The sequence below is a fragment of the Phyllobates terribilis genome, unplaced genomic scaffold (assembly GCF_046119375.1).
Source record: "Phyllobates terribilis strain yellow unplaced genomic scaffold, ASM4611937v1 Scaffold_11__3_contigs__length_659146591, whole genome shotgun sequence".
In the NCBI taxonomy this organism is placed as follows: domain Eukaryota; kingdom Metazoa; phylum Chordata; class Amphibia; order Anura; family Dendrobatidae; genus Phyllobates; species Phyllobates terribilis.
In genome coordinates, this window is record NW_027362771.1 from 105,274,594 (window position 1) to 105,346,682 (window position 72,089).

A 72,089-nucleotide genomic window follows, 5' to 3' on the forward strand; every position below is an offset into this window, starting at 1 on the left:
GTCTCTCTCTCCGGAGTCGGGGATGGTGAAACTCCGGTGGCCATATAAATGGCTGCCCATCCGGGCACGTATGCTGGGCGTACAGGTCCTCTCCCAGATGCGGCACTCTTGGTCTTATGGGCGCGGTGGTGTTAGCGCCCGGGTTGCCCGGGCCTTGCGGCTAGGCCTGGGGTATCTGGAAGGTAAAGGGCACCGTAAGGACGGCGGCGCCCTGGGCTACTTGGCCCTGCGACCAGGCCGGGGGCTCCGCGGAGGTAGGGGGCGCTGTTGGTATTGCGGCGCCCGGGGGTACTAGGCCTTGCGACCAGGCTGGTGGATTTTCGTGCTTGGTCACGCCCGGGGTCGAGGCGTGTGACGTCACAGGGGTCGCGGGTCCCGTTTGAGGCCTAGTCTGCGGCGGTGACGTTGCAGCGACGGGCACGGCAGGATAGACTTCGGGCTCTGCGACGGGGAGCTGGGGCAGGTACGCGGTTTCCCGGTTTGGGGTATAGACGTCCCCTTTACCTGCCTCCACTCATTCGGCTCCCTTCTCGGCGCCGTCTCCGGCCTTCAATCCTCCCGCGCCATCCTCAGAGGTGGTCTGTTTCCTCGTCTCGGGTGGCGTGCTCCGCTGACAGGTCTCGGTCTGCTGGGCCATCTCACGGCTCCACTCCGCCAACGTCTCTCGCTGCACCCGGGCCATCCTCCTTGCGAGGCCCTCCAGAGCGGTCTGTGCACACTCCCGGTCTCGGGGGAGCTGTGCTAGGACCTCCACTAGGCCTAGTGGGGTCGTTGTTTCCAGCAGGCTCCTGACCAACGGGTCGGTGCTGCTCTGCTCTCCTACAGTTGTCTCCAGCAGGCTCCTGACCAACGGGCCGGTGCTGCTCTGCTCTCCCTCTTCTGTTGTCTCCAGCAGGCTCCTGGCCAGCGGGCCGGTGCTGCTCTGCTTTCTCGCCATCTCCGGGTAAGCTCCTCCGATATTCTTCTCCAGGCTTCTTGCCTCCGGGTGCGCTCGCTCTAGACTGCTCCAGGCGGCACCCATTTTTTTTCTTTCCTTTCGTCTCCTCCCACCTCGAGGGCGGTCCCGGGGCCACTTGGTGACTGTCAGCTCCAGGGGCTGTTCTTTCACGCTGACAGACACCTCTAGCATCACAGTCTCTGTTGGTGGGGGCGGTTTCCACTTTTGGCGCCATTTTCGGTCCTGGCCCACGATGGGAGGTGGCCTCTCGCCACCCTCTGGCACGCCCATAATGGCGTCCGCTCTTCCAAGGCGGGAAACCTTTGGAAATGGCGGGAATCGTCTCCCAGTGGCGGGAAACTCTGCAGATGGCGGGAAAAAGCTGTTAATGGCGGACAACCGGCTGGAATCGACCTGTGATGGAGTCCGATGGCGGGGACCCTCCGGAACCGGCAGGAGACTTCTTTTTGAGGTAAACTTGCACTTTTCTTCAGGCACGCAGTACCCGGGTGTTGCGGGCACGTAATCCTGCCGACTACGCCAAAGTTGACGCGCCCCCTGGGCCATATTCTTTAGGGGGAATATCCGGAGCCGGATCAGATGGGAGTTGTAGTCTTCCGAGTGGCTGTGACCCGGTCCGTGCCCAGGGTGTCAAACTCAGTTGTATGTGGCAGTCCTACAGATGTTATTAAGTTCTTTATTGTCGACTACGCCACCCGTTGTATTGCGGTCACTATGGCCGCCGCTGCAGCAGGGTCCGCTGAGGCTGATGGTGTAGGTGCAGCTTTTGGTGGTATAACCCCCAACGGGTGGGGTATAGCCTCAGGGGGTCAGGTGCAGAGGATGGGGGTTGTGGTGGTGCAGCATAGATGTTAAAGGAAGACAGAGTCGGGTTGTGCAGTTTAGGGTATTTACTCACTGCTGATGTTCCGGTCACTCCAGCTTCAAGTGACCACCCGAGCCGTGCTGCGTCCACCAGGTCCTGGATCCAGCCAACCCCCAAGCGAGTCCGGAGCGTGACCCTGAGCTCTCCTTCTGTCCTTTCTCTGGCCGTCCCCACTAGTGATCCACCCAGGTCCAGCTCCCTCGGGCCTTCTGTTGGGAGACCCTTGGCCTTGGGTTCCCTGACCCTCCACGTGGTATGCCTTCGGGGTGGATGTGGTGGGTGGCCGTGGCAGACGCTGCCCACGGCCTCCGGTCTCTGGCTAGGGTGTGTTTTTGCCCCCACCAGCTTGGGTTCCGGTACCCTGATGCCAACTCTTCACCCGCTGATGGACTTTGGGTTCTCAGAGTTCCTTTTCTGTTTCCCCCTCTGGGTCTTTCTGGCTTTCTCCTCTCTCTCTCTCTCTGGGACTGCTCTGCTCCTCTTCCTCCTCTGACTTCTCTGCAAAGACTCACAGACTGACCCTGTTCTTTGATGGTGCCCACCTTATATACACCCTCTATGTGTGAGCTCAGGTGACCAGCACCCAATGAGCTCCTATCTTTACCCAGGCTGCTCCCCCTATCTGCCCCTACACTACTTGGGATGTACCACCCCCCTCCCACTCCAGCCAGGAACAGACACTGTCGTACCTGCACATTTCTCTAGTGGGAGTACCATCGGTCTGTTCCCCGGAAATGGGATGTGTGTAGTGCATGCAGCCTACTAGCTCAGATCCACACTCCATCCTTACCCGGGAGTGGAATATCACACCTCTGGGTTGAGGTGCAATACCCCTGTAGCAGCCGAATCCTCAGGGTGCTACACTCCAAGACCAGTTGTGTCCCAGCAAAGTGTTGAAAGTACAGCAGGGGAACTGTTGTTTATGTTCCTGATATCCCTGCTTTGGAATGACCTAGGCCTTTGTGGAAAAAGGGACTGTTCGAGTTTGTTTGTCTAGTAGGCCTGAAGAAGCCATATAGGCTGGACTTTTCTTTGGTTTTATTTCTCTTGCACCTGTTGCACCCTTTTCTGCTGGATTGAAGGGTTGGAGGGTTTTACATCTTCACCTACATACTGAGCCATAACCAGGACTATAGCTTAACTTCATGGACTGTGATTCTGTCCCTGGGTCCTTTAATCCCTTTACCCCCGAGGGTGGTTTGCACATTAATGACCAGGCCAATTTTAACCATTTTAACCACTGTCACTTTATGAGGTAATTACTCTGGAACGCTTCAAGAGATCCCACTGATTCTGAGAATGTTTTTTTGTGACATATTGTACTTCATGATGGTGGTAAAATTTCTTTGACATCACTTGCGTTTATTTGTGAAAAGAACGGAAATTTGACGAAAATTTCACAATTTTCAAACTTTGAATTTCCATGCCCCTAAATCAGAGAGATATGTCACACAAAATAGTTAATAAATAACATTTCCCACATGTCTACTTTACATCAGCACAATTTTGGAACCAAATTTTTTTGATAGGGAGCTATAAGGGTTAAAAATTGACCAGCAATTTCTCATTTTTACAACAAAATTTATAAAACTATTTTTTTAGGGACCACATCACATTTGAAGTGACTTTGAGGGGCCATTATGACAGAAAAGTGACACCATTCTAAAAACTGCACCCCTCAAGGTGCTCAATACCACATTCAAGAAGTTTATTAACCATTTAGGTGCTTCACAAGAAGTTTTGGAATGTGGAAGAAAAAAATGAACATTTATTTTTTTTCACAAAAATGTTACTTTAGACCCATTTTTTTATTTTTGCAAGGGTATCATTAAAAAATGAACCCCAAAATTTGTTGTGCAATTTCCCCTGAGCACGCTGATACCCCATATGTGGGGGAAAACCACTGTTTGGGTGCACGGCAGGGTTAGGAAGGCAAGGAGCGCCATTTGACTTTTTGAATGTAAAATTTGCTTGAATAATTAGCGGACGCCATGTTGCGTTTGGGGAGCCCCTGATGTGCCTAAACAGTGGAAACCCCCCACAAGTGACCCCATTTTGGAAACTAGACCCCCAGAGAACTTATCTAGATGTGTGGTGAGCACCCTGAACCCCCAGGTGCTTCACAGAAGTTTATAACATTGAGCCGTAAAAATACATTTTTCTCAATTTTGCAACAAAAATATTTTTCAGTCCCCAATTTTGCATTTTCATAAGGTTAATAGGAGAAATTTCACCATGAAATTTGTTGTGCAATTTCTCCTGAGTAAGTCGATACCCCATATGTGGGGGAAAACCACTGTTTGGGTGCATGGCAGGGTTCGGAAGGGTAGGAGTGCCATTTGACTTTTTGAATATAAAATTTGCTTGAATAATTAGCGGACGCCATGCTGCGTTTGGGGAGTCCCTGATGTGCCTAAACAGTAGAACCCCCCCCAAGTGATTCATTTTGGAAACTACACCCCTCAAGGATTTTATCAAGGGGTATAGTGAACATTTTGAACCCAGAGGTACGCCACAGAATTTGATAACATTAGGTCATCATATTGAATAAGTTGTCATTAGCCTTGAGTGCAAGTGCTCACTACTTGAGTTTGCATCGGGTACTCGAATATGCACCAAGTATCGCGGGTGCTCAAGCGACATGCTCAAGTCCCCGCCCTGCATGTTTCACGGTTATTAGACACCCCAAAAAAAAGCATGCGAAGATCGCTCGTGCATGCCGGGCAATCCCCGTGAGGTTTTTTTGGCTGTATAACAGCTGCAAAACATTTGGGGCGGAGACTCAAGCATGTCACTCGAGCACCCGCTATACTTGGTGCATACCTGAGCACCTGATGCAAACTCAAGTAGCGAGCACTTGTGCTCAACATTAGTCGCCATATCATCATCATTTTTTTTCTTTACTTCTGAAAAAATCCCAACCCCAACACAAGCCTAACCCCAACCCTAATACAACCGCAACCCTAACCCAACCCTAACCTTAGCCCAACCTTAACTCTAGCCCAACCCTAACCCTAGCCCAACCCAAACCCTAGCACAACCCAAACCCTAGCACAACCCTAACCCTAGCCCAACCCTAACCCTAGCCCAACCATAACCCTAGCCCAACCCTAACCTTAGTCCAACCCTTACCCTAACCCTAGCACAACCCTAACCCTAACCCTAGAGTTTATTTTTTCCTCGTGCGGTATAAGTGATTAGACAACTTTATTCTTCGGGTCGGTGCAATTACAGTGTTACTAGATTCATATCGGGTGTTTATGAAGACTAGTTTTTGCATCGCCATATTTTGAGAGCTATAATTTTTCCATATTTCAGCCGACAAAGTCATGTGATGGCTTGTTGTTTGTGGGACGAGTTGGCGTTTTTAATGGTACCATTCTCAGGCACGTGACGTTTTTTGATCTATTCCGATATTTGGGAGGCAGAATAAGCAAAAACCAACAATTCAGGAATAGTTTCTTTGTTTGTTTTTTTTATGCCGTTCTGCGTGTGGTAAAATTGATAAGGCAGCTTTATTCTTTGGGTCAGTACGTTTACAGCGGTACCACATTTATATTGCTTTTTTATGTTTTGGTGCTTTTATACAATGACAACTATTTTATAGAAAAAATAATTGTTTTTGCATCGTTTTATTCTGAGAGCTATAACTTTTTTTATTTTTCAGCCGTTGGAGATGTATGGTGGCTTTTTATTTGCGGGACAAGATGACGATTTCAGTGGTAAAATTTTTATTTACATTTGTCTTTTTGATCACGTTTTATTCCTTTTTTTGGTTGGTGGTATGATGATAAAGCATCGTTTTATGTTTCGTTTCTTATTAATTTTTTTTACCGTGTTCACTAAAGGGGTTAACTAGCAGGACAGTTTTATAGGTCAGGTCATTCTGGACACGGCAATACCAAATATGTGTACTTTTATTGGTTTAGTTTATTTTTTTCATAAGATTATTTATTTATGGGTAAAATATATTTTTATTTTTTTATTATTATTTTTTTCATTTTGTTTTTAATATTTTTACTTTTTTTTTTCCACTTTATGACATTTTTATTACTTTTACACATTGTCCCACTATGGGACTGTCACTTTTTGCAGATCGGCTGTATAGCACAGGAATGCAGCACCATCCCTGTGCTATGCAGCCTGTCAGCGCTGCACAGGGAGAAGTTACTTTGGTCGCGTATTGCGCATGACCAAAGTAACTTCCTGCCTCCTGGTGACCCGGATGTTGTCATGATGACATCGGGTCACCATGAAAACATCCGGGACCAGACCAGGTAAGTATCGCGCTTACCTCCTCTTGCCACCGGAAAGCTGCGATTGATTTCGATTGCAGTATTTCGGGGGTTAATGTGCAGCAAGCAGTGCGGGACCGCTCCAGCACCAGGTGTCAGCTGTGACAATCAGCTGACACCCGGCAGAGATCTCGCCTGCACCGTTTTTTTTTCCAAAAAAAGCATTTTTAGAGTGTGATACCAGCAAAACATAAAAAAATCCTGATATGAATCTGGTATCTCTGTAATCGCACCGACATGAAGAATAAAATCGTCAAATCAGGCAGATGGAGACACTGTGGATGCCATCTAGCCTATTATCCAGCGGTGTCCGTCTTTTTAAGCGTGCATAAAAGTGCTGTCGACCACAGTTTTGTGCACCTCTGAAAAGAAGAACGCTGAACAGAGGCCAGAGGGAGTCCATAGTAACACTACTGCCTCATTATAGTGAATGGTTCCCTTGGGGGTTTCAAAGGCTCTGGAAATGAGCTATGGTTCCTCGCACCACAAAATAAATCCAGCAAATTTTGCGCTCCAAAATCCAATTGCCCCCATTCCTTCTGAGCCCCACAGTGTGCCTAAACCATATTTAGTGCCCACGTGTTTGGCAACTCTGTAGTCATGAGGGCCCACTTAATTTACAGGGTCCATGTCTCCAGAAACACGAGCTGGGCACAATGTACGAGCACTACAATGTACAGGCACTACAATGTAAGGGCACTACAGTGGCAGATTTGCAATTTTCACTCAGCAAAATTCGCTGTTGCTTGTTTCTGGCAAACACCCATGGAGTCCAAATGGTCACTGTGACTCGCCCCCTGGGCCTGTGTTGTGCGTGCACTTGTGTGCGGGGAATACCCGGAGCCGGATCGCTGGGGGTTGTAGTCTCCGTGGCGATGACCCGGTCCGTGCCCAGGGTGGTCAAATCAGTGGCAGGGTTATTGGTATGATGATGGTCCGACTACGCCACCCGTGGATTGCGGTCAGTGGGGACCGCCGCTGCAAGGCAGACCGCTGAGGCCGGTGTTGTGCGTGCAGCTAAGAATGGGATGACTCCCCACGGGAGAAGTATAGCCTCAGGGCAGTTGGTGTGGATGATGGGAGTGATGGTGCACGAGCGCAGCAGGAACAACTCAGAGTCTGTGCAGTGCAGTTCAGAGTCTTTACTGGTGTTATAAAGCAGACCCTCCCGGGAGTACTGGTTAGCAGTAGAGGCCTGGTCAGTCTGTGAGCAAGCAGGATCTCCCCTGGCCAGGTGGAGTTGTAGGCCTCCCCGTCTATCTGCACTCTTCCTGGCTACCTTGCTATATGCGGGTAGAAGTAGCCCACGTCCCTGAGTGTACCGTGTGGTGCTCACCCGTATGGCCGGTGACTTGGGGCCTTCTGTTAGCCTTCCCTCCACGATGGCGGTGCTGGTCCCTTTCTTGTGACCGTGCCTCCGGGCTTCTATGGCCAGAGGACCTGGAATCCCTGCTGGTTGGATTCTGCTGCTGGACCTGGATGTCCCCACAGCCTCGGACTCCGTGTCCAGTCTTAGATTCTTCTGCCAGGGCGAGCTATCTGGCTTCCAGCCCCTGGCACTCGCTCCTGCTCCTACAGAGCTCCTAGTTCTTGCTTTCCCTCTCCAGGCTCTGACTCTCAGACTCTGACTCCCCTAATCCCGCCCCAGACCCAGTTTATAAGGGCAGATTCCTCCCCTCCCAGGTCTGGGCGGGCGGTGTTGCATGCTTAGGGCTCCTGACCAGAGAAACCTCCCACTTGCTCTCAGACGTAATATTCCTATTACTGTGGCAACCAGACCCCTGGGGTGCCACATTCCCCCCTAGTGAATTTTAGTACTCCGGGACTAAACACATTTTTAAAAAAACACAAATACAGGGTTAAACAATAATACAACATATATACAAGAAGCTTTAGTCTTTAGAGGTCACGGCATGTCCATAACCGGGTGTCCATATCACCCAAAGTGAAGTTTTAAGCGAGGTAGGGGACCTGTCCAAAGAAAACCCCTTGCGTCGGCCTTGGGCGTGGCTGCAAGGCTGAAGCTAGCTACTTTGGGCCGCAAGGAGGCCACGCCAGACAGGTTTTCTCTTCCACGGCCGTCTTCGCAAGAGGCACAATGTGCAACTATCTACAAAATTGTTCCGGTTATCCAGCGTCCATAACCTGTTAGTCCAAAGAACCCTGCAGGGTAACTGAGAAACATAATTAATAACAGGCAACAACAAAAACCATAAGCATTTTCAAGAAACAGGTAAATTTACAGTGCATTACTTTATATTCTCCAGCGGGCGGGCATCTGACCTCTAGTGACTCTAGTGGACCTACGGAGCTCACTAACTGGTTCTGCACTACAGGGGGTAGGAGGTGTTATGGGTAAGCTGGGCAGCTGTCTGTGTACTCTTTGGCTCACTGGGGGCACGGCAAGCTCACTACTAGCAGAGAGTTGATCCTCCTGCGCTGCTGGTGTGGACTCTTCTGCCTCCTGGGCCGGCTGCTCTTCCAGCTCTACCTGGTCTTCTGTAGGCACTTGAGGGGCTGGCTGGAGAAAGGTGAGGACGAGCACCACGATAGCGTTGTTTACTTGTGCCCAGGACCAGGGAAAGTCTCCGAGTACGGTGCTGATCATTTCCTCCTTTTCCTCTACGGGTTGAGGGTTTTCCTGATCTTCATCCGTGCTTTGCAACTTTTCGGGGCACTTTTTCAGGTGGTCTCTGGAGACAGTGGCTGTGGTCTCTCCTCCATCCCTGCTGATGACGTACACCTTTGGATTATTGTGGCTTGAGGGCAGTACGGTGTACGGGTCCTTTTCCCACTGGTCGTCCAACTTATGCAGCCGCCTTTTTCTTTTCAAGACCTGCTCTCCTTGTACCAGGGGAACAGCGGGAGCATGTTGGTTATAAGTCCTCTCCTGCCTTTCTCTTGATTGACAGAGACTTCGCTCGACGCTCTCCTGTACTTTCCGGTACTGCTGCTGCCGTTCTGTATCCCAGTCTGCCTCTGGCGAGGTGTCCTCGGGTGTCAGGACTCCCATATCCAGGTCAACAGGCAGCTTACCAGGTCTTGCTCGCATTAGGTAAGCCGGGGTACAGTTGGTGGAACCTACCGGGATGTGGTTATACAGGTCCACAAGATCAGGAAGTTTATCAGGCCACAGGCTGCGTTCTTCCAGGGGCAATGTTTTTAGCAGATCTATCACCGCCTGGTTCATCTTCTCACAGAGTCCATTGGTTTTGGGGTGATAGGGCGTTGTTCTTATCTTCCGGCAGCCGTACAGGTTGCAGAACTCCTGGAAGACCTCCTCGAAGGCTGGTCCTTGGTCTGTCAACACCTGTTCCGGATACCCGTGTGGGTGGCAGAAATGCTGCTGGAAGGCCTTAGCTGCTGTTTGAGCTGTTAAGTCTTTGACGGGGACCACCACTAGGAACCGGGAGTAGTGATCCACGATGGTTAGGGCGTAGACATACCCGCTTCTGCTTGGAGCCAGTTTAACATGGTCCAGAGCGACCAGTTCCAGCAGCTGCCTGGTGATGATAGGCTGCAGGGGAGTCCTCTGGCTGGCACGGTCCCTACTTCTTAGATTGCACGGGCCACAGTCTCTACACCATCTCTCAATGGCTCCTCTCATGCCTATCCAGTAGAACCGTTCACGCAGCAGGAACTCCAGCTTCTTCCATCCGAAGTGCCCTGCCCCATTGTGGTAGGCCTCCAGCACCATAGCTGTGTCTCGTCTCGGTACTACAACCTGCCAGATCAGTTCATGTGTCCGGGAATTGACCATTCTGCGGCACAACTTCTCCTTGTAGAGAAACAGTCTGCTTTTTTCCGTCCACAGTTGCTTGGTCTCTTCCGGAGCGTCTGGGTCCAGGCGGGCGTCAGCCTGGGTCAGGATCTCCTGCACCAGACGGACTGCGGGGTCACTGTCTTGCGTCTCCGCCCAGTTGTAGTGGGGTAAGGGGTTGAACGTAGCGGATCGCTGGCCCCTCACACGGTGGGAATACTGGCTAATCCCATGAGGGTGGAACGCAGGGAGTTCGACCTCCTCCAGTTCTTCTGGATCTTCCCCTCCGTCCGGTAGGTTTGGCATCCTGGACAGGGCGTCCCCGTTGGTATTGGAGCGTCCTGCCCGGTATTTGATCGTGAACTCATAATTGCACAGGCGGGCCATCCATCTCTGCTCCAGGGCACCCAATCTTGCAGTGTCCAGGTGTGTCAACGGGTTGTTGTCCGTGTACACGGTGAACCTGGAAGAGGCAAGGTAATGCTTAAAACGTTCGGTTACCGCCCACACCACTGCCAGGAACTCTAGCTTGAACGAGCTGTAATTCTCAGGGTTTCTTTCCGTGGGTCGCAGTTTTCGGCTGGCGTAAGCAATTACCCGTTCTCTCCCCTGCTGGATCTGGGACAGTATGGCTCCTAGCCCGATGTTACTTGCGTCGGTGTAGAGGATAAAGGGCTGGCTATAATCAGGGTACGCCAGGATTTCATCCCCCGTGAGGGCCATCTTCAGCTGGCGGAATGACTCCTCTTCCAGCTTTTCCCATCTGAAGGGTGGCTTCTGGTTTTTGGCCTTCCTGGACTGGCCTATCAGGAGGTCCTGCATAGGAGCTGCCTTCTTGGTAAAACCAGGAATGAATCTTCGGTAGTAGCCTACCAACCCGAGGAACTGCCGCACTTCCTTTATGCTGGATGGTCTTGGCCAGTCCTTAATCACGGTGATCTTGTCAGGGTCGGGAGCCACTCCGTCAGTACTCACCACGTGTCCCAGGTACTGTACCTTTGGCTTCAGTAGATGACACTTTGAGGGTTTTACCTTTAGGCCATAGTTTGCCAGGGCTTCAAACACTTCTGCCAGGTGTTCCAGATGGTCCTCATAGGTCTTGGAAGAGAAGATGACATCGTCCAGGTATAATAGGACCGTCTCGAAGTTCCGGTGTCCCAAACAGCATTCCATCAACCGTTGGAAGGTTCCTGGTGCGTTGCAGAGCCCGAACGGCATACAGTTAAATTCGCTGAGTCCCATCGGGGTGGTGAATGCGGTCTTCTCCCGGTCCGCCTCTGCTACAGGAACCTGCCAGTACCCGCTAGTGAGATCCAAAGTAGAGAAGAAGTTAGCAGATTTTAATGCAGCTAAGGACTCTTCTAGCCTTGGTAACGGGTACGCATCTTTGTGTGTGATACGGTTGACCTTCCTGTAGTCTACACACATTCTCATGGTGTTGTCTTTCTTTTTCACTAAGACTAGTGGAGCTGCCCAGGGGCTACAGCTGTCCCTGATTACCCCAGCCTCCTTCATGTCTTTTAACATCCCCTTGGCGTGCTGATAGTGTGCAGGGGGTACGGGTCGGTATCTCTCCTTTATGGGAGGATGGTCTCCCGTGGGGATGTGATGTTCTACCCCCTTTACTCGCCCAAAGTCTAGCGGGTGTTTACTAAACACTCTCTCGTACTCCTGAACCACCCGGTAGACTCCCTGTTTTTGGTGTGAGGGAGTGGAGTCAGTACCCAAATGCAGTTGCTGGCACCAGTCCCCCATTTGTTTCTTAGAGCCGTTACCTTCCTCTGGTTGAGATGGAGGCAAGGGTTCCACGGCCTGTACGGAGTTCTGGTTTATGGTGAACAATTTGGCTAGCGTGGCATACCGGGGCAGGTGTACTTCTCTCTCCCCGATGTTTATGATGCGGACTGGTACCCTCCCATGGCATACATCGACCACCCCCCGCGCTGTCAAAATGGTGGACCTACTGTCTGAGTAGATGGGTTCCACCATTGCTTGGTAGTCTCTACCTCTCAGACCAATAGCTGCCCGGCACCAAATCATCATCTCACATTTCGGGGGCATGGCAATAGGGAACGGGTCACACATTCTCACGCTACCAATCTCACCACCAGATAGTTCCACCTGTTGCCGTTTCATCAGTGCCCGGATCTCTTTTTGGAGGACACGCTGCTGGCTGGAACTGGCGTTCTTGGCAACCTGCTGCAAAATAAGAATCACCTCTGCAAGACAGTTTTCAATTACGTTAGTACCTAGGGTTATTTTTGGGTGACTCTCGCGATGGTCAATGTCCACAATGATCAGTCCTTGTGCCGGCAGTTCAACTTTACCGACCTTGATGGTCACCTCTTTAAATCCTATCTGTGGCACGGGCTGACCATTGCTGGCGATAATGCTCAGGTCGTCATCTGGGTAGCGGGTTATGTCCGAGTCATTCCAGTACCGCTTGAAGAGCACGTACGGGATGGTAGTCACCTGTGACCCAGTGTCTAGTAGGGCACTCATAGGAATGCCATCCAGTACCACAGGCAAGACCGGACGTCCCCCTACGTATTTATCGCGCCAGTTCGATGGGCCTGATGATCTTATGCCTGGGTGTTGGCCCTCTACCCCAGGTTGTGCCCGTTTAAATGACAGTACCTTGCCATATGTCGGGGTTGATTGCAGCGGCGGCAGATGGGTTGTCCGTCCTCGTTGTATCGGTCGCTGGGTCTTCCTCTGGCCGGTGGGGTCCTCCTCAGTCGGCGCCACGGGACGTCCTCCGGTCCGGATGCCAGCTGGATCTTTCCTGGAGAAGAGACCTGTAAAGACTGCACAGTTCTGGTTAGCGCGGCAACGCTCTTAGTCAGCTCTTGGACCTGGTGGTGCAGGTCTGTAGCCGGGTTATTGTTCAAAGCCTGCGCATCAGCTCCCACAGGCCCTGCAGACAAGGGCGCCACGTCCTGGTGATAAGTGATAGCAGGGCGCCTATGGGTCACAGCGCCACCTGGTGCCGGTTCTCGGAGCACCCGGATGGCTCTGTCCTTGAACTGTTCAAAGTCCAGGTCAGGGTCCTGTAAGGCCATTGCCCGCAACTGGGTTCGGTGGGCATTGCACAGTAGACCCTCAATAAATTGTTCGGTCAACAGCTTGTCTTCATTCCCCACGCTGTCAGGGTCTGCCTGCTTAATGGCTCCCAGGGCCTCTTGTAGGTTTAGAGCATAGTCTCTTATACTTTCATGTGCCCGTTGTTTTCACCCGTAAAATCTGAGTTTTATTTCGGCTGAGGTTCGGGTATCAAATGTGTCTTTCAGCCGGGCTAGTATTTCTCTGACAGTCCTCTTCTTCCTAGGTGGCCAGGACTTCACTTCCCTTTGGGCTGCCCCGATTAACTGGGCCACCAGGATGCTCACTTTTTGCTCTTCCGTGAGGGAGTATACCTGGAAGAGGCTATCCAGTCTTTCCCTAAAGTCACTTAGGGTATATGACTCCCCTGAGTACTGGGGTAGCCAGGTTGCCCCCGGGATATAGGGCATGGTGAATGGCATGACCGCAGCAGCGGTTGCGCTGGCGGCAGCTGTGGCGGTGGAGCTTCCCTCTGTATCCGACATCCTCCTTCCCCCCTAGTGGACCGTGGCCTACCTTGTGATGATCCTCTTCCGTAGGCCGCGGCTCTGCAGTCGATCGTCGGGGTTGAGGACCTTGCGTTGCGCTCCTGTGACGTCAGCGTCGCTCTCTCTCCCTTCCAGGACCTTGCGCAGCGTCAGTGCGTGGGGCGGAGCTTCGGATCTCGCGCGCTTTCGGCGTCCACGCCCCTCTTCTTCCCACGCGGTGTCCTGAAGATGGCGTCCGATGGCGGGAACCGACTCCGGATGGCGGGAACCAACTGAAGATGGCGGGAAACGGCTCCGGATGGCGGGAAGACGGCTGCAGACGGCGGGAAACGGCCGCAGATAGCGGGAAGCTTCTCTCAGGTAAGTGCAAAAGTCTTTTTCAGGCACGCAATACCCGTTGGTGGCGGGTTGGTTTGAATCCTGCCGACTACGCCAAAGTTGACTCGCCCCCTGGGCCTGTATTGTGCGTGCACTTGTGTGCGGGGAATACCCGGAGCCGGATCGCTGGAGGTTGTAGTCTCAGTGGCGATGACACGGTCCGTGCCCAGGGTGGTCAAATCAGTGGCAGGGTTATTGGTATGATGATGGTCCGACTACGCCACCCGTGGATTGCGGTAAGTGGGGACTGCCGCTGCAAGGCAGACCGCTGAGGCCGGTGTTGTGTGTGCAGCTAAGAATGGGATGACTCCCCACGGGAGAAGTATAGCCTCAGGGCAGTTGTTGTGGATGATGGGAGTGATGGTGCACGAGCGCAGCAGGAACAACTCAGAGTCTGTGCAGTGCAGTTCAGGGTCTTTACTGGTGTTATAAAGCAGACCCTCCCGGGAGTACTGGTTAGCAGTAGAGGCCTGGTCAGTCTGTGAGCAAGCAGGATCTCCCCTGGCCAGGTGGAGTTGTAGGCCTCCCCGTCTATCTGCACTCTTCCTGGCTACCTTACTGTATGCGGGTAGAAGTAGCCCACGTCCCTGAGTGTACCGTGTGGTGCTCACCCGTATGGCCGGTCACTTGGGGCCTTCTGTTAGCCTCCGCTCCACAATGGTGGTGCTGGTCCCTTGCTTGTGACCGTGCCTCCGGGCTTCTATGGCCAGAGGACCTGGAATCCCCTGCCGGTTGGATTCTGCTGCTGGACCTGGATGTCCCCACAGCCTTGGACTCCGTGTCCGGTCTTAGATTCTTCTGCCAGGGCGAGCTATCTGGTTTCCAGCCCCTGGCACTCGCTCCTGCTCCTACAGAGCTCCTAGTTCTTGCTTTCCTTCTCCAGGCTCTGACTCTCAGACTCTGACTCCCCTAATCCCGCCCCAGACCCAGTTTAAAAGGGCAGATTCCTCCCCTCCCAGGTCTGGGCGGGCGGTGTTGCATGCTTAGGGCTCCTGACCAGAGAAACCTCCCACTTGCTCTCAGACGTAATATTCCTATTACTGTGGCAACCAGACCCCTGGGGTGCTACAACTGCAACTGTAGATAACTCCCAGAGGGGTGTAATTCAAAAATGGGATCACTTGATGGGAGATTCTGATCTTCTGACACTTAAGGGGCTCTGTATATGGAGTCTGCCAACTATTCTACAATAATTTGTTCTCCAGAGTCAAATAGCGCTCCTTCTGTTCCAAGTCTCGCCATGTGGCTAAGCAGTATTGTACAGCCACATTGGGGTATTGCCACATTCAGCAGAAATTGAGTGAGAAATTTGGTGCCATTTTTACTCATTTCCCATGTGAAAATGTAAAATTTGGGTCTAAAACAACATATTTGTGGCAAAAATGCAACTATTTTTTCTTTACCGTCCAATGGTATAAAAATTCTGTGACACACCTGTGGTATCAATATGATCACTGCACCCCTAGATGAATTCATTGAGAGGTGTAATTTGTAAGATGGGGTCACTTAAGGGGGATGTTCTGCTGTTTTGACACCTCAAGGTCTCTGCCTATGTGACATGGCATCCTCAAACCATTCCAGCAAAATCTGCACTACAATATGGTGTTCCTTCCTGTAGGGGTGCTAGTCACTTGGGTGCGTCGGGAGGCAAAGCAGGACAGTTAAATGTCCAAGTCGGTTTATTGCTCCATAAACCGTTCACAAGCAAAAGGGAAAATAAACAGCCTTAAGTGCAGGTAAAACAAAGAAAACAGTTCTTTAGACAAAGTCTCAGGTTAGCCAGTCCTGTGGTCACACAGGCTGGAGGGTATCCAGTCCACTGGCTCAGTCTGGATATCACACAGGATGCCTTTTCCCTCCGCACACACAGAACATGTGAGACAAAATGGACTCCATTTTAACCTCTTAACCCCACCCAGAGATGAGGTATGTGGGCAGCCAGACCCGCCCGTCTCTCAGGCTGCCTGTAAAACCTGGGCCCGGATGCACCAAACAATCCTCTTAGTGCTATGTGCACTAGAGCAACAGTCCAGGATTACATCACAGATGACAACCATCTCTGTGACACATACCTCCCATCAACTATTTGTCCTGTAGCTGCCTTACATTCCATTCTGAGCTTTTTACTGTACCTGAAAAGTAATTTTCTACCGCATTTGGGGTATTAGCGTACTCAGGAGAAATTGTGTAACAAATTGTACCATTCATTTTTTCCTATTATCCCTTTTGAAAATTGAAAACTTGGGGCCAAAGCAACTTAGTGGAAAAAATGGAAATTTTCCATTGACTCAGCCCAATGTTATACAATTCTGTGATGCCCCTGAGGGTTAAAAATATTCATTGCACCACTAGATGAATTCCTCAAGAGGTGTAGTTTCCAAAATGGGATGACTTCTGAGGGTTTCTATTGTTTTGGCATGTCAGAAGCTGTTCAAATGAGACGTGGCATCCGCAATCTATTTCAGACAAACGTGCGCTCCAGAATTCAATTGGTGTCCCTTCCCTTCCGAGCCCTGCCGTATGCCCAAATAGTAGTTTCGTAACAAGCTATCGGGGTAACCACCAGATCAGTCAAATCATAAGCAAGGTAGTTAAAATATAACGTTTATTAGATATATATTAAAATTTCTTTATATAAAACTCCAAAGAGCCATATAATGATCCCTGGGTCTTCTGAATTACCATCAACAGCTTTAAGCTGTACATACATGCAAACCACACCTCAAAATGCCAAGTACCAAGTATATAGGGTTTAGAAGAGTCAGCCTCAGTTCATCCAGAACATAGAGGATCATATAATTAAATATTACCCTTACTAGTGTTGGTTGACATTATTAGTAACAATCATATAGAGATACCATGCATGTGCTCAAAAAGTTGTATAATAGGTCAAGATAATATTCACCAACCAAGCACATATATAAATCCTGCGACTCATCTCACAGGAGTGTGCAATACATTATCAATAACCTTAAGTATACAATGAAATCCCACATGCCCTTTAACAAAAAAGGTACCATGGACTAAACAGTGAAATCCCACATGCCCTTTATACAAAAAAGGTAGCGTGGACAATGTCAGAGAAAATCAACAAAGCCTCACTAAAAAAATCCTTCGGGTTATTGTTATACAAAGCATAATGAAACAATCTCACCCAATCCTATAGTGCATCATGGCTTGATTCATCTTGGTATAATGTCATCCTATTATTCAAGACCAAGGAGTATTGGAGGTATCCTGCTCCCAACCCGTTTCCTCCCAAATAGATTCATCAGGGGAGACTAAAAACAGGGCTGAGGGTCTCCACCATTACAATCAGCCTTTATCCTCCTCTCAGAAGACCCAGGGTTCCACCTCTCACTTCCTACACGATGTCTCCTTTAAACGGCCGCGCTAACAACACACCGCAACGTCACATCCGGTCACGTGGGCTGGTATATCCGCTATTTGGAACGCATCCACCATCCCGGTGGAACGCATACAGCATCTCACTGACATCACATCCGGTGATGTCACAGCTCAACATTATAAAATTCTGTGAAGCCCCTGTGGGTTCAAGGTGCTCACCACACCTCTAGATAAATTCCTTGAGGGGACAAAATGCCCCCTTGTGGCAACTGTTTAGGTACATCAGGGGCTCTGCAAATGCAACATAGTATCTATTCCAGCCAATTTTGCACTCCAAAAGTCAAATGGTGCTCATTCCCTTCCAACTCCTGCTGTGTGCCCAAACAGTAGTTTTCCTCCACATATGGGGTATTGGCATACTCAGGAGAAATTGCACAACAAATTTTGTTGTCCATTTTCTTCTGTTACCCTTGTGAAAATAAAAATTTGGGGGCTAAATGAACATTTTCCTGTGAAGTACCTGAAGGGTTAATACATTTCTTGAATGTGGTTTTGAGCACATTGAGGGGTGCAGTTTTTAAAACGGTGTCACTTTAAGTTTATCAGCAATTTCAAATTTTTCCAACAAAATGTACAAAACCATTTTTGTTAGGGACAACATCACATTTATGTGACTTTGAGGGGTCTGTGTGACAGAAAATACCCAAAAGTAACACCATTTAAAAAGCTGCACCTTCTAATTTCCTAACAAAAAACAATGTTTAAAAAATGACACTTATGTAAAGTATGGGGAATGTTATTTATAAACTATTTTGTACAGCATGACCAAGTGATTTAAGGATATAAAAATTGAAAGTTTGAAAATTGCAACATTTTTGCTAAAATTCCTATATTTTCACAAATCAACGCAAACAATTTCAACCTAAATTTAGCACTAACATAAATGTGTCACAAAAAACACAATCTCAGAATGACTGGGATATGTTGTAGTGTTCCAGAGTTATTACCTCATTAAGTGACATTGGTCAGAATTGTACACTTTGGCCTGGTCAGGAAGGTGAAAACAGGCTTCGAGGTGAAGAGGTTAAACAATATTATATTACATGGTATGGGTACTCGATTCTATGATGGGACATTGATCAATGGAACCAGTCTATTTGCAGCATGGTGGTGTCGGGAATAATTTTTTTCCCTAATATAGGACGCCTAGTATCTGTACCATGGGGTTTTTGCTTTCCTCTGGATAAACATGTTAGGTTATAGGCTCAACTCGAAAAACTTCTTTTATCCTTAAAGAGTAACCGTCGTTTTAATTTGTACTTCATAAATCAATAGTACACTTGAAAATAAGCCGCTTTGTAATATATCAGAGAAATGTGCTTCTTTCTCTGCCAGAATTGATCAGTCATTATCAAAATTCTCAATTCTGAGGTAAAATCTGTATTCAATGAAGACAGACTTTCCCATTACTGAGGTAGGAGATGGCAGTTACTATGAATACAATTCTATGTAGATGGAAGGAGGGAGGAGGTAGAGGCAAAGTTCTTCCCTCCTCCTCTTCCTTCTATCTAGATAGAATCTCATCAGTAGCAACTGCCATCTTCTATCTCAGTAATGGGAAAGTCTGTCTTCACTGAATACCTAGCACCTATCATAGGCTAGTGCTATGTAATGGCAGTGTCACCAACCCCAGCACTGATACGAGTGATCGGACGATGACACCTCATTTTAGCTTGTAGACATATGCAGAGTGATTACTGTGCCATTTTGCTGCTGGATCTGCTGGACTTTCGGTGCCACAGACTATTTTAGCCTGAGCCACTACTTCTTGTGCTGCTGTTGACTGAAGAAAGGAGATAAATGATGTTCCTGTTCCTGTCCCCTGCTTTTTTCCTGTCACCCCCAACTCACCCTCTTCCCCTCCTCTCCCTAACCCCTTCCCCACACACCACTTCTGCCACCAAGTGCTGATCAGTACATGATCGCTGATAAGTACTTGATCGCTCATTTAATGGCAGTTTCTTCTCTTGCAGCACTTCCATGTGTGCGTCCTGCTGCCGCCGAGCGCTGATCAGTGATGCACATCACTGATCAGCTTTCGTGCTCACTTTTGGCCAGGGCTTTTTTTTCCCTGTCCATTTTTTCTCTCCCCCCTTTGAATCACCTTTGTGCGTACGTCCTGCAACCACTGAGCCGCTGATCAGTGACGCACATAACTGATCAGCGTCTGTGCTCACTTTTGGCCAGGACTTTTTTTTTATTCCTGACCATTTTTTTCCCCCTCTTTTGCAACACATCCATGCGTGTGTCCTGCAGTGGCTGAGCCACACTCAGTGATGCATATCACTGATCAACGTCCGTGCTAGCTTTGGCCAGGACTTTCTTTTTTTCCCGTCCATTTTTCCCCCCTTTTGCCGCACATCACATCCGATCAGCATCCTGTTGTTATTTTTTTGTTTATTTTTTTCAACAAGTGTAGAAAAAGAATCAACTAAAAATAATAATAATTTAGATTAGTTGACAGGGCTAGATTAGCGACAGTAAAAATATAATGTAGTAATCGACGTCTATTACAGTAATTTTTAGTGAATATAGTCAGGGTTAGTGTCAGATAGTAAAGTACAAAAAAAGAATCAAAAATAATAATTTAGATTAGTTGATAGGGCTAGATTAGTGACACTAAAAATATAATGTTGTAATCAGCGTCTATTACAGTAATTTTTACTGAATATAGTCAGGTTTCGTGTCAGATAGTAAAGTATAAAAAAAGAAATTAAGGGCTAGATTAGCGACATTAAAAATATACTGTATAGTCGGGATTAGTGTCAGATAGCTGTGGGCGCTCAGTCATTTTTTTTTACTGACGTTCGAATAGTAATTGTAGTGGAAAAATCTTTTAGTACTTATATTACAGTTTTTTCTAATTTTTTTTTTCTGTTTAGTACGTATGTTTTTTATTTTACCAAATTTTTATATTCTCCTTTTTGTTGTACGTTTGTTTTTTATTTCACCAAATTTTTATATTCTCCTTTTTGTTTTTATCTTTTTCTTTCTAGATTCTTTTGTTCTATTCCTTTTTTCTCTTTCTTCTATTCTAATAAAAAGTTTACACCAAACACTCACACACACCTGAATAAAATTTGGTTATTTTATACACACATGTAGCACCCTGAGGACTCGGCTGCTACAGGGGTATTACACCTCAAGCCAGAGGTGTGGTATTCCACTCCCGGGTAAGGATGGAGTGTGGGACTGAGCTCAGATAGCTGCATACAGTACATACATCTCATTTCCGGGGGACAGACCGACGGTACTCCCACCAGTATATGTGCAGGTACGACAGTGTCTGTCCCTGGCTGGAGTGGGAGGGGGGTGGAACATCCCAGTAGTGTAGGGGCAGATAGGGGGAGCAGTCTGGGTAAGGCTAGGAGCTCATTGGGTGCTGGTCACCTGAGCTCACACATAGAGGGAGTATATAAGGTGGGCACCATCTTAGATCAGGGTCAGTCTTCTGTAGAGGGTCAGTCAGTCCTGAGAGAGGTCCAGGAGCGCCTGCAGAGAGAAGAGAGAGAGGAGAAGAGAAGGACCCAGAGGGGGAGAAGAAGGAACCCCAAGAACCCAGTATACAACCAGAAGGGTGAAGGGTTGGCACGCAAGGGAACCGGATCCCAAATTAGTGGAGGAGAGAAACTACCCTCAACTAAGAACCGGAGGCTGCGACATTACATGTGGAGCAGCCCCTCACCAAGTCCACTAAGAAGGCACACCGAGCATAGGGTCAGGGAAGCCAAAGAAGGTTCACTCAACAGGAGACCCGAGGGAGCCGGACATAAGTGGACCCCTGGTGGGAACGGCCAGTAGAGAGGACAGTCAGAAAGGGAGCTCAGGACCACGCTCCAGAATTGCTTGGGGGTTGGCCGAGTCCAGGACCTGGTGGACGCAGCACGGCTCGGGCGGTCACTCAAGGCCAGAGTGACCAACAGAACAGCAGTAAGTAAAAACCCTGAACTGCACAGCCCGACTCTGAGTCTTCTTACCATCCACACTGCACCACCACTACCACCATCCTCTACACCTGACCCCCTGAGGCTATACCCCTCCCGTTGGGGGTTATACTACCACAGCTGCACATATACCACCAGCCTCAGCGGACCCTGCTGCAGCGGCGGCCTTTTGGCCGCAAATCAACGGGTGGCGTAGTCGACACTAAGAACAACTATAACATCTGTAAAGACTGCCACACACTGAGTTTGACACCCTGGGCACGGACCGGGTCGCCGCCACTCGGAGACTACAACCCCCATCTGATCCGGCTCCGGGTAATCCCCAAACAGCACTGGCCCAGGGGGCGCGTCAACTTTGGCGTAGCCGGCAGGATTTCGTGCCCGCAACCACCGGGTACTGCGTGCCTGAAGAAAAGTTCAAATTTACCTCAAGAAGAAGTCTCCCGCCGGTTCCAGAGGGTCCCCGCCATGGGACGCCATCACGGATCGTTTCCCGCCGGTTGCCCGCCATCTGCAGCTTTTTCCCGCCATCCACAGAGTTTCCCGCCACTGGGAGACGATTCCCGCCATTTTCAGAAGATTTCCCGCCTTGGAAGAGCAGACGCCATTATGGGCGTGCCAGAGGGTGGCAAGAGGTCACCTCCCATCGTGGGCCAGGTAAAGGAATGGCGCCAAAAGCGGAAACCGCCCCCACCAACGGAGACTGTGATGCTAGAGATGTCCATCAGCGTGAGAGAACTGCCCCTGGAACTGACAATCACAAAGTTGCCCCGGGACCACCTTCAATGTGGGCGGAGACAGAACAAAAGAGCGAAGATGGGTGCAGCCTGGAGGAGTCTGGAGAGAGCGCACCCGGAGACAAGAAGTCTGGAGAGGACTCCGGAGAAGTCGTACCCGGAGATGGAAGGAGAGTCAGGCAGCACCGACCCTGTGGTCAGGAGCCTGCTGCAAGCAACAACCCCACTAGGCTTAGTGGAGATCCTGGCACAGCTCCCCCGAGACCGGGAGTGTGCGCAGACCGCGCTGGAGCGCCTCGCATGGAGGATGGCCCAGGTGCAGCGAGAGACGCTGACGGAGTGGAGCCGAGAGATGGCCCTGCAGGCAAGAACCCGCCAGCGAAGCACGCCACCCGAGACGAGGAGACAGACCGCCTCTGAGGATGGTGCAGGAGGAGTGAAGGCCGGAGACGGCGCCGAGAAGGGAGCTGGACAGATGGAGGCAGGTAAAGGGGACGTCACTACCCCGAGCCGAGAAACCGCGTGCCTGCCCCAGCTCCCCATCGCAGAGCCCGAAATTCCCCCTGCCGTGCCCGTCGCTGCATCGTCACCGCTCCAGACAAGGCCTCAAGCAGAAGCCGCGGCCGCGACCCCTGTGACGTCACGCGCCTCAACCCTGAGCGCGGCAAAGCAGGAAACACCACCGGCCTGGTCGCAAGGTCTAGTACCAACAGCGCCCTCTACCTCCACTGAGCCACCGGCCTGGTCGCTGGGCCAAGTAACCCTGGGCGCCGCCGTCTTCACGGTGCCCTTTACGTTCAGGGTACCCCAGGCCTGGTCGCAAGGCCTGGCGAACCCGGGCGCCGCTACCACTACCGCGCCCTCAACATCCACAGCGCCACACCTGGGTGAAGACCTATTTGCCCAGCATACGTGCCCGGATGGGCAGCCCTTTAGATGGCCACCGGAGTACTACCAACTGGAACTCCAAAAAGCAAGGCCCCTGTGCGAGCCCCTGATTCCGGCTCCGAAGCCCGTTAAGAGGACCCCGCTCCCGCTGGAAGAAGCGCAGTTCGAGTGGGACCCCACCGGAGGAGACCTCATGGGGTTCACTCAGGAAACTCGGGCAGCCGCAGCGGAGCGTGTGGAGTGCTGCCGCCAGCGGTTGGCAGTCTTCGAGCAAGAACGGAGAGAGAGGCGGGTCCGTGAGCAGCGGCTGCAGGAACAGAGCGCAGGGCAGAAGAGCAGGACCAGGAGAGACCCCCGTGCAGCTCATGGTCCCCGTACCACCGGGACTGTGATTAAGTTTCAATTGCAGCACGGGTGGGGCTTCATCAGGGATCACCACACCCCCGGCGACGTCTTTGTTACCAGAAGAGACGTGGAGTCCCATCTGCCGGAGGGACACAGAGGTCGTGACCTATATGTAGGGGACGAGGTCACGTTCACCCGGCACAAGTGTGCCAAAGGACCCTACGCCCTCCATGTACACCGGCTGACGGAGGAGGAGCTACGGTGTGAAGAGGAGCAAGAGGACCCGGACGGGTCTGAAGGAGGAGCAGGAGTACGCCGTCATTAAAGTACGGTAAAGAGACTATACATAGTTACCCGTCAGGGTATAAGAACTGTTACTGCTGCTAGTTAAAATATAGTCCCCGTTGGGACCAGCAAATTGAACTGAAACCCGTGTGTCCCTATTCCCACTGACCGAGGACTGAGAGCGGTCATTCCTTTCCTAATACCTGGCCGAGGACTGAGAGCGGCCATATTTCCCCTTGTATATAGTTGCGCTTTTTAAGGCGCCCCCTACTGGTTTTATAGGAAAGCTGTGTTATTCTACAAGAGACTGTCGCACTTTACCCGGTCACAAGTTGCACCGTGGCCGGAGGAACAAGAAAGTTTACAAGAATGTTTATTATGAAAAAGTTTTATGCTGCAGAAATATATATATAATGTTTTATATGTTTATGTTGTTATGAAAAAAGAAAAAAATTGTATGTTTATGGATGTTTTATTCTCTTACAGCCCGAGGACGTGCTGTGATTTACCAGGGGGGAATGTAGCACCCTGAGGACTCGGCTGCTACAGGGGTATTACACCTCAAGCCAGAGGTGTGGTATTCCACTCCCGGGTAAGGATGGAGTGTGGGACTGAGCTCAGATAGCTGCATACACTACATACATCTCATTTCCGGGGGACAGACCGACGGTACTCCCACCAGTATATGTGCAGGTACGACAGTGTCTGTCCCTGGCTGGAGTGGGAGGGGGGTGGAACATCCCAGTAGTGTAGGGGCAGATAGGGGGAGCAGTCTGGGTAAGGCTAGGAGCTCATTGGGTGCTGGTCACCTGAGCTCACACATAGAGGGAGTATATAAGGTGGGCACCATCTTAGATCAGGGTCAGTCTTCTGTAGAGGGTCAGTCAGTCCTGAGAGAGGTCCAGGAGCGCCTGCAGAGAGAAGAGAGAGAGGAGAAGAGAAGGACCCAGAGGGGGAGAAGAAGGAACCCCAAGAACCCAGTATACAACCAGAAGGGTGAAGGGTTGGCACGCAAGGGAACCGGATCCCAAATTAGTGGAGGAGAGAAACTACCCTCAACTAAGAACCGGAGGCTGCGACATTACATGTGGAGCAGCCCCTCACCAAGTCCACTAAGAAGGCACACCGAGCATAGGGTCAGGGAAGCCAAAGAAGGTTCACTCAACAGGAGACCCGAGGGAGCCGGACATAAGTGGACCCCTGGTGGGAACGGCCAGTAGAGAGGACAGTCAGAAAGGGAGCTCAGGACCACGCTCCAGAATTGCTTGGGGGTTGGCCGAGTCCAGGACCTGGTGGACGCAGCACGGCTCGGGCGGTCACTCAAGGCCAGAGTGACCAACAGAACAGCAGTAAGTAAAAACCCTGAACTGCACAGCCCGACTCTGAGTCTTCTTACCATCCACACTGCACCACCACTACCACCATCCTCTACACCTGACCCCCTGAGGCTATACCCCTCCCGTTGGGGGTTATACTACCACAGCTGCACATATACCACCAGCCTCAGCGGACCCTGCTGCAGCGGCGGCCTTTTGACCGCAAATCAACGGGTGGCGTAGTCGACACTAAGAACAACTATAACATCTGTAAAGACTGCCACACACTGAGTTTGACACCCTGGGCACGGACCGGGTCGCCGCCACTCGGAGACTACAACCCCCATCTGATCCGGCTCCGGGTAATCCCCAAACAGCACTGGCCCAGGGGGCACGTCACACACACCACACACGTGAAAAATAAAATGTACCGGTTGTCCCAAACAAGGTATTCAGCCGAGGAGGCATACGCCTTCCTTGCCTCCAACACTGATCCTTTACTTTTCCTCCTCCTCTTCTTCCTCAATTGATAACGAACTGCCACATAGACGCTCCAGGACAGCAAGTGAGCCAGTGCCTACCAGTAGTGAACCCCTATGGACCTCACCCCCAAAGATTATGAACCACAGATTCCGGATTTTGTGGCCCGATCAGGAATTCAATTTGACACTATCGGCCTCACAAAAATTGACTTTTTCAAAGTCTTGTTCTGTGAGAATTTTGTAGATCTCATGGTGGCCTAGACAAATTTATATGCCCAACAATTTTTTGGCCCAAAACACCACTTCATCATTTTCTAACTGGACTCCCATAGAAGCAGTAGAAATTATGAAGTTTTGGGGCCTTGTCCTTCACATGGGGTTAGTGAAGAAGCCAGAACTTCGGCAATATCGGAGTGTTGATGTTTTCTATAACACTCCAGTGTTCCGCATGGCTATGACCCATAAACACTTTGAGGCCATTCACAAATTTTTGCATCACAATAATAATGCACAGTGTCCTCCCCGAGATGACCTCAACTTTGACCGACTGTTAAAAATTCTGACGGTCATCGTTCGCTTCAGCAACAAGTTTTCCCAAAGGGAAATCTTTCAGGATGAATCCCTAATACATTTCAAGGGGAGGCTTAAATTTTGACAATACCTGCCCAGTAAGATGGCCAGGTACAGAATTAAACTCTACAAGCTGTGTGAGAGTACCTCAGGGTGCACCCACAGATTTATGGTTTATGAAGGGAAGGATACCTGAATTCAATCCCTTGAATGCCAACCTGTCCTTAGAGTGAGTGGGAAAATTGCGTGGGATTTGGTGTACCCACTGGTGAATCAGGGTTATCACCTCTACGAAGATAACTTTTATATCAGCGTCCCACTCTTCAAGTCCCTCTCTGCCAGAGCTACAACAGCATGCGGTACTGTGTACAAAAACCAAAGAGCACTTCCTAGGTCACTAATTGGGCAGCTTCTCAGAAAGGGTGAGCGCAGAGCCCACTGTAGCGACAGCATGCTAGTGGTCAAGTACAAGGACAAAAGGGATGTCCTTTTCTTGAGCACAATACGTGGTGATGGCAGCACCCCCACCACTGAATGAGTGTTACAGGCCCGGGTGGTGGAACCTCTGTGCTTCAGTGCAAGGAGGGACCAGAGGGGCATGACTAAGTGCCTACTCGGCCTGACAAGGTCACACGGCGGCTTAGTCGACTCCGTGAACCAGGGAGGGACTGGGCAGGTGGACCAGGTGCCACTCTGGGACCGACCTTGTGTGAGAGCAGGTGACTCCACGGGTTAGATGGTAGGAACTGACCGGTACAGCGGATGAGCACGGCAGGAAGGCTGACGGGTGGTCCGGGTAGATAAGCAGGCTGGTTTGGCAGATAGCCAGATGGGTGCTCCGGGTAGGCAAGTAGGTGGGCATGGCAGGTAACTGGCAGGTGCTCCAGGTAGGCTGGCTGGCGGGCACGACAGGTAACAGGCGGGTGCTCCAGGTAGGCAGGCTGGCGAGCACGGCAGGTTACAGGCGGGTGCTCCAGGTAGGCAGGCTGGTGGGCACCGCAGGTTACAGGCAGGTGCTCCAGGTAGGCTGGCTGGCGGGCACAACAGGTAACAGACAGGTGCTCCAGGTAAGCAGGCTGGCAGGCACAACTGTAGACAGACTGGGGGACAGAACTGTTAGAAATGCTGGTGGGCTGGACTGACAGACTGGTAGGCAGGACTGACAGGCAGCGGGACCTGAGGGCTGGAGCAAGTGTTTAGCACATGGAACAACAACCTTGCACAGGCACCTCCATTTTGGAGGAGGTGCCTTATATAGGGGAAGTCCTCCGGCCATTGGCCAAGGACTCTATAGGATGGCACGCGCGGCCCCTTTAAGAGGGAGGGAGCGCGCGTGCGCCTTAAGCACAGTGCCAGGGAAGCTGCATGCAGTGCATGCCACAGCAGCAGGGGAACGGGAAGACGCCGGGCCTGTGCCGCGGCGGTGAGGGGAATGGCGTCAATGAGGTACCTCTACACTGGTCCACAAACCAGACTGTATCGTGGGGTACAATAAGAATATGGGGGGAGTTGATCTCTCTGATCAAGTCCTCCAGCTCTACAATGCCATGCGGAAAGCTAAGGTGTGGTATAAATAGCTGGCCGTGCACATCGTACAGATGGCATTGTATAATGCTGACTGGCGTGAGCGTGGTTAGTGATCCCACTAGACCATGAACCGAGGAGTGCCTGGAGGGGCGTGACTAAGTATCAACTCGGTCAGACCAAGGTCGCACGGCGGCTAAATCGACTCCATGAACCAGGGAGGAACCGAGCACAGGGACCAGGTGCTAATCCAGGTCAGACCCCGGTCACAGCTGTTGACCCACAGCGGGGAATGCAGGAACGGGCAGGCACAGCTGGTATGCAGACAGGTGGGTACTGGCAGGCACGGCTGGTATGCAGACAGGCGGGTACTGGTAGGCACGGCTGATATGCAGACAAGCGGGTACTGGCAGGCATGGCTGGTATGCAGACTGGCAGATACTGGCAGGTAGGAACACAGGCTGGATAGGGACCAGTACAGACTGGGATACAGGAACAGAGCCGTGGGTGCGGTGGACAAGCAGAGCAGAACCGCAGGCACGGAGGACAAGCGGAGAAGAGCAGAGCGAAACCGCAGGTGCGGTGGACAAGCAGAGCAGAGCGAAACCGCAGGTGCGGTGGACAAGCAGAGCAGAGCGAAACCGCAGGTGCGGTGGACAATCAGAGCAGAACGAAACCGCAGGTGCGGTGGACAAGCAGAGTGAAACCGCAGGTGCGGTGGACAAGCAGAGCAGAGCGAAACCGCAGGTGCGGTGGACAAGCAGAGCAGAGGGTGCAGGCAGACAGGACAGGGCTCTGTTCACATGGAACAGACTGGGAAACACAGGAAGATAGTTAGAACACAGGAGGTAGATACGGAGGCAGGGAGACGGGACAAGCAGAACCAGATACACACAAGGTACTTACAATGAAGTAGCGAGTGGACACAAAACTCACAAACAGAAGTACAGAGACAACGAGTTGGAGTTAGGTGCAGGTTCAGACACTGCAGGAAAAGGGCAGGTACAGACATAGAGACAAACAGGTAACGGGCTAGGACACAGTTCAGACAGGAATTGAACCCAGAACAAGGTACAGGAACGAGCCTGGGAACTCAGCCCCCAGGGTGGCGGAAACAGACTAGAAGTCACAGATAAAGGTAACGGGCCTGGGTATACAGCCCCCAGGGTGGCGGAAACAGACAAGATACAGGACAGGACCTGGCAACTCAGTTGCACAGAACACACAGAAAAAAAGTGTTGTTCAGGCACCTCCTACTGGGTGGAGGGGGTTTAAGTATCCAGTGACTCACAGCAATAGGCTGGGGAGGCATTAGGACTGCGCACACCACCCTAAGCAATCAGACAAGAGACATGCACACAGCAGGTACTGGACCAAAATGTGCAGCCAGGACTGATAGGTAAGATGGCGGTCTTGCATGGTGGGAGGTGGTAAGCCATGCCAGCACGCCGCAAGGGATGTTACAGTACCCCCCCTTTACGCCCCCTCTTCTTCAAGCTAGCAAGGATTTTCTGCAGAGAATTTGGAGGCCGATCCTTCTCTTCATGAAGATTACCTCTTCTGTCCACTAGAGGGAACGAAACTGGTCTCACCATCTTCGTGACTAGGATGCTTCCTCCCATCGAGCCATCCTCAGCAACAGATGAAGTGAGTGAAGTACCAGGAACAGGACACAGGAAAGTCTCTCTCCATTTATTAATATCAGGCAGCACCCCAAAGGATTCATGGGATAACTGAAGATCCTCCACCGGGTTGGAGGGGTGCAGAGACTCGGGGGTAACCACCGCCTTGACGTACACTTTGCCAAGCTTACTGGATGAAATGGGCGAAGTACCAGGTACAGGGTGCAGAAAAGTCTCTCTCCTTTTGTTATCAGGTAACACCCCGGAGGATTCAGGAGACAACTGGAAGTCCTCCGCCTGGTTGGAAGGGTGCAGAGACTTGAAGGTAGCCACCGCCTTGATGGACTTATTGCCGAACTTATTAGAGATGGAGGATCCTTGCTTATGGATCAACTTCAGTCTGGTTTCTGAGATGACACATCTATGAGGCGGGGCGGTACCAGAAGCCAGATCATTGGTACAATCGTCGAGACTGTGTGGGGACAATGCCTCCACTTCCCTTCCTTCAGATACTTCAGTGCATAGCGAGTCAGCGACTAGCAAATCTGGTGAAGAAGAAGAAGAAGACACTGCTGACTGTCCTGAAGATATGGAGACTAGACACCCCTTGTACCTTAGCAGTCCCCTAGGATACACCATGCAGGATCTCCAGACCTGAGCGGGCACTAGATCTCTCGGCTCTGGACGACCTGTGGGTAAGCCAGTCAGCACCTGGAATGTGAACTTCTTCATGTGTAATGCTCCAATCCGGAGCGTAATTTGTACAGACATATTTTGACTGTTTCTGAGTAGGGCTCGTCCTTCTGCTGACAATGCCCAAACCGGCTTCTGCAGTTGTCGGACGGGAATCAGACACCGACTCTTCAAGGCTTTAAGCCCGAAACTTCCGGTTAATCCGAGGCCTTCACTTGCCACGGAGACAGTCATGGTCATCTGTGGAGAGGAAACACTAAAGCCAAGGGCAGCCTCTCCTACAGGCCTAATGTCTTGGGATTCTCCAACCTTCGCTGGACAAAGACCGTCAGGGGGTCGCAAACCACTGCAGCGGGACCGCAATCCGATTTTGTGACTGAGTTCTGGCCTCTGCTTTGCCTGACGACCATAGTCATCCTTCATGGATTCTGTGCGGAAAGCTGCCTCTACAGGCTGGGGAACAGGAGATCTTTGGGAGGACAGAACCTGGCGTGACGGTTTACCTCTACGCCTTGCACGTCTGGACTGCCTCTTGAGGTTGGGAAGAGAAGTATTCTGTGGAGCATAGTCATCCTGTGTGGATTCTGGGTGGGCAGCAGTCTCTTCGGGCTGGAGAACTGGTAGGCTACCTACACACATTACCCATCGGGGCTGCTCCGGGATATTGGGAAGGGAAGCTTTAGCATAGGCTTCAGGATTAGGGTCATCGAAGACCATTAGAAAGGCCACCAGGAAGGCCTGCAGGTCAAAGATGATAGGATCCCATGCTTCCCATAGGGGGTGATCCATTTCAAGGCATCACCCGCTAGGTAGGACATTATGAATGCTACTTTAACCCGATCAGTAGGAAAATAGTGAGCATAGAGCTTGAAATGCAGCATGCATTGCTCCACAAATGCACGGCTTCGTTTTGGATCCTCATAGTACCGTGGTGGATCCGCAGGAACGAGTGCTGATAAATCCATTTGGGCTGGTGCGTAAATCGCCTGGGCCATAGCTTGATAAAAAAAAATTTCTTGGTGCACGTATTCGCCAGACAAGGATTCAAAATGTCTCTGAGAGTGAAAGGCCGTGGGGCTCAACGGGAACCATGGCCTGAGAAAACTGTTACGCTCGCGCCCGGACTGACTGGCGTGAGCGTGATTAGTGATCCCACTGTACCATGAACCGAGGAGTGCCTGGAGGGGCGTAACTAAGTATCAACCCGATCCGACCAAGGTCGCACGGCGGCTCAGTCGACTCCGTGAAACAAGGAGGAACCAGGTGCTACTCCAGGTCAGACCCCGGTCACAGCTGTTGACGCACACCGGGGAATGCAGGAACCAGCAGGTTAGACTGGCATACAGGCAGGTGGGTATTGGCAGGCATGGCTGGTATGCAGACAGGTGGGTACTGGCAAGCACGGCTGGTATGCAGACAGATGGGCACTGGCAAGCATGGTTGGTATGCAGACAGGTGGGTACTGGCAAGCACGGCTGGAGTGCAGACAGGGAGATACTGGCAAGTACGGCTGGAGTGCAGACAGGGAGATACTGGCAAGCACGGCTGGAGTGCAGACAGGGAGGTACTAGCAGGTTAGACCGCAGGCTGAATAGGGTCCAGTACAGACTGGGAGACAGGAACAGAGCCGCAGATGCGGTAGACAAGCAGAGTAAAGCAAAACAGCCAGAGCGGAGGACAAGGCAGAGCAGAGAGGAACCACTGGTGTGGTGGGCAAGGCAGAGCGGAACCGCCGGAGCGGTGGACAAGGCAGAGCAGAGAGGAACCGCCGGAACGGTGGTCAAGGCAGAGCAGAGAGGAACCGCCAGAGCAGTGGTCAAGGCAGAGCAGAGCGGAACCGCCGGAGCGGTGGACAAGGCAGAGCAGAGCGAAACCGCAGGTGCGGTGGACAAGGCAGAGCAGAGCAAAACCGCAGGTGCGGTGGACAAGGCAGAGCAGAGCGAAACCGCAGGTGCGGTGGACAAGGCAGAGCAGAGCGAAACCGCAGGTGCGGTGGACAAGGCAGAGCAGAGCGAAACCGCAGGTGCGGTGGACAAGGCAGAGCAGAGCGGAACCGCTGGAGCAGTGGGCAAGGCAGAGCAGAGGGAAACCGCTGGCGCGGTGAGCAAGCAGAGCCGAACAGGGCTGAAGGTGCAGGCAGAGAGGACAGGACTCTGTTCACATGGAACAGACTGGAAAATACAGGAAGATTGCTAGAACACAGGAGGTAGATATGGAGGAAGGGAAAAGGGATAAGCAAAACCAGATACACACAAGGTACTTACTATGAAGTAGCGAGTGGACACAAAACTCACAAACAGAAGTACAGAGACAACGAGTTGGAGTTAGGTGCAGGTTCAGACACTGCAAGAAAAGGGAAGGTACGGACATAGAGACAAACAGGTAACAGTCTAAGAGACAGTTCAGACAGGAATTGATACTGCATCGAGATACAAGAACGAGCCTGGGCATATAGCCCCCAGGGTAGCATAAACAGACTAGAAGTCACAGGCAACAGGCCTGGGTATAAAGCCCCCAGAGTGGCGGAAACCGACTAGAAGGCAGAGATAACAGGTCTGGGTATGCAGCCTCCAGAGTGGCGGAAACAGACAAGATACAGGACAGGACCTGGCAATTTAGTTGCAAAGACAAACTGAGTGAAGGTGTTGCTCAGACACCTCCTTCTGGGTGGAGGGGGTTTAAATATCCAGTGACTCACAGCAATAGGCTGGGGACGCATTAGGAGCACGCCCACAGCAGCTATAAGAATCAGGAAGTTACCCGGCCGCCACCCTAAGCAATCAGACAAGAGACATGCACACAGCATGAACTGGAGCAAGGTTTGTAGGCTGGACTGATGGGTAAGATTGCGGTCTTGCATAGTGGGAGGTGGTGCACTATGCAAGCGCACCGCCAGGGATGTTACACCTGGCCTGTGTGTAAAAGAATGTTTTAAAGTCTATCACTTATCCATGGACTACTAAATTTATTTCTGACTTACTCTAATTTATTGCACGACTTGATGTATTCTACACAACTCACATATGCCAACCTGATGCACTCTACACAACTTACATATGTAAATCTGATGTACTCTACACAACTCACATAAGCCAACCTGATGTACTTTACACAACTTACACAACTCACATATGCCAACCTGATGCACTCTTTACAACTTACGAATGCCAACCTGATGTACTCTACACAACTTACATATGCCACCACATTATAAAATTCACACACCAGAAAAACACTAGAACAATTCCAATATAGGGTCACTTGTGCAGGATTTCTACTATTTAGGCACATCAGGAGCTCTCCAAATGTGATATGGTGTTCGCTGTCGATTCCAGACAGTTTTGAGTTCCCAAAGTCAAATGGTGCTCCTTCACTTCCAAGCCCTGAGTGCGCCCAAACAGGAGTTTCCCACAACATATGGGGTATTACTGTACTAAGGAGAAATTGCACAACAAATTTTGGGTTCCATTTTCTCCTTCTATCCTTGTGAAAATGAAAACATTTGGGGCTGAAACAACATTTTTGTGGGAAAAATAAATTTTTTACATTTCCACATTTCAACGTTGTAAAATTCTGTGAAGCACCTGTGGATTCAAGGTGCTCACCACACGTCTTGAGGGGTCTAGTTTCCAAAATGGTTTCACTTATGGGGGGGTTTACACTATTTAGGCACATCAGGAGCTCCCCAAACGCAACATGACGTCCGCAGGCCCTTCCATTAAAGTCTGCGTCACTCCTTCCTTTCAGAGTTTGACAGTGTGTCCAAACAGTAGTTTTCCACCAAATATGGGGTATCGGCTTACTCAGGAGAAATTGCACAACAAATTTTGTGGTCCATTTTCTCCTGCTATTGTCGTGAAAATGAAAAAATTAAAACATTTTGTGCTAAAACTACGTTTTTGAGGGAAAAATGTGACTTTTTATTTTCACAGCCCAACATTATAAAATTCTGTGACGCACTTGGAGGGTTGAAGGTGCTCTCCACACATCTAGATAAATTCCTTGAGGGGTCTATTTTACAAAAAGGGATCACTTGTGGGGGTTTCCACTGTTTAGGTACATCAGGGGCTATCCAAACACGACATGGTGTCCGTTCTCGATTGCAGCTAATTTTGCATTAAAAAAAATCAAACGGTGCTCCTTCCTCTCCAAGCCCTGACGGGCACCAAAACAGTAGTTTTCATATGGGGTATTGTTGTTCTCAGGAGAAATTACACAACAAATTTTGGGGTCCATTTTCTCCTGTTACCCTTGTGAAAATAAAAAATTTGGTGCTAAAGCAACATTTTTGTGAAAAAAAGTCAAATGTTTATTTTTTCCTTCCACATTGCTTTAAGTCCTGTGAAGCACCTGAAGGGTTAATAAACTCTTGAATGTGGTTTTCAGCACTTTGAGGGATGTAGTTTTTAGAATGGTGTCACTTTTGAGTATTTTCTGTCATGTAGGCCCCTCAACATCACTTTAAATGTGATGAGGTGCCTAAAAAAAATGTTTTTGTAAATTTTGATGGAAAAATTAGAAATTGCTGATCAACTTTTAACCCTTCTAACTTCCTAACAAAAAAAAATTATGTTTCAAAAATTATGCAGATGTAAAGTACAGGGTGGGCCATTTATATGGATACACCTAAATTAAATGGGAATGGTTGGTGATATCAACTTCTTGTTTGTGGCACATTAGTATATGGGAGGGGGAAAACTTTTCCAGATGGGTGGTGACCATGATGGCCATTTTGAAGTCGGCCATTTTGGATCCAACTTTATTTTTTTCAATGGGAAGAAGGCCATTTGACATATCAAACTTATTGAGAATTTCATAAGAAAAACAATGGTGTGCTTGGTTTTAACATAACTTTATTCTTTCATGAGTTTTTTACAAGTTTATGACCACTTATAAAATGTGTTCAAAGTGCTGCCCATTGTGTTGGATTGTCAATGCAACCCTCTTATCCCACTCTTGACACACTGATAGCAACACCGCAGAAGAAATGCTAGCACAGGCTTCCAGTATCCGTTGTTTCAGATGCTGCACATCTCGTATCTTCACAGCATAGACAATTGCCTTCAGATGACCCCAAAGATAAAACTCTAAGGGGGTCAGATCGGGAGACCTTGGTGGCCATTCAACTGGCCCACGATGACCAATCCACTTTCCAGGAAACTGTTCATGTAGGAATGCTCGGACCTGACACCCATAATGTGGTGGTGCACCATCTTGTTGGAAAAACTCAGGGAAGGTGCCATCTTCAGTGCATAAAGAGGGCAGCACATCATCATGTAGCAATTTCAGATATCCAGTGGCATTGAGGTTTCCATTGATGAAGAATGGCCCCACTATCTTTGTACCCCATATACCACACCATACCATCAAGATACGAGATGTGCAGCATCTGAAACAACGGATACTGGAAGCCTGTGCTAGCATTTCTTCTGCGGTGTTGCTATCAGTGTGTCAAGAGTGGGAGAAGAGGGATGCATTGACAATCCAACACAATGGGCAGCACTTTGAACACATTTTGTAAGTGGTCATAAACTTGTAAAAAACTCATGAAAGAATAAAGTTACGTTAAAACATTCTCAATAAGTTTGATGTGTCACATGACCATCTTCCCATTGAAAAAAATAAAGTTGGATCCAAAATGGCCAATTTCAAAATGGCTGCCATGGTCACCACCCATCTGGAAAAGTTTTCCCCCTCCCATATACTAATGTGCCACAAACAGGAAGTTGATATCACCAACCATTCCCATTTAATTTAGGTGTATCCATATAAATGGCCCACCCTGTACATATATGGTAAATGTTATTTATTAACTATTTTTGTGACATAAATCTCTGGTTTAAGGGCATAAAAATTAAAAGTTTGAAAATTGGTAAATTTTCAAAATTTTCACCAAATTTCCTATATTTTCTCAAATAAGTCAAATAGAACAAATTGTTACGCTCGCGCCCGGACTGACTGGCGTGAGCGTGATTAGTTATCCCAGTGTACCATGAACCGAGGAGTGCCTGGAGGGGCGTAACTAAGTATCAACCCGATCGGACCAAGGTCGCACTGCAGCTCAGTCGACTCCGTGAAACAAGGAGGAGCCGAACAGAGGGACCAGGTGCTACGCCAGGTCAGACCCCGGTCACAGCTGTTGACCCACACCGGGGAATGCAGGAACAGGCAGGTCAGACTGGCATACAGGCAGGTGGGTATTGGCAGGCACGGCTGGTATGCAGACAGGTGGATACTGGTAAGCACGGCTGGTATGCAGACAGGTGGGTACTGGCAAGCACGGCTGGAGTGCAGAAAGGGAGATACTGGCAAGCACTGCTGGAGTGCAGACAGGGAGGTACAAGCAGGTTGGATCGCAGGCTGGATAGGGTCCAGTGCAGACTGGGAGACAGGAACAGAGCTGCAGATGCGGTAGACAAGCAGAGTGGAGCAAAACTGCCGGAGCAGAGGACAAGGCAGAGCAGAGAGGAACCGCTGGTGCGGTGAGCAAGCAGAGCGGAGCGAAAACCGCAGGTGCGGTGGGCAAGGCTGAGCAGAGTGGAACCGCTGGAGTGGTGGACAAGGCAGAGCAGAGAGGAACCACCGGAGTGGTGGTCAAAGCAGAGCAGAGCGGAACCGGAGGAGCGGTGGACAAGGCAGAGCAGAGTGAAACCGCAAGTGCGGTGGACAAGGCAGAGCAGAGCGAAACCGCAGGTGCGGTGGACAAGGCAGAGCAGAGCGAAACCGCAGGTGCGGTGAACAAGGTAGAGCAGAGCGAAACCACAGGTGCGGTGGACAAGGCAGGGCAGAACGAAACCGCAGGTGCTGTGGACAAGGCAGAGCAGAGTGAAACCGCAGGTGCGGTGGACAAGGCAGAGCAGAGCGAAACCGCAAGTGTGGCGGACAAGGCAGAGTAGAGCGAAACCACAGGTGCGGAGGACAAGGCAGAGCAGAGCGAACCGCAGGTGCGGTGGACAAGGCAGAGCAGAGCGAAACTGCAGGTGTGGTGGATAAGGCAGAGCAGAACGAAACCGCAGGTGCGGTGGACAAGGCAGAGCAGAGTGAAACCGCAGGTGCGGTGGACAAGGCAGAGCAGAGCAAAACCGCAGGTGCGGTGGACAAGGCAGAGCAGAGCGAAACCGCAGGTGCGGTGGACAAGGCAGAGCAGAGCGAAACCGCCGGAGCGGTGGGCAAGGCAGAGCAGAGAGAAGCCGCTGGAGCGGTGGGCAAGGCAGAGCAGAGGAAAACCGCTGGCGCGGTGAGCAAGCAGAGTCGAACAGGGCTGAAGGTGCAGGCAGAGAGGACAGGACTCTGTTCACATAGAACAGACTGGAAAATACAGGAACACAGGAGGTAGATATGGAGGAAGGGAAAAGGGACAAGCAAAACCAGATACACACAAGGTACTTACTATGAAGTAGAGAGTGGACACAAAACTCACAAACAGAAGTACAGAGACAACGAGTTGGAGTTAGGTGCAGGTTCAGATACTGCAAGAAAAGGGAAGGTACGGACATAGAGACAAACAGGTAACAGGCTAGGAGACAGTTCAGACAGGAACTGATACTGCAACGAGATACAAGAACGAGCCTGGGTATACAGCCCCCAGGGTGGCGGAAACAGACTAGAAGTCACAGGTAACAGGCCTGGGTATACAGCCCCCAGAGTGGCGGAAACAGAATAGAAGTCAGAGATAACAGGTCTGGGTATGCAGCCCCCAGAGTGGCGGAAACAGACTAGAAGTCAGAGATAACAGGCCAGGGTATGCAGCACCCAGGGTGGCAGAAACAGACAAGATACAGGACAGGACCTGGCAATTCAGTTGCAAAGACAAACTGAGTGAAGGTGTTGCTCAGGCACCTCCTTCTGGGTGGAGGGGGTTTAAATATCCAGTGACTCACAGCAATAGGCTGGGGACGCATTAGGAGCGCTCCCACAGCAGCTATAAGAATCAGGAAGTAACCAGGCCGCCACCCTAAGAAATCAGACAAGAGACATGCACACAGCATGAACTGGAGCAAGGTTTGTAGGCTGGACTGATGGGTAAGATTGCGGTCTTGCATAGTGGGAGGTGGTGCACTATGCAAACACGCCACCAGGGATATTACACAAATTATACCACTTTCGTGAAGTACAATATGTCACAAAAAAGCATTATCAGAATCAACGGGATCCATTGAAGTGTTCCAGAGTTATTACCTCATAAAATGACACTGGTCAGAATGGAAAAAATTGGCCTGTTCAGGAAGGTGAAAACAGGCTGAGGGGTGAAGTAGTTAAAACCATGAAATCATTACATTAAAATACATTACATACACATTTGCACATTATACATACATACATTGTACACAGCTCAGACATGTACAAAAGCATATGTAAAATACACAAGTATATATCGCATGCATACAATTACATTTTTGTGATGCACTTTTCAGATAGCCAGACAATTTTTGTGTTTGTTCATTCATACATTGTAGTTATAACAGTCATATTTTTTTATATTTATGTAACTATATGAGGATTTTTTTTTTATGAGCGTAGCAGCAGTTTTTCTAAATGATATATTATCAAACACATAGGTCAGTATCACATTGTGTTAATTTTTTTGTGGGTTTAATGGAGTTGGAAAAAAAATTGTGTGGGCTGCCACAATTACAGGGATACCAAATATGTCCTTTATGTTATGGTCGTGTCCAAACATAGAGAGCTTTTTGAAGGTGGTTCTGGATATACAGTATAAGGGTATGTGCACACGATGCAGAAATGCTCAGGATTTTTTCCTGAGCGTTTCTGCATCTCTCTGGCAGGAAAAAACGCATGCGGATTGTACATGCGGTTTCCTGCCAGGGACATGCGGAAATGAAGCGGTCTTCACTTTCATTTCCGCATGCGGGTTGACAAGCGCTTCCCAAGCGATTTTAGCATCACTTGGAAAGTGCTTGTCAACTTCACACTATATAAATCCATGCAACCGGTGTGATGTCAAAAAATAAAAAATAAATCTATACGTTACCATCTGATGGCCCCCGGTGTCCTGCTTCATCGGTCCCGGTTGAATGAAGGACCTTCGCTGACGTCAGAGTCATGTGACGGGTCACGTGACGCTGACGTCGGAAGGTCCTACAGTCTTCACTGCCGGCAGCCGGGACCGATGAAGCAGGACACCGGGGGCCATCAGAGGGTAAAGTATATATTTATTTTTTATTTTTTGACATCACACACTATATAAATCCATGCCGGCTGCATGGATTTATATAGTGTGAAGTTGACAAGCACTTTCCAAGTGATGCTAAAATCGCTTGGGAAGCGCTTGTCAACCCGCATGCGGAAATGAAAGTGAAGACCGCTTCATTTCCGCATGTCCCCGGCAGGAAACCGCATGTACAATCCGCATGCGTTTTTTCCTGCCAGAGAGATGCAGAAACGCTCAGGAAAAAATCCTGAGCATTTCTGCATCGTGTGCACATACCCTTAAGCAGAGTTTACTCAGTTGAGATAACCTCTTCTCCATTCATATGTGTCCTTTGATATGAGGAGCATTTTGGGACAGATGAACACGGTAAAACAACTGTGGCCCACATATTGTATGTGGCAAGGAAACGAATTGCACAGCACTGGCTATTAGACTGACAAGCTTAGAATTTGTTAATAAAATAAACTTGGTATTGGTCATGGAGAGGGGAGTATACTTAAAAAAAAATATGGAGACCAACTTTCAGAAATTATGGGCCCAATGGATTGAAGGGTTGGGCCAGGTCTCAAGAGAGGTGATGCAGATTTATCTGGGCCTATTGTGAATTTTTTGGATATTTTAGTTATTATTCCTGCTGGAGTATTTAGTAAGGAACTGTGGGACTGTCTGGTGTGAATAATGAAGTTGCGAAAAATGAAAAAGATCTGTTGTGCGAGTGGGGATGGGCAACTCCCACATACAGTATGTCTATGACAATTGTCTATCATCTCAATGACTCTGCCGATGATTGTAAATTACAATGCACAGAAAATTATTCTTTATATATATCTTATGAGGGTATTGGGTAATAAAGGAATGGGGCTTTTTATTTCATTGTTTTGGTATGTTTTCTTAAAGAGGACCTATTAACAGTATATTCGATCCCTAACTAAAGGTATGAGTGTAAAGCCCCTTTAATGTTTATTTAATTCATACGTTTCTCTTAGAATTCCATTGGAACATTACTGAGAAAAAGCATCAGGGTGGGTACTTCATTCACCAATCACAGGCGCCGTCATTGCAATAATGGCACCTGCGCAGGGGAAACAGGTCTTGAGGAAAGTACAGCAGAGCAGTTGGATCATTAGATTTCTCACTAATGACTCAATTCAATTTTATTAGAAAGGTATGACTGTAATAAGCATTAAATAGAACCTGTCACGTGAAAACCTGCCCAGTCGCTGCACTTGTTGTAACCACGCCCCCCGCACAGTCTGACAGCCGGTCCTAATGCTGAGCTGCTGTCAGTCAGTACAGGGGTCTCAGTTACAGTCGCTGCTCATTATACACAGAGCGGTGACTAAAATTGCACTGGCGCCGCCCCATGACTGAAACTCAAATGCTACCGGGAGGAATAAAGTTCATTTCCTCCTGGCAGCGAGGGTCTAACTGCCAGCGGCAGGCAGGTCAGAACGTTATTTAACCTGCAGATATGGGGGTAATCTGGAGGTTAGTAGCGTTTTTTCATGTGACAGGTTCCCTTTAAGGGAGCTCATAACTTTAGTTAGGGATCGATTATCCTGCTGACAGGTCCTCTTTAGGCAAAAATCAATAAAAGCAAAAGATTTTAAAACATTAATTAATTAATTAATATTTACTGATGTGATTATTTGTGATGTTTATTTTTGGAATGTCTATTAAAAAATTATTATTGTAATTGCTTTTCATTAACTTTGAGTAATTTTAGAGCAAAAAAATAATCTCTGACTTTCATTTTTCTCATAATATACAGGTATATAGAGATATACTGATACAGTTGTGCTCAAAAGTTTACATACCCCGGCAAAATTTTTCCTTTCTTGGCCTTGTTTCAGAGAATATGAATGATAACAAAAAAACTTTTTCTTCACTCATGGTTATTGGTAGGGTGAAGCCATTTAGTGTCAAACTACTATGTTTTCTCTTTTTAAATCTTAACGACAACCAAAAACATCCAAATGACCCTGATCAAAATTTCACATACCCCAGTTCTTAATACCGTGTATTGCCCCCTCTAACATCAATGACAGCTTGAAGTCTTTTGTGGTAGTTGTGGATGTTATTTTCTCAGATGGTAAATCTGCCCATTCTTCTTGGCAAAAAGCCTCCAGTTCCTGTAAATTCCTGGGCTGTCTAGCATGAACTGCGTGCTTGAGATCTCCCCAGAGTGGCTCAATGATATTGAGGTCAGGAGACTGAGATGGCCACTCCAGAACCTTCACTTTGTTCTGCTGTAGCCAATGACAGGTCGACTTGGCTTTGTGCTTTGGATCGTTGTCATGTTGGAACGTCAAGTACGTCCCATGCGCAACTTCTTGGTTGATGAGTGCAAATTTGCCTCCAGTATTTTCTGATAATCTGCTGCATTCATCTTTCCCAAGTTTCCTGTGCCTTTGTAGCTCACACATCCCCAAAACATCAGCGATCCACCTCCGTGCTTTACTGTAGGACTGGTGTTCCTTTCATCATAGGCCTTGTTGACTTCTCTCCAAATGTAATGTTTATGGTTGTGGCCAAAAAAGTTCAATTTTGGTCTCATCACTCCAAATTACCTTGTTCCAGAAGTTGAGGCTTGTCTCTGTTCTGTTTAGCATATTGTAGGCGAGATACTTTGTGGCATTTGCGCAGTAATGGCTTTCTTCTGGCGACTCGACCATGCAGCCAATTTTTCTTCAAGTGCCTCCTTATTGTGAATCTTGAAACAGCCACACCGCTAGTTTTCAGAGAGTCCTGAATTTCAGCTGATGTTATTTGTGTTTTTTTCTTTGCATCCTGAACAATTTTCCTGGCAGTTGTGGCCGAAATTTTTGTTGGTCTACCTGACCGTGGTTTGTTTTTTACAGAGCCCCTGATTTTCCATTTGTTAATCACAGTTTGAATGCTGCTGACTGGCATTATCAATTCCTTGGATATTTTTTTGCATCCCTTTCCTGTGTTATACAGTTCAACTACCTTTTCCCGTAGATCCGTTGACAGTTCTTTTGCTTTCCCCATGACTCACAATCCAGAAACGTCAGTGGCTGGATGAAAGATGCAAGAGTCTGTCTGGATCCCAGAAACTCACTCAGCCTTTATGCACACACACTGATTACAAGCAAACAGGTCACAGGTGAAGATGTTACCTTTAGTAGCCATTCAAACCCATTTGTGTCAAATTCTGTGCATGTTATCAGGCCAAAATCACCAGGGTATGTGAATTTTTGATCAGGGTCATTTGGATGTTTTTGGTTGTCATTAAGATTTAAAAAGAGAAAACACAGTAGTTTGACAATAAATGGCTTCACCCAACCAATAACCATGAGTGGAGAAAACGTTTTTTTGGTATCATTCATATTCTCTGAAACAAGGCCAAGAAAGGAAAAAATCTGCCGAGGTATGTAAACTTTTGAGCACAACTGTATATAGAGATGTATCTATATGTACCAATTCTATATGCCTACAAAGAAGAACACAATTTAGATCTTCAGGCAGGGAACTTACTGGAACATTGTAAAATATGGAAAGACAGGGACATTATTATAGTATGGGGTCAAATAGGGGAATATTACACTGTATGGGGGCCAAAGAGGAAGACATTAAACTATATCAAGGCCAAAGAAGGGAATACTATATAGTAGTGGCCAGAGACAGGGACATTATACAGTATGGGGTCAAGTAGGGGTATATTGTACTGTATGGGGGCCATAAAGGATGACATTATACTATATGGAGCCAAAGAGGGGGATATTATTCTATTTGTGTACAAAAGAGGGGGACATTGTAAAATATAGTGGCCAAAGACAGGGTCATTATACAGTTTGGAGGTCAAAAAGGGGAACATTATACTGTATGGAGGCCAAAGAGGAAGACATGGAAGATATTGTACAGTATAGGGGACAAAGAGGGTTATGGTATACTATTTGGGGGCCAAAGAAGGGGACATTATATGATACGATTTACAAAGATAGTGACATTATACTATATCATGGCCAAAGAGGGTGACATTATACTATATGGGGGCAAAGAGGAGGACATTATACAGTACAGAGGACACAGTGGGGAACATTATCCTGTATGGGGTTACAGAGGGACTATACACAGGTCAAAGAGGGGAACATTGTACTATATGAGGACTATAGATGGGGACAGTAAGCTGTATGGGGATCACAGAGGGGGATATCATTACTATATTGTGGGTCAGAAGGAGGGACATTATACTATGTGGGGAGACTTTATCAATGTATCAGGCCAAAATAAGGGACATTCACAATGCCCACATTGTGGCCCCATATATTAATAATGCCCATCTTGTAACCTCACACATTATTCATTTATGGGGCCACAATTTATGAATTTTCAATTGTACCAAAGCATAAAAGGTTCACACGATTACTTTATGGATGGGGCTATTACTGTATTATTTAAGCATAAAGATGGACATTACTACTGAATGGTGGCACAAGTAGAAATATTCATATTGCAAGAGAACCACAAAAGGGGACATGTGCATTAATACTGCATGTGTGTCACGGGGCACCAGGTTGGCTCTGTGGCACTTTTTTTTCATCTGGTAGAGTTTAGAAAAGGTGTAAAAAGGGGGGCAGGTACTCTAGATGCGATAAGCCATAGATGCATGTGTGTCACCCCAGGCCTGGATGCCACAAATAATAAAGGCTGTGTCTGAGAGCAGGAGGGAGGTTCCCTGGTTAGGGACAATTAGCATACAGCACCTCCTGTCCCAGGCCAGTAGGGGGAGCAGGCTGCCCCTATAAAAGCTGGAACTGGGGGCAGGGTTAGAGAGAACTGGACGACCTAGCTCAGGAGTGAGACTAGTCCCAGAGAAGGAGGGACAGTTCAGCTGTAGCTGAGGAGGTCGTGAGGCAGTGGAGGAACTGCTAGCCAGGGACGTACGGCGCCGAGAGCCGGTCCTGGCAGAGAACCAATCTACCGGATATTGGGGTCCGAGGCTGCCAGGGTTATAAGCCCAGCAGCAGAGAACCAACCCGCGAGGGATTTCAGGTCCCTTGGCCTAAGAAGCCTGGAGGCTCCGCCACACAGAGGGACCAGTACAGCGAGGAGAAAGCAAAAGGTACCCAAGGCCCGAGTCGCAAGCCATACAGGCGAGAAGTACACGGCCAGCTCAGGGACGTGGGCTATTACACCACAAAGAGGGGGATAGTCAGAAAGAGCATAGAGAGAACGGTAGGCCTACACACTCACCCTGACCAGTGGGGGCTCGCCCGAATGCTCTCAGACACCCAGGCCCATTCCTAACCAGTACCACTGTTGGGTCATTAATAATACCTACAATAAAGACCCTGGACTATTTGAAGTGGACTCTGAACTCTTACTATTGCGGCCTGTACTATCACCCCCAGCATCCACCTATACTGCCCTGAGGCTTCACTCTTCCCGTAGGGAGTTATCCTACCCCTGTGCTGCACACCAACACCAGCCTCAGCGGTCTGCCTTGCAGCGGCGGTTATCCCTGACCGCAATCCACGGGTGGCGTAGTCGGACATTCAAAACTGACTGATAAATAGACTGCCACAATTTGATCTGACCACCCTGCGCCACGGGATCGGGTTGCCACTACTACCCTCAGCATCGTACAGAAGCCCGGTTCCGGGTACCCCACGGCCCAGGGGGGGGCGAGTCACATGTGTGTCTCATTCTGCAGAGACAAGTCATGGGAAATTTATGGACTATGTTTAGACTTCTTACAGTTGCTAAGCACTGCTGTTTTATTGCATTGCTGTAGTGTTTACTTTCCTTAACTTTGTCCCTTCTCTCTCCCTGTCTCCCTCTCATGTGACTGTAATGTAGCAAACCCCTCCCTTCTTTCCTGCCTTCCCCTCATTCCCCATGTTAACCACCATTAGAAGCTTATGTGCTTTCAGCCTGTGTCAGGAAAAAGTTCTTTTTACCTGCTCCTGTATGCATTATAAGAAGAATTCTTAAAGAAAATAAAACCTCTTCTGAATTCTTCACAATGTGCCTGCTTATAGCTGAGTTAAAGCTATCTGCGACCATCGCTTCCATGCAAGTAAGGTGAAGAGACAGCATCTCACAGCGCCCTATATTACAGCACAGCCATGGGGACAGAATACAGACGCTCCTGATTCAATTAGAGGCATCTGCCTCTTAATGAATCAGGAGTGTCTGACTTCAACACATCTCCTCTTCAAGATTGGTATTGTTCACGCCAGTCTTAATGAACTGGAGCTCTCGTACTTTCCTGCAGCTGATCATACGCCATCCACCTTCAGCATATGACTGCTGCAGCTAATCGCTACAGTTTAGGCACATAGTATCACATTCATGCCACACCCCAGAATTCTGGAACATTTACGTTAGAAAATCTCTCCTACTATTGTAAATCTTTGTCTCAGTTCTTCACAACTGAAGTAGTAGTGGGATGCTTGATGTGAGAATACTGAGTGAAAGTATCGTGGGAACCCGTGGATATTGGTGTATTGCTTTAGTGCAATTTTTATGGAAAAGATTTGGTTGTCATTATATTGGTAATGGGAGTTCTGGTTGTCACTACTGTGAACGGGGTGGGAGCTGGATGTGGCTTACGACCCTGTCTCAGAGATTAATATGACTCTCAAGGTCAGAAAGGTTGGGGACCCACCCTGAGACTGGCAAGACAGAAAGGCTCTATTAAATACAACAACTCTACAATTTCTATCTTCCCTGATTTTTCTGTGGAACTACAGAAACAGAGAGCACAGTTCATGAATGTTAAGAAGAAACTTAAAGACAAAGGGATTATCTACGCAATGGCTTATCCTGCTCGTCACCGAATTGTTTCTGGAAACTCTTCTACTTTTTTTGCTACCCCGGAGGAAGTGTTGGAGTGGCTTCAGTTGCACCCAGAGCCTGGAAAAGGGTGACCGACACCCTTTATGCCGCCGTTCCTATATTGAACATTGGGTTTGATGTAATTTGATACACCTTTTTCATAAGCGGGAGTTCAGACTTTGCATCGTCAAAGACAACATAATACCTCACACTGGGATCAGTGAAGGTATTCCCCGGAAGGATGCATCACAAGAAAAGTTTAAGTTTACTTCTTGTTTTGGTTGTGTTTTGGGTTATTGTTTACAAGTTGAATGCTGTCGAAGTGCTTGGCTCTATTTGCTTTGTCTCCATGCAATTTGATATGTTGGGTCCTATAGAGGCGATAGATCATCCTGGTGATCCCCATAAATATATAAATAAAGAAATTCTAAATGGCTTTCATAATTTTTATAAATCATTATATAAATCCCAAAGTGCCCATAATAAACTAGAATGTCTCTCCTATTTGGCAGATCTTGATTTTCCCAAATTGAGTAACACACAACAATCCCTTTTGGATGCAGATATCACTTTAGAGGAAATAAATGCAGCCCTGGCAGATATGGCTTTGGGTAAAGCTTCGGGCCCTGATGGCCTACCTCTAGAACTCTATCTTAGATATCAAAAGGGCTTCATGCAACATCTTTTAGAGACTTTTTCAGAGGCGATGCAAAGTGGTTCCCTTCCTGAATCCTTTTATGATGCCAATATTATTGTTCTTAAAAAAGAGGGGAAGGATCCTTTGGAGTGTGGATCATATCGTCCTATTTCACTGTTAAATGTGGATTACAAAATTCTCACGAAAATTCTAGCTTTGAGACTTAATAAGGTGATACTTTCAGTTGTCCACCCGGACCAAACAGGCTTTATGCCAGTAAAAAATACTTCTATTAACATCAGAAGGGTACAATCAATAATTCAATATAGGTCTTTGATACCAGGAAATGATTGGGCCTTGGCTTCACTGGATGCGGCTAAGGCTTTTAATTCACTGGAGTGGCCTTTTTTATTTACCTGTCTAGAGAAATTTGGCTTTGGACCTAAATTTCGGGCCTGGATTCAAATATTGTACAAGGCCCCCAAAGCTAAATTAACGATAAATAATTTATCATCTACATTTTTTTCATTGGAAAGGGTAACCCGCCAGGGATGCCCTTTGTCTCCGGCTTTATTCGCTCTGGCAATTGAAGCTCTGGCTATAAGAATACGATCATCTGAGGTTATCAGTAGAATTACAATTGCAGACAGAACTGATAAAATTGGTTTATATGCAGATGACATGATAATTTTTATGGACAAGGTTAAAGACACTCTCCCATCTGTTATTTCTACTATTGATAAATTTAGTGAATATTCTGGCCTCTTTATAAATTGGGACAAATCTTCTCTTATGTCTTTGTCGACTTCTCCGAATACTGACTTGGAAACATTATCTCCTCTACCTGTAGTGTCATGTTTCAAATACTTGGGAATTATGATTGTAAGGAATGATAGGGAGGACCTATCGAGTAATATTCTTCCTTTATTAGAATACACTAAGTGTAAATTTTCCTTATGGGGGAGGTTACCGCTATCAGTGTCAGGAAGGATTAACTTAATTAAGATTATCTTACTCCCTAAATTTAATTACATATTACAACAAAGTGCAGTACCGGTCCCTAAATTTTTTTTTACATCTCTTAACTCTTTGATGTCCACATTTATTTGGGGGAACTCCAGACCAAAACTGAGGTTATCTACCCTTCAAAGGCCTAAATATATGGGAGGAGCAGCCTTGCCTGACTTCCATCTATACTATTTAGCAGGTCAGCTTAAAGCGATCCGTAGTTGGATGCCTGACTCCCAATTACTGAATTCTGAGAACCACTTGGCACATGTTTTAGGCACAGGTTGCTTATTGGGTTTTCTAGAATTAAATAAATCGACTCCCATTAAGTTGTTACCCCTACATAGATTAGCGAGAACGGTATGGAAACAGGCAAAGAAAAGAACCGACTTTACACATGTTATAGCTGAAATGCCTATATGGGGGAATCCGTATTTTGAGACAATAATGGAACATCCATCTGCCCCCTTTTGGATAGCTAGTGGGGTCTATTTGTTAAGAGATATTTATGAAAGATCTATACTGATGTCATTTGAACAGGTGCAAAATAAATTCAAGGTTCCAAGATCTCAATTCTTCAGGTATCTCCAACTTAGGAATGGGCTTAGATCTCACTTACAAAACTGTGAAATAATTCAAACTATTTCCTCATTTCCCTTAATATGAATACTTAAATCTCAAGGCCCACAAGGTCTTTTATCTAGCTTGTATACATATTTGCTATCAACAGGCTTAGATCGTAACCCTTTGCCAGCAATAAATAAATGGAGACTCCTAATTCTGAATATGGGGGAGGAGGAGTGGGATGAAATTTTGGAGTCTCCGTCATTTGTCTCTCCCTCTGTTAATAATAAGATGATTCAGCTTTATATTATTCATCAGTCATATCTCACACCCCACAGACTATATCAAATGGGAGGCTCCTCTAATTCAGAATGTTTACGATGTCATACCATAGATGCCGACTTTGTTCATTTAATTTGGGACTGCTCCATTATTAGGTCCTTCTGGCAGGAAGTTACCTCCTTACTATCCTCTTTAATATCCATTCCAATTCCATGTGATCCACTGATTTGCCTTTTTGGGGTAATGGAGGATGATGTCTGGGACCACTATATTAAGATTTTTTTGAGAGAAACCTTACTTTTGGCCAGGAAATTATTGGCTTTGAGGTGACTGGGCAACACACAGCCAACATTGCGTTCCTGGATCACTCTGGTTAACTCAGTAATTCCATTTGAAAAAGATAGTATATCAAAATAGAGGTTGTCCATTAAAATTTTCCAAAATATGGGACTATTGGAATTCTTCATGTCTTACAATCTCTACTTAGGTTTGAGCTGGAAAGTAAATATGTAAGAGATTTGTGTATAAATAGTAAGTCACGTGTTACAGGTGACAAATGTTACTTATAGAGGCAGGCAACTAGATCCATATACACTATGATGTGGGTAATTTTGAGCATGGAAAAGACAGCACGAGTTTGATAAGTTTTGGTTGAGAGTTTTAAGTTCGGATTGTATCCTAATTAGGAAGATATTCTATTTGTTCATCTTTTTCTTTACATATAATTCCAGAAGATGTGACAACAACAAGGCAAGGAAAATATTTATATACAGTACAGACCAAAAGTTTGGACACACCTTCTCATTTAAAGATTTTTCTGTATTTTCATGACTTTGAAAATTGTACATTCACACTGAAGGCATCAAAACTACGAATTAACACATGTGGAATTATATACTTAACAAAAAAGTGTGAAACAACTCAAAATATGTCTTATATTCTAGGTTCTTCAAAGTAGCCACCTTTTGCTTTGATGACTGCTTTGCACACTCTTGGCATTCTCTTGATGATCTTCAAGAGGTAGTCACCGGAAATGGTCTTACAAATTCTTGAAGGAGTTCCCAGAGATGCTTAGCACTTGTTGGCCCTTTTGCCTTCATTCTGCGGCCCAGCTCACCCCAAACCATCTCGATTGGGTTCAGGTCTGGTGACTGTGGAGGCCAGGTCATCTGGCGTAGCACCCCATCACTCTCCTTCTTGGTCAAATAGCCCTTACACAGCCTGGAGGTGTGTTTGGGGTCATTGTCCTGTTGAAAAATAAATGATGGTCCAACTAAATGCAAACCGGATGGAATAGCATGCCGCTGCAAGATGCTGTGGTAGCCATGCTGGTTCAGTATTCCTTCAATTTTGAATAAATCCCCAACAGTGTCACCAGCAAAGCACCCCCACACCATCACACCTCCTCCTCCATGCTTCACGGTGGGAACCAGGCATGTAGAGTCCATCCGTTCACCTTTTCTGCGTCGCACAAAGACACGGTGGTTGGAACCAAAGATCTCAAATTTGGACTCATCAGACCAAAGCACAGATTTCCACTGGTCTAATGTCCATTCCTTGTGTTCTTTAGCCCAAACAAGTCTCTTCTGCTTGTTGCCTGTCCTTACCAGTGGTTTCCTAGCAGCTATTTTACCATGAAAGCCAGCTGCACAAAGTCTCCTCTTAACAGTTGTTGTAGAGATGTGTCTGCTGCTAGACCTCTGTGTGGCATTGATCTGGTCTCTAATCTGAGCTGCTGTTAACCTGTGATTTCTGAGGCTGGTGACTCGGATAAACTTATCCTCAGAAGCAGAGGTGACTCTTGGTCTTCCTTTCCTGGGGCGGTCCTCATGTGAGACAGTTTCTTTGTAGCGCTTGATGGTTTTTGCAACTGCACTTGGGGACACATTCAAAGTTTGCCCAATTTTTCGGACTGACTGATCTTCATTTCTTAAAGTAATGATGGACACTCGTTTTTCTTTACTTAGCTGCTTTTTATTGCCATAATACAAATTCTAACAGTCTATTCAGTAGGACTATCAGTTGTGTATCCACCTGACTTCTGCACAACACAACTGATTGTCCCAACCCCATTTATAAGGCAAGAAATCCCACTTATTAAACCTGACAGGGCACACCTGTGAAGTGAAAACCATTTCCGGTGACTACCTCTTGAAGCTCATCAAGAGAATGCCAAGAGTGTGCAAAGCAGTCAGCAAAGCAAAAGGTGGCTACTTTGAAGAAGCTAAAATATAAGGCATATTTTCAGTTGTTTCACACTTTTTTGTTAAGTATATAATTCCACATGTGTTAATTCATAGTTTTGATGCCTTCAGTGTGAATGTACAATTTTCAAAGTCATGAAAATACAGAAAAATCTTTAAATGAGAAGGTGTGTCCAAACTTTTGGTCTGTACTGTATATGTGGTAACACATCTGACATGTTTACTTTTATATTTCCTCTTTGATGTATATCTATGTTGATGTGATATCTCTGGATGTTTTCCAATACCAAATGCAATGTATAATTGTTTATAAAATTGTTTAATACACAAATCAAGTTTAAAAAAAGAAAGGTTGGGGACCACCGTTCTAGTGAATCATGTCATTTTTGACAAATCCGTGACAGGAAACACTAATCGTATAGTCTGTAATCATATGAAGTGCTTTTGTTTAAATCCAGTTAATTCAAAAGTAATATCAATTTTTCAAAGTGAAGATTTTAATGAAGATTAAAACAGGAAAACAGTAAGGAGGCACTAAAGTGTTACAAGGGAAAAACGAGAACCTGTAAAAAGCAAATAAAAATAGCGAAGGAGGAAACAGAGAAACGTATTGCTAGGGAAAGTAGATCAAATCCCAAACTGTTCTTTACATATATAAATAGTAAAAGGATTAAATCGGATAATATTGGACCGATAAAAAGTGAGGAAGGCAAAATCATAGAGAAAGATGAGGATAAAGCTAATCTATTAAATCATTTTTTTTCGACAACTTTCACAAAGGAAATAGAACTAACAGGAGAAATGAGAAGTGACAAGCTTAATCCTCCACTAAGTATGACTAATCTAACTCAAGTTGAGGTACAGAAACGCCTCAGTAACATTAAAATAAACACATCACCAGGACCTGATGGCATACACCCACGGGTACTAAGGGAACTAAGTAATGTGATAGACAGACCGTTATATCTTATATTTAAGGACTCTGTTGAGACTGGGTCTGTACCACTTGATTGGCGACAGGCGAATGTAGTGCCAATATTCAAAAAGGGAGCGAAAAGTGACGCCGGAAATTATCGGCCGGTGAGTCTGACGTCCGTTGTGGGCAAAATTTTTGAAAGCTTCATTAAAGAGGCAATTACGGAGCATCTTGATGCTAATAATCTTTTAATCCCGAACCAACATGGATTCATGAGGAATCGCTCCTGCCAAACAAACCTGATTGACTTCTACGAGGAGGTTAGCTCTCGAGTAGATCAGGGGGAACCAGTGGATGTCGTGTATCTCGACTTCTCAAAAGCGTTCGATAGCGTGCCACATAATAGGTTGGTATACAAAATGAGAATGATGGGGCTGGGGGAAAATGTCTGCAAGTGGGTAGCTAACTGGCTAAAGGATAGAAGGCAGAGGGTGGTTATAAATGGAACATTCTCAGATTGGGTAAGCGTCACTAGTGGGGTACCACAGGGGTCTGTACTAGGCCCAATGTTATTTAATATCTTTATTAATGACATAGTCAACGGGATAAATAGTAAAATATCAATATTTGCAGATGACACAAAGTTATGTAAAACAATTAATACAAAAGAGGACAGTGCAGACCTACAGAGGGATTTGGATAAGCTGGGTAGGTGGAGCATTAAATGGCAAATGAGGTTTAATGAGGAGAAATGTAAGGTCATACATAGGGGAAGGAAAAATGGAAGTCACCAGTACTCACTGAATGGGAAATCATTGGGGAATTCAGAGATGGAGAAGGACTTGGGCATCTTGATTGATAGCAAACTAAATTGGAGTGTCCAAAGTCAGGCCGCTGCTGTAAGGGCAAACAGGGTAATGGGATGTATCAGAAGAGGTATAGCTGCAAAGGATGAGAACATTGTTCTTCCACTGTACAAAGCACTGGTCAGACCACACTTGGAATACTGTTCTCAGTTATGGGTCCCAATATATAGAAAGGATATAAATGAGCTTGAAAAGGTACAAAGGAGGGCAACAAAATTAATAAAGGGAATGGAGGGACTGCAATACCCAGAGAGGTTGGCAAAACTAGGACTATTCAGCCTGGAAAAGAGAAGGTTGAGGGGGGACATAATTAATGTGTACAAATATGTTAGGGGACAGTATAGAGATCTTGCCCGGGATTTGTTCAAAAGGAGGGATATTACGGTAACAAGAGGGCATTCACTAAGACTGGAAGAGAAAAGGTTTCAGCACCAGCATAGGAAGGGGTTCTTTACGGTAAGAGCAGTGAGAATATGGAATTCACTGAGTGAGGAGATGGTAATGTCAGATTCACTACACCAGTTCAAGCGGGGACTGGATGCATTTCTAGATACCAGGCAGATTTCAGCATATACTTAAAAATAAAATAAAATAGTAGGTTGATACAGGGATTTATTCTGACTGCTGGTTTCAGAGTCGGGAGGGAATTTTTCCTCAGGTGAAGATTGGCTAAATCATTTGGGGTTTTTGCCCTCCTCTGGATCAACTTTAGCAATTACAGAACTAACAGGTCGAACTTGATGGACGCAAGTCTTTATTCGGCTTTACAAACTATGTTACTATGTTACTAATTATCTCTTATATGCAAGGGCGCGGGACTATCCTACCTACTACCAAAAAATAGGAGCCCACAAGTTTCAAGTTACCCTACTCAGTTTGTGTACTGAAAAACATAGTCATCAAGGCTCTGTTCATCCTGTCTTGAGAGACAACAGTACTGTTCTGTGTCATGAGCTGGCATATTGTCATATCTAGTGGTTTGTTTTCCATGACAGATTTGCTTTCATGTGTCTATGACAGTGGCATACCATGAATTTCAAATAACAAGTGCAATAGCTTATGATGACATATGTAAAGCACAATATTCTTTTTTGAGTGCCATGGAATGATTGTGAGCAATCATAACTAGGATAAAACATGACTAGAGAATATGGGAACATGTTTCTACTAATTGCAGATTGATAAGAACCCATGTGGGTCAGAGAGCAAATTATTTGGTGTTTGGCGCTGCCATACCACCCATATTCATTGATGCCTCTCCTCTTTTATAAAACTGTATCTCCAATTTCTAAGGTTTCACAAGTCAATCAATCTCATAAAATCTCAGTTTGTCTTACAGCAGAATTTTGATTACACTGAAAATACCCATCAAACTACATTGACGCTTAGTCCAATTTCAGATGCTAAGTTGCATATTTGCTGCACAGATGCCTAAGTAGTTGCGTTTTCAAACAACAAAGATAATATTTCGTCTGTATGTTTCAGGTCAAAGGCATGTCCCATCTTATCCTATAATCAAACACCCTCGTACACCATTCATTCTTCTGCCCTAAAGGAGTTCAGATGCTGGTTGGCTTTGAAGTTGCTCTTCAGTTTGTGGTACTGACAGAAAGATAAAATTGTGACATTCTGCCGAGTGGTGGAACCTGTCCCCGAGCAGTGAAAGAAGCAAGACATTTCATACCATTAGTTATCATCTGAGTAAACCGCTGGCCACTTGTAAGATATAGGATAGAAAGTATAAACATTATGGACATTTTTCAAGAAATACAAAAATAAAGATGATGGATTCAAAAAGTATAATATGTACCATATAATTAGTTCAAGTCTTACAGCAGTGTAAGAAAATTAAACATTTTTAAAACCCCTTAGACAGAATGTAAGTACCCCTAAAAATAAACTGACAGTGGCAGTTCCTTTGCTGAGGCCTGTTAGGTCCAGCCACGCAAACACTTGTTGCTGCAACAAATTTAATTCTCAACCGAATGTGCCCCTGCCTCCTTTATAGGTGCTAAAAAAGTAAAGTACATACAGTAGCTGCCCACTGGCGGACACATACAGAAGAATAATAGCGTACAATTCCAACTGCTTTGGAAGCAGAAGTGGGCCCCCTTATGACTTGGGCCCCTGAGCGGCTGTACATCTTGCACCAATGATATTGTCCACCCTTGTGGCTGCCGTTAATTAATCTTGAGCAGGTATTCCTCCCAGGCATGGGGAATAAGTAAGTCAGTGTCAGACAAGTCTGGCAACAGTTTATCTCCCCTCACAAAAGGACCTAACAAAAGGACCAGATGTTGAAATTTAACATGTCCTGGTGGTGCATTTAGATGAGCTGACAACTGTTAACGATTCTACCAGTGTAAACATTCTAGCAATCACCTGATGAACAATCAAAATGCTCATTCGTTAGGTGGTTGGTTTGGTTGTGCTGGAAAAAAATTCACTGTTATCAGCAGACATCATCTAGTTTAAACTAGGGATATGCTGTCGATAACATGATGGTGTATATGAAAAGAATGTTTGTATTATTGTTATTTTCCTATCAGTATGTAGTAGAGTGCAATAAAGGAGGATTCTTGCAGGATGTGCCAGAGATGAAGAAAGGTTGCCATCTGCTGGCCAGGCTAAATAAAGCGGAACCAAGTTATGCGTTTTCGTTTTTTGCTCCCCTTGTTCCCAGAGCCATAGCGTTTTTATATTTTGGTCAATATGGCCATGTGGGGGCTTATTTTTTGCGGGATGAGTTGTACTTTTCAACGCCATTACTAGTTTTACCATATCGTGTACGAGAAAACAGGAAAAAAATTCCAAGCGCCGTGAAATTGCAAAAAAAGTGCAATACCACAGATGTTTTTTTTTTATTCTTTTTACCACGTTCACTGAATGCTAAAACTGACCTGTCACCATTATTTTACAGGTCATTATGAGTTCGTAGACACCAAACATGTACAGGTTCTTTTTTATTTAAGTGGTGAAAAAAAATTCAAAAGTTTGGTAAAAAAAAAATGGTGCCATTTTCCGAGACCCGTAGCATCTCCACTTTTTGGGATCTGGGGCCGGGTGAGGGCTTATTTTTTGCGCACCGAGCTGAAGTTTTTATTGATGCTATTTTGGGGTAGATATGATGTTTTGATCGCCCGTTATTGCATTATATTGCAATTTTGCTTCGACCAAAAAACGTAATTCTGGCGTTTAGAATTTTTTTCTTGTTACGCCGTTTATTGATCAGATGAATTCTCTTTTTATATTGATAGATCGGGCGATTCTGAACGTGGCAATACCAAATATGTGTATGTGGGTTGTTTTTCTTTATTATTTTATTTTGAATGGGGCGAAAGGGGGGTGATTTAAACTTTTATATTTTTTTATTTTTTTTAATATTTTTTAAAAATTTTTTTTTCACTTTTTGCTTGCTTCTATAGTCTCCATAGGAGACTAGAAGCAGCACTCATTTGATCAGCTCTGCTGTATACAGATCCCCTGCATGCAGCAGAAATGGTCCTGTGCTATGAGCGCCGACCACTAGGTGGCGCTCATAGCGACCAGCTCATGACAATCACTGGTGTCTGCTGCAGACCCAGGGTTGTCATGACCTCCCATCGGCGACCCGCGATCATGTGACGGGGTCACCGATGGGCGGGACTTAGGACGCACTTCCCAGAAGCGCGAGTTAAATGCCGCTGTCGGAGATTGACAGCGGCATTTAACATGTTAACAGCCGCGGGTGGATCGCGATTCCACCCGCGGCTGTTGCGGGCGCATGTCAGCTGTAAGAATCAGCTGACATGTGCTCGGTTCAGTGCGGGCTCAGCGCCGGAGCCCTCACTGAACAGGGGGTGATGGCACAAGGCGTACTAATACGCCCTATGTCGTAAAGGGGTTAATATTTGCCAAATGCCAGAATAATGAGAGAGAGAATGTTTTAAAGCATTTTTATTACTTACTGCAAAGTCAAAAGTTTACATACATTTCATTAGTATTTGGTACCACTGAATGACTTGGGTCAAAGGTTTGGGATATGCTTCCACAAGCTCTCACAATAGTTGGTCGAAATTTGGGCCCATTCCTCCTGACACAACTGGTGTAACTGATCCAGGATTGTAGGTCACCTTGCTCGCCCCTGCCTTTTCAGCTTTGCCCATAAATTTTCAATAGGATTGAGATCAGGGCTTTGTGATGGCCATTCCAAAACATTGACTTTGTTATCCTTAAACCACTTTGTTACCATTTTGGCAGTATGCTTCGGGTCATTGTGTGACGCCTCTACTCAGAAAGCCCGTGTTTTACCCTGGGTGATGGGGGACTCGGTGTCGGGCCCTGCGTTGAAGAGATGGGATGCAGCCGTGGCCCGGGCCCGACCCGTGCTCAGGGCCGTCACATTAGAAAGAGATGGTGTGGGCTATTCCGGGTTGAGTGGCTGATTAACGACTACGCCACCTGTGGTGTCTGGTGAAGGGCCACCAGCGCCGCTACAGTCCGCTGAGGCCTGGTGTCATGGCGGCTAAAGTTCTCACTGCTCCCCACAGGCGGAGCAAGGCCTCAGGGCAGGCAAGACAGGATGAAGGGGGGGTAGTAGTGCGGGGAGTACGGGCACCGTGTCGCGTGGTATGGCGCGTAATGAACAGTCCAGAGGCCATAGGGGTGAACTTCCAAGGCTTTACTCACTCAGAGATGTTAGCGGGAAGGCGACTCCCTGCTCCTCGCGGAGTCCTGCGGCCACCAGGGACGGGGGTCCGACTACCTCCGAGGAAGTCCAGTGTTCGGTAGCGACCCTACACCAGAGTGTTCCTACACTACAGACTTCACCCTTTCCCGTCTGTGCGTGTGTAGATAGGCCGGGTCTCCCTCTGAGCTCCTCTCAGGTGTAGGGCTCGGGTGGCAATTCCTCTCCATCCGACGCCTGGTGGGATCCTCAGGGCCTAACCGGGCTTTCCCGTCCTGGACGTAGAGTACAAGGTCGGGTGTCGGGGGCCGGTACCCCTCTTGCAGCCGGAATCCCTCTGAATAGATCAGGTAGGCGAGGACAGGTGGCGTGCTCCGCTCCGTCTGCATCCTCCCCGGGACCCATTTGCTAGGGAGCCACACTCTAAAGCTCCCGGGCCTTCTTGATCCTGGTCCTCGGCCGGGTTGAGACATTCCTACGCCTGAAACCTCCCTCTCGTCCCAAGATCAGGGTACGAGGGCTGTGTCCCATGCCGGTGCAGGCCCACACAGGATCTGCGCTCCCGGAGGGAAGTCACATTACACACAGTATTTTGACAGCACAGTGACAGCCGACAGACTAGCAAAGGCTAGACTGATGGACCACAGAAGAACCAACAGAAGACTGAAGGACCGGAGGACCAAGATCAAAGATGGCATTCTATTAAATATGAAATTAGAAGTGTAACTAACTAACTGTTCCTCCACCCACACCCACTAACTGGTTCCTACCACTTTGTGTTCCCCAGTCTCCCTGTAACCAGGGGAGCAGCACCTAGTGCATACTAGCTCCCTCTGGTGGAAATGTGGTGTTGGATGCAAAAGGCTAGATCACTACCATCACACTGGCCTTACCTCAGAGGAGGAACACCACACTCCATTGAAGAAGTGCAGCATTCCTGTGGCGGTCGAACCCTCAGGGACGCCACAATTGTCCATTTGGAAGACCCATTTCCGCCCAAGCTTTAACTTCCTGGCTGATGTCTTGAGATGTTGCTTCAGTATTGCCACATAATCTTCTTTTCTCATGATGCCATCTATTTTGCGAAGTGCACCAGTCCCTACTGCAGCAAAACAACCCTACAGCATGATGCTGCCACCCCCATGTTTCACAGTTTGGATGGTGTTCTTAGGCTTCCAAACTTCACCATTTTTCCTCCAAACGTAACGACGGTTATTATGCCCAAAAAGTTCAATTTCAGTTTCATTAGACCAAAGGACATGTCTCCAAAAATTAAGGTCTTTGTTCCTGTGTGCATTTGCAAACATGAATCTGGCTTTTTTATGTTTCTTTTGGAGTAATGGCTTCTTCCTAGCAGAGTGGCCTTTCAGCCCATGTTGATACAGTACTCGTTTCACTGTGGATATTGACAGAATCTTACTAGCTTCCATCATCATCTTCACATCATCTTTTGCTTTTGTCCTTGGGTTGATATGCACATGTCAGACCAAAGCACGTTCATCCCTGGAACACAGAACCCGTCTCCTTCCTGAGCGGTATGATGGCTGGATATTCCCATCTTGTTTGTACTTGCGTACAGTTATTTGTACAGATGAATGAGGCACCGTCAGGTATCTTGAAATTGTACCCAAGGATGAGCCAGACTTGTGCAAGTCCACAATTGTCTTCCTGATATCTTGGCTAATTTCTTTAGACTTTCCCATGATGCTACACAAAGAAGCAGTGTGTTTCAGGTGTGCATTAAAATACATCCACAGGTGTGTCTCTAATTAACTCGGATGTTGCCAAAAAACCTATCAAAAGCTTCCAACACATGACTTAATCATATGGGAAGTCCAGAATTGTTTAAAGGCATAGTAATCTTAGTGTATGTAAACTTTTGACTTTGCAGTAAGTAATACAAATGCCTTAAAACATTCTCTCTCTCATTATTCTGGCATTTGGCAAATATTAAAAATTATAGTAATCCTAATTGACTTAAAACGGGAAAGGTTTATTCTGATTTCATGTCAGATATTATGAAAAACATGCATATGTGTCTTTTTATATAGTGAATGTAAACTTCTGGTTTCAACTGTATCTGAATATGGTGTATGTTGTTACTTATTTCTATTTTATCCTTTCCCAAGTATATTGTTTGTGATATATGCCTTTATCCAATAGGTTTTGGGCATGTCATGTGATCGCACTTGAGTAAGGGGTGTAAGATGGCTGCCGGACAGGTCCTTAACGGGAGATACTGTATGTATCACCAAGGTTGGTAGCTTCGGTGATGTGAAACCGGAAAAGTATGCTCCAGCACGTATAGTGCTGAGAGGGTTAATAGGGCGTATTAGGGATGGTTTTTAAGAGCAGTCATAAGAGATGGGTGGGAGTGGCTGCTCACATATCCACTCCCCGGGGCGTGGTTTGTTGTAAATAAAATGGAGGCCAAGTGGTCTCTGTGTCTGGAGATGTGTGGATCTCCAGGGTGTTGGTCTGTGCTGTCTTTTGTTTGCCTATGCTAAGCGGTTTATGAAGTCCAAATAAACCTGCGTGAACATTTTTATGAAAACGTTTCCTGTTCCTACCTGAACCGTGGCTGGGTGCGTACCAAACCCCTATCATTTGTTACCCTCATTGTATGAATATAAACTTTTTGGTGATTTAAAAACTAAAGACCATTAAGAAAACAATTCAGGGGTGCCCTGAACTATTTTAGACAAGGCACTCCATTGTTGAAACAACCTTATTGCAGGTTGCCATGGACAGGAGAGCCATTAATAAATAGCAGTCTACCCCCTTGAACATCCAGCCTGTCTATGTATTATATGATTAACCACTCATTTGAATGTACTGCGTATAATACTGTTACACACATGAAGCTAGGTTCAGATAGGGGCAAGACAGGTACATGAATTCTTTGGAATCCTGGGGGAACCGTTACTCAGGGCAACCATAGACCATGTGCTGCAGCTTCTCTCAGGCACACAGGGGTATTGACCCTCAGGCACAGACACGTAGGTTGTTTCACTTGCTGACCAGGCACACTTGACAAGAGTCCTCATAAAAGGTAGAACAGTAGCATTTAATAAGAAGCCACACAGCCAGTGCAAATTAAGTCTTATTAGCAACAGGCTACAGTGACAAACAGTACAGTTTCCTTAGCAGCAAAGCACTTCACAGTCTTCCCAGTAGTACAGGACAGCACAGTTCTAATGCGAAGTCACATTAGTAAACACATCATTCTTTACAGCACAGTGAGATGGAGGAGGGGGGATTTGCTGAGGGAGATGATCCCTGTGATACCATTTCTTCCAGTCCTTATCTTTCTGCCTGACAATACTCTGCACTACTAGTTCAGGAACTCTACCTGACCTGTGCTTAGCTTCACTCCTAACTTGAATCCTTTTCACTTGCAGGAGTGCTTCTGTGGATACAGAACACACACACCACCTTTCTCTTTAGCTCCAGCCAGACAATAAACAACTTCCCCACAATCACCCTGGGGCTCTGCTAAAACCCTCCCTGTCTCCTGTGACTGTGTTAACCCCCCTAGTTGCTGGATGCTTCTGGAGCACAACACTTCCTGTCTCCTGCACTTGTGTTACTTCCAATAGTTGCTGAATGCTTTTAAAGCAACAGCACTACTTCCGCATGTCACACTCTTCCCTCCTTTTTGAATGTCGTCCTCGACATTCGTCTTAATTTGTCAATCTTACCAATTCTGAGACAGTGGTGAAAGTTGGATAGCTTTATATACAAATTGGCATTGTCAAATTGGTATAATGTTCATAAACATTGATAGCAACCTATTCTTATGACCTTTTTCTTGTAGGACGCCTGTAAGAACTAAACAATTAACACCATTAAAACAATCAGCATCTCTTCAGCTGGAGCATTTCGCACGTCTTCAACCAGCTCTCTCTCTCTCTCTATGCTTTAACAGTTCTTTGTTTCTACAAAGTCTTTTAAGGAAAATGAAAGCATGAAAACAAGTATTTCCATTGGGCAACATCTTCCATACTGCCTCTCGGTGGTGAATACCACTCCAGTAGGCTTACCTGGTCCGCAGGCAGAGATACTTGTTTCCAGTCGACAGTCCTTGGCACTTGAATCGGTTCACCAAGTGTCTCATACGTCAGCATCACGGGCCTCCTCACTTCTCTAGTTGACATCCTCCTGATGGGTTGTTCCTCAGATAACACGGGTTCTTCGGTCACAGGAGTTTCTTCTGCCGCATTCATTTCCCGTGCTTCCTCAGATGCTCTTGGAGCTGCCTCTGTAAGTTCCTGTACTTCTCCTGAGTCACCTGTTTCTGCATGGTCTGGCAATTCCGCTCCTCCTGAGTGTCGATTGGTCTCTTCATCGACCGGTGTTCGATCATCAAATCTGAATTGGACTTCATCTGTACTCCTTGGTATGAACTCTGGAGCCTCAGGACTTAGTTCACTCTCCTGAGCATGGTACATCCCACTCCTTGCCGGTCTGAGAAATACAACGGTGTGTTCTTCTCCATCGAAATTTTCAAGGTCACTGTCCACCTCCGGAGCTTCAGTCTGTGGTGGTCCCTTAGTCGATCTCGGACGATGTTGGTCTACTTCTGGGAAGTCTTGTTATGGTGGGAGACAATCACAGGGTAGTAGTAAATTCCGATGGACTATTCTGGTTTTCTTGTCTCCCGTTTCCAATCGGATTTCATACACTGGGCTGTCATCAGCTTTCCTCCTTACGACCTCATACACCTTGTCTTCCCAGTACGAACAAAGTTTTCCTGGACCGCCTTTCTCACGTACGTTCTTGACTAGCACCCGGCTTCCCGGTGCAAATTCTGCTCCATAACATTTTCAATCATAGTACTCCTTACTCTTGCTCTGTCCTTGCTTAACCACTTTGGACGCTTTGTTGTATTCCTCTGCCATCTGTTCCTTCCATTTCCGAACGTTCTGTAAGACTCTGACACCGGAGTATCGAACATGATGTCGACTGGCAGTCTTGGCGATCGTCCATACAATAGGAAAAGGCATGAGTAACCTGTTGCATCGCTGTTTAAACAGTTATAGACATGTACCACTTTTAACAGGGAACTCTTCCATTCTTTCTTCTCATCAGCTATTAAAGTGCGCAAAATCGAGAATAATGTCCGGTTAAAACGTTGCACTTGTCCATTACCCTCTGGGTGATAGGGCGCTGTGTGGGATCTCTGAATTCTACAGTACTTTCCTAGCTTGGCAAAGAGCTGGTTCTCAAATTCTCTTCCTTGGTTGTGGTGTAACCTTGTAGGGAACCCAAACCTCAAAGCAAAATCATTGAAGATCTTCTCTGCCGCTGTTCGACCTGATTTATTGGTGGTGGCATATGCTTGAGCAAATCGAGTGAAATGGTCCATCACCACGAAGATGTATGCGTAACCACCCTTACACGTCTCAAGATGTAGAAAGTCTGTTGAGACCATCTCAAACGGATACGTAGTTTGGATGTTGCCCATAGGTGCCCGGGTTGATGTGTTGGGACGTTTATCTTTCAGGCACCCACACTCCCTGGTCACGTACCTCTCAATATCAGTCTGCATGTACGGCCAGAAGAAACATTCACGGATCAAGTTGGTTGTCCTTTCCACTCCCAGATGTCCCATGTTTTCATGGAGTTCTTTGAAGACCAACTTACGGAATACTCTGGGTAATACCAACTGCCGATTTTGTCCTCCTTTACGATACAGGATACCGTCTGCACTGAGGTAGAGCTTCGTCCATTCTTTAATTAAAACAGATACTGCTGTCTCTCATTTACGTGGAAACCGATTTTGGTCCACATAAAGTAGTATTCTACCAATTATCTGATCTTCCCATTGTGCTCTATGGATTTTCCCTTTTGGTAGTTGTTGAATAGACTGGGGATGATCTTGTTCTCTTGCTTTTATGGTTGCTTCCACCATCAATGGACAATAAAATGGTGTGTCTTCCTCCTGATAAGCTTGTACTGCTGGGGTAGTGCTCTCAATTGCTTCCAGACTGACTTCCTCCAAGCATTCTTACATGAACTCCTCAGGCTCTAGTGGCTTTCTTGAAAATCCATCAGCATCCGCACTGCATTTTTCTGACCTGTATTTGATGCTGAAATTGAAGTCAGCTAGTTCAGCGACCCATCTCTGACCCGTTGCATTCAGTTTGGCTGTAGTAAGGACATAGGTCAAAGGGTTGTTGTCAGTGTATACCTCAAACTCTTTGCTGTAGTAGAGATAATCTCTAAATCGTTTACAGATAGCCCATTTCAATGCCAGGAATTCCAATTTTCCGGAATGTAGATGGTAATTCTTCTCAGTCAACATTCTAGAACCGTAACCAATGACCCTTAATTTTCCATCTTGATGCTGATATAGGGCAGCTCCCAGTCCAACTTGAGAAGCGTCACAATGAAGAACAAATGATAAATTGAAATCAGAATATCCCAAGATGGGTGGTTTTACCAGGTAGTCTACTAGTTCTTCCAATACCTCCCGGTGGTCTGCTGTCCAGAGAATGTGCTGTTGGGATGAAATGGCGTTGTTTCTTTTAAGCCCCGTCCTACCCGCGTTCTTCTTTTTCTCCGTGGGTGTTGTCTCTGTCGTCCCCCCAAGAGGAGGTATAGTAGGGCGGCAATCCTGGAGAAGTTCCGAACGTAAGTATGATAGTAGGAGAGGAATCCTAATATCTGCCTCAACTTCCCGACGGTAGAGGGCCACTTGTCTTTTAAGGCCAGTACCGGAGCGATTTCTGCTGGGTCCATGGTATATCCTTCTCCAGACACAATTTTCCCTAGAAATCGGACTTGTCTTTTGAACAGTTCACACTTCTTTGGGGTCAACTTAACTCCGTGTTGTTGATACCATTGTAATACGGTCCTCACGTGTTCAACATGCTCCCAGAAGGTTTTGCTGTGTACCACATTGTCATCCAAGTACGGCTGGCAGATATCGTCACTCAATCCTTCTAAACATGTCTACATGCTCCTCTGGAATTCTGCTGGAGCTGAACTGAGTCCAAACGGTATGCGGATCCACTCATATAATCCCCACGGTGTGATGAATGCTGTCAAAGGTCTACTGGACTCTTCAACAAACCTTGATGGTATCCTTTTCCCTGATCGAGGACAGAGAACCAGGTACTTTCTGATAGGCTATCCAGCATATCTTGGATCTTTGGTATCAGGTGCCGATCAGGTTCCCGGTAATCACAGCAGAGTCTCAATGTACCGTCCTTCTTCCTAACACAAACAATAGGAGAGAAATAAGACGACTTCGACTTTTGGACCCAACCTCGGTTGATTACGTCTTGTAAATACTATTTCACTTTATGGTGTAATGGTTTCGGCACAGACATGTAACTTCTGGTTACTGGGGTCGTGTCTTTCAAATTGATTTTCAACTACAACGATGGGATACAGCCTATATCAGAGTCATCTTTGGAGAATGCATGATACTCTTCTCTCAGCATCTATTTTGCTACCACTCGATCTTCAGCACACAAGTGTTCAAGGAATACTGGGGGATCCCAGGACTCCGAGGTGGGTTGTGCAATTTCTTCCCCTGGGCAACTCCTGTTCCATGGTGGGGAGACTGAATTAACTGAAGACCCTTGGGCGGGTCTCACACTGGCTAGATATACCGTTTTAACGGTTTCAATGTGACCTAACAGTCTTTTGATCCAGTCTAATTTCGTGTCTCGTAGTATTCATCACTGGTACTGTCACTCGAGCAAACCCACCAGTAGAAATCGTAAGCACAGTCTCACCTTGAACTAGGCCTTCCGGAAGTTCTGAGGAGTCTTTTGACACAAAGTCTTTTCAGGACTTTTCTTCCCGGTTCTACCTGGACTCTACACCTCACCGTCACCATTTGGTTTGCAGGGATGGTGGTTGGGCGCCAGCATACCATGACTTCTTTTAGGTCCATTGTATTCTGTGCTTTCTTTACTCTATGAATCACATTTTCCACCATGGCGTTGGGTATGGCGAGCGATGTGGTGATTGCATCCACCACCAGCGCCCCTGCCTTGTGTTTCGTGATGACCCCATTGATTACATTATAACCCAGGATAGGATCCTCTGCCACGTTCTGATCACTGGTGACGAGAAAAGGTACCAAAAGCTTGATGGTGTTGCTGTCCTTCGTGGCCCTGAGTTGGAAAGTCACTTCCGCCCAGCCTATGAAAGGGATTTCGGTCTGGTTGACGGCTTTGCCGGGGAGTTCCACTGGTCCCAAGAGTTCTTTTAGTGACCGAATGCAAGTGTGTGGCAGCTTGGGCTCCTGTGTCCCACAGTGCTTTTACTAGGAGTCCATCTAGCTGGCACTGTATAAAGCACCTTTCACCGATTAGGCTAATGAGGCTATCTTTACTGACCGAGGAATCCTCCTCCCTGGAGTACATCGTTTGACCTCCGCACTGGGCATTAAGTAACTGATGCCCCTGTCTCCCTTGCAGTTGTTGTAGACGGGAACACAATTGGGGATAGTACTGACGCAGCCGTTTTACCTCATGCGCCATTCTGGGATTTGGGGAGATTTGGATTTGCTTCTGGGGCCTCCTCCTCCATGTCGTGGTTACCAGTCGCCCCGTCTTTTAACTCAAATGACCGTGACCATTGGCATAATGTCCTCAACTCAGCTTGCAATTCTCCTATTACTTCCTCCCAGTCAGCGCTGGCGGTCCTCTCTTTTGTTGGTGATTTAAGGTTCCCTCTCGGAGGCAACACTAGAGGGTCTCTATGATGATCTTCGGACTGGCCACTGGGGATCTCCAAGTTCAGCTGACTTATTTTGGTGATTTTAGGAGCAGAGCCTTTCTTTAACTTCTGTTCGCTCTCTGACTCCAAACTTGCTGTCTCATTCATTTTTTTCAATTAGGACTTCATCCAGAATGCCAGGATCTTCTAGGTACTGTTTCAGCTGCAACTTGATGTCTTTGCTGATTAACCCCGTTCCCAACTTTTTCTGGACTAGTCCAGCATCAAACTTCTCTTCCGCTTCTACATCTCTGGATGCAAACAACAGTCTATCCTTCAGTTCAATTGCTCTGAACAAGAAATTTTGGGATGATTCATTATTTTTCTGTGAGAGGTTAATAAGTCGGTAGAACAATTCTGAAGTACGCTCTTCTTTATAGTGCCCTTTTAAAATCATCTTCAGCTGTGGTAAGGTCAATTGACTTTTCATTTCTAGCATATTACGGAGGTTCAGTGCTGGGCTGATCGCTTTCACCACCCCCTCAACGACCTCATCTGGCTGGTAGCCTCTCTGTAAGCCTGCATTGATCTGGTGCAACAAGTTCCTATAAGACATTCTCTCTTTCTGTTCACATTCTCCAATCTGTCCCAGGATCATGAATTCTTTCCTTATGGTGATTTGTGGTGTTAGAGAGGACTGTCTCCCTGATTTATCTAACCCGAGCAGGTTAAAGGTTCTGTCTGAGTCTATCACCTGTTCAGAGGTTTTGGTGAATTCCTGCAGGGCTGTTGTTAGGGCTTTGAATTGTTCTTTCAATTCCTGTAGTTCTTTCTGTGGACGGAGATTTCTGCTTTTGGTAATTGGTGCCGCCCCTCCATCCTCCAACTTCAACCTGGTTAGAAACTGTGTTAGTTCCTGGAGGAATGTCCCCATGATGTCTTCAGCTTCTTTCTCCCCAGCTCATCCATTTTTGCATTAATGGCAGCAACAGTTGCCTGCAGTTGTGTGCTTTAGAAATCTGTTCTTCTGACATCTTTATATGTTTTCTTCTACTGTTCTCAATTCTTCATGGGTTAACTGAAGAAGCAGCTCACTAATTCTGTCTATTTGTATTTCCACATCCATTGCTGCTAGTGAGTTTTTCTTTAGGGCTTGTCCCCTTTAACTGGTGTAGCAGAGTTGAGTTGATGTGCAGTGCTGCTGTGTTTTTCCAGACACTTTTCCTTTTCTCCCTCTATACACTAATTCCCACTCAGGACTCCCCGTACGGGCAACCAATGATACACGCACGCCGCTAGGTTCTGATAGGTTACATGAATTCTTTGGAATCCTGGGGGAACCGTTACTCAGGGCGACCATAGATCATGTGCTGCAGCTTCTCTCAGGCACACAGGGGTAGTGAACCTCAGGCACAGACACGCAGGTTGTTTCACTTGCTGACCAGACACACTTGACAAGAGTCCTCATAAACGGTACAACAGTAGCATTTAATAGGAAGCCGCACAGCCAGTGCAAGTTAAGTCTTATGAGCAACAGGCTCCAGTGATAATTTTGTACAGTTTCCTTAGCAGCACAGCTGTTCAGTCTTCCCAGTAGTACAGGACAGCACAGTTCTAATGCAAAGACACATTAATGAACACAGCATTCTTTACAGCACATGACCATAATGTCAGTAATTGAACCAAAATACTAAATCCTATTTAAAGCTTCCCTACTTAATGTGGAGGCTGGCATCCTACTGTAAAGACAGACTTGTCACCCCCTCTCTTACTGCTTTGATGGTTTCCAGATCATCTAATCAGAGCTCTGGTTACCTTAACGCTGAAGACGCATTGGAAGGAGTGATTAAACTCCAATCACATGACTTACACTTGTTTGTATGCGGGAAGGAGTTATATGATCATGTCCTCTTATAAGACTTTTTAATGAGTTTTTAATAAAGTATTGTTTTTAAAATATAGTTTGGGTAATATGAGATATAGTTCATAAACCTGTGCATTTTCTTATAGTGGTTTAGGTTGGTTTATCAGTACCATGAACATTAAAGTTTGTCTCTACGTGTAATTTTGAATCAGAAAAAAATACATATTCAAGCAGCATCAATTAAAAAAAGCAGTTTTAACTAAACTGCAAAAAATAATGATGGAAATAGGAAACATGGGTTAAAAAATGCGGTAAGCAGTTTAACTGGTTCTAACAAGTAGTATCCTCACAAATAAATATATGCTTCCCTCAAAGGGAATATTGTGCAAGGGGTCTTCTTAGCTGATTGGATGCAGTAGACAACACCTCTGTTTTTCTTTGCATAAATAAGTCCTGGTGAAATGTAGACAAGAAATGTATAGGGCTTGTTACTATACACAGCTGCAAACATTTATCACATCAGGATAGGTGTATTAGAGAACTGCTTGAGTTTTTACTTTCATTTTTGAATTCTCGCATCATTGAGCAAATGATAATAGCTGATCAGCTGCTGCAAGAACTTAATAATTAGTAGCTCCAGCTATTATCAAGATGCAAGGGGGGCACCCATATAATGCTGTTAAACCCACCACAAAGCTAACCACATGGAATACAAGGACCTGGTGCTTGGTGTTTCTTCCAATCACCTTTCCTATTTCCTAACTTATTTGATTCCTGCACAGATTATTATAAAGCCTTATTCACACGTTGTCAAGGAAATATCACAGGCCAGTTATCGGAAACTAACAGTGAGCATATGGCATATACACTTCTGGATTCCAGCACATGGAATAAGTGTATATACTCCCTGTACAACCACCGCTAACTCCACGATAACCCCAGACTACTCGCTGCCATCACCAGTCGGTTTTTTAACCCATTTCTGACATTTGTAGTATATATGCGTGATCGTCGGCAAGGACTTCCCAATTGATGCAGTATATATACGTCATGGTAATCACTCACTCACAGGGGGCTGTGAGCAAGCGATCGCCGCCAGGTATCAGCTGATTCTGACAGCTGACACCCGGTAATCAGTGTCAGGAGCACCGCAATGCTCCCGACACTTTAACCCACTAAATGCTGCATTTAGCATGCAGACAGAGGCTGGCAGAGGGAAGAAAGTCCCTCTGCTGTTCAATCGGACACCCAGCAACATCATCGCAGGGCCCGATCGTTGCCATGGTGACCCGATGTCATCATGACTACATCCGGGTCACCAGAGCTAGCAAAGGTGCAAGATAATGTGCAGTGCATGATCTAACAAGTTTGCTTGTCAGTGCAACGCTGACAGTTTGCATAGTATAGGAATGCTCCTGCCTCCCTATGCTATACAAGCGATCAGCCTGCAAAAAGTGAAAGTCCCATATTGGGACAAAGTGAAAGAGTAAAAAAAGCGAAAAAAAAAATTGTAAAAATATTTTTTTTAAAAAATCACAAAATAATGAAAAAAAGTATGATCACTGTACCCCTAGATGAGCTCAGTGAGAGGTGTAGTTTGTAAAACGGGGTCTCTTATGAGAGGTCTGCTGTTCTGGCACCTCAGGGACTCTGTCAATGTGACATGGCACCCTCACACCAGTCCAGCAAAATCTGAACTCCAATATGGTGCTTCTTCCCTTCTGAGCTTTGCACTGTGCATCAAAAGTAGTTTTTGACCACATGTGGGCTATCGGAGTACACAGGAAAACTTGCACAACATATTTTGGATTCCATTTTTTCCTTCTATCTTTGTGAAAATGAAAACATTTGGTGCTAAAACTACATTTTTGTGGGAAAAATCGAATTTTTACATTTTTACAGTTCAACGTTGCAAAATTCTGTGAAGCACCTGTGGGTTCAAGGTGCTCACCGCACATCTAAATAAATTCCTTGAGGGGTCTTGTTTCCAAAATAAGGTCACTTGTGAGGTTTTTCCACTGTTTAGGCACATCAGGGACTCTCCAAACGTGATATGACATCGGCAGATTATTTCATCACAGTCTGAGTTCCAAAATGTCACTCCTTCCTTTCCGAGTACTGCCGTGCACCCAAACAATAGTTTTCCCTCACATATGGGGTATCTGCGTGCTCAGGAGAAATTGCACAATACATTTTGGGGTCAATTTTCTCCTGTTACCCCTTTGAAAATAAAAAATTTGGGGCTAAAACACATTTTTTGCAGGAAAAATGGGATTTTTTTTTATTTATGTTATAAACTTCTGTGAAGCACTTGGGGGTTCAATGTGCTCACCACACATCTAGATAAGTTCCCTGAGGGGTCTAGTTTCCAAAATGGGGTCACTTGTGGGGGGTTTCCACTGTTTAGGCACATCAGAGGCTCTCCAAACGCGACATGGCATCCGCTAATTATTCTAGCAAATTTTACATTCAAAAAGTCAAATAGTGCTCCTTCTCTTCTTAGCCATGCTGTGCGCCCAAACAGGGGTTTTCCCCCACATATGGGGTATCGGTTTACTCAGGAGAAATTGTATAACACAGTGTATGGTGCAATTTCTCCTGTTACCCTTATGAAAATGGAAAATTTGGGGCTGAACAATTTTTTGGGAAAAATGTGAAAATTGTATTTTTACAGCTCAATGTTTTAAACTTATGTGAAGCACCTGGGGGTTCAGGGTGCTTCCCACACATCTAGATAAGTTCCCTGAGGGGTCTAGTTTCCAAAATGGTGACACTTGTTGGAAGTTTCCACTGTTTAGGCACATCAGGGGCTCCCCAAAGGCGACATGGCGCCTGCTAATTATTCCAGAAAATTTTACATTCAAAAAGTCAAATGGTGCTCATTACCTTCTGAGACACGCCGTGCGCCCAAACAGTTTTTTCCCCCATACATTGGGTATCGACAATCTCAGGAGATATTGCACAACAAAGTTTGAGGCCCATTTTTTCCTGTTAGCCTTGCGAAAATAAAAAAATTTGAGTTCAAAGTAAAATTTTTGTGAAAAAAAGTTAAATGTTCATTGTTTTCTTCCACATTCCAAAAATTCCTGTGAAGCACTTGAAGGGTTAATAAACTTCTTGAATGTGGTTTTGAGCACCGTGAGGGGTGCAGTTTTTAGAATGGTGTCACTTTTGTGTATTTTCTGTCATAAAGGCCCCTCAAAGTCACTTCAAATATGATGTGGTCCCTAAAAAAATTATTTTGTAAATTTGGTTGGAAAAATGAGAAATCACTGGTCAACTTTTAACCCTTATAACTTCCTAACAAAAAAAAATGTTGGTTCTAAAATTGTGCTGATGTAAAGTAGACATGTGATAAATGTTATTTATTAACTATTTTGTGTGACATATCTCTCTGATTTAAGGGCATACAAATTCAAAGTTTGAAAATTGCGAAATCTTCCAAATTGACGCCAAATTTCCTATTTTTTTTCACAAATAAATGTATCACATCAAAAGAAAATTTTACCACCATCATGAAGTACTATATGTCACGAAAAACAATCTCAGAATCAGTGGGATCCGTTGAAGCGTTCCAGAGTAATTACCTCATGACACAAGTCAGAATTATAAAATTTGGCCCGGTCATGAAGGTGAAAACAGACTCTGGAGTGAAGGGATTAAATACAGGCTGACTGGAGGCCTGGTTTCTGGTAGCATATGGCATTGAGGTGCGATTACAGAACAAAACTATTACATTTTATATTTAATCCAAAAAGGGGGCAGTTTTACAAAAAATATACAAGAGGTACAGTTACAGAAAATAAAAAGGGATTAACAAAAGAACTTACTATGCCGCTCGCAGAGACAAGTCAATTTAGCCAAAGGAGAGTGCTGTGTTTGGGGCCATTCAGTAAATGGGATTCATGTATAGGCAATATGTATCTCTCTACAGGAACCAAGATCATAATTCGGCTTGATCTTTTATTAACACCTGAGTTCCACCCACACACTCCCCCGTGATAACCTCGCGTGGGTTGGGTTGTCCTCAGCCCTTCAGGATTTTATGAAATTCTTAACTTCTGCGATAACTCCTCTCTGGATGATCGCAGAAGTTCGAGATATGCCATCATATTTTCCATTGGGATTTTACCTTTCCATTAGTGTTGAGCGAGCACTAAAATGCTCGGGTGCTCGAAGCACGGGCCGAGCTCACCATGATACTCGGGTGCTGACCCGAGCGACGAGCCCAATGATAGTCTATGGGAGACGCGAGCATTTTTGCGGCGGCACCCCCGGCAGTCTGTCGAAAGCCTAAAAAGTGCCCAAAACGATAGTGACAATGCTCAAAAGACATGGTGGCAGCATGGGGATCGCCCCTGGAAGCATTTCTGACCCCCAGGTCACTGCTGTCAACAACGTGGTCAGAGGTATTAAACCACTTTTACGGGCTCACAATAAAACGTTCAAAAACGAAACTGAAAGTGGTTTCCTGTGAAATATGTTAAGAAATTTCCTTTCCAGGGTAAAGACTTGTGTATAAGGTAAAATAAATAACCAAAAACAAAAATACTCCTCCACACCTTGGGCTATGTTCACAAGTAGGATTTTTCATGCGTTTTTGCACTTTTGTATTGCTTTCAACCGTGACAAATGCATTCACCGGGAAATGTCATTTTAACATTTTACAACTTTATCTGGCCATGCGCTGTGTGACACATGCATACAGTGATGAAAAGACATGGGAACAGAATGGGGAAGACCCCTGGAAGCATCTCTGACTCCCAG